The following is a 72,089-nucleotide window of genomic DNA, read 5'->3' as shown; positions in this document are numbered from 1 at the left end:
TAAAGAGCGCCTGATCCCGATATGCACGCCCCTCGTTGGCTTTGGAGGAACCCGGGTCTATCTTTTAGGATCCGTCACATTGGCGGTGACGGTAGGAGACTACCCGCAGCAAATAATCAAGGATGTTTCCTTTCTCGTGGTTGATTGCTCCTCAGCATATAATGCCATACTCGGACGACCCACTCTCAATGCATGGAAGGCCGTCACCTCTACCTACCATCTGATGATCAAGTTTCCCACCGAATACGGAGTTGGAGAACTGCGTGGAAATCAGGTGGCTGCGCAGGAATGTTACGTTGCCATGATGGAGATGGATGACCATATACAGGCAATGAACATCGAGGAACAGAGAACAGTAGCAGAACCCGTGGAGGAATTGGAGGAGGTACGACTGGATGATTCAAGGCTCGACCGGACCACCAGGATCGGAACCTCAATTGACCAAACGGTTCGACATGCGCTCCTGTTATTCCTCAAAGAGAACCAAGACATGTTTGCATGGAGCCATGACGACATGCCGAGAATAGATCCAACAATCATAGTTCACAAATTGAACGTATCACCTTCTTTCTCTCCAGTTCGACAAAAGAAGCGTGTGTTCGCCCCCGAACGGGATCGAGCCGTGGCAGAGGAAGTGCAGAAGCTACGAGAAGCAAACTTCATAAGGGAGGTGTACTACCCTGATTGGCTGGCCAATGTGGTAATGGTCAAGAAATCAAACGGGAAGTGGAGAATGTGCGTTGACTTCACGGATCTGAATAGAGCATGCCCTAAAGACAGTTGCCCACTCCCGCGCATTGACACCTTAGTAGACTCCACTGCAAGACATGAACTGTTGAGATTCATGGACGCCTTCTCAGGGTATAATCAAATTAAATTGGATAAAACTGATCAAGAGAAAACATCATTTGTGACAAGCCAGGGGCTTTTTTGCTACAATGTGATGTCGTTCGGGCTCAAGAACGCGAGAGCCACGTATCAATGATTAATGAACAAAATGTTCGCGCACCAAATTGGCAGAAACGTCCAGGTAAAATGAAGCTGAATCCAAGCAAATGCGCATTCGGAGTTACCGCTGGAAAATTCTTAGGATTCATGGTGTCCCAGCGGGGCATTGAAGTCAACCCAGAGAAAGTGAAAGCGATTATGGAGCTATCTCCTCCAAGGACGGTGAAGGAAGTGCAAAGCCTGACAGGGAAGATAGCAGCCTTAAATAGGTTCGTATCGAGAATGATAGACAAGTGTCTCCCTTTCTTCAGAACACTAAGCAGATCTTTCGAGTGGACGAACGAATGCCAAAGGGCATTTGAGGAGTTGAAGGCATATCTCTCTGCCCCGCCATTGCTTAGTCCGTCCACGCCGGGGGAGGAATTGTTCCTGTACCTTGCCGTCTCATCAGCAGCGGTAAGTGCAGCTTTCATTAGAGAGGAAGGGAAGATACAAAAGCCCGTGTACTTTATCAGCCAGGCGCTAAGAGGCACAGAGGAAAGATACCCATGGATGGAGAAACTTGCTTTCGCTCTTGTGACTGCAGCTCGAAAACTCAAGCCCTATTTTCAAGCACATACCATAAAAGTCCTGACGGATCAGCCCTTGCGGAGAGCAATGAGCAATCCTGAAACTGCAGGACGGATGGCTTTGTGGGCTATCGAGCTGAGTGAGTACGATATCCAATACCAGCCACGAACGGCTGTGAAAGGACAGATACTGGCTGACTTCATTGCGGAATTCACTACACTTGAGGAGCAGGGGGCAGAAGAGACGCCCACATGGAGAATTCACACAGACGGATCTTCCAACAAGCATGCGAGAGGAATCGGGGTTGTACTCCATACCCCGGAAGGAGATAAGATCGAATGCATGATCCGTCTGGAATTCACCACTACAAATAACGAAGCAGAGTATGAGGCCCTGGTGGCAGGATTGGAGCTTGTAATAGCGGCTGGGGTTAGGAAGGCGGTGGTCTACTCCGATTCTCAAATCGTAGCCAGTCAAGTTAATGGGAGCTATGATTGTAGGAATGAACGAATGAGAAGGTACCTCGGGGAAGTGAAGGGTCGAATGAGTGACCTCCAATTCACGATAGTTCAAATCCCAAGAGAAGAGAACCAAGAGGCGGATCGACTCGCAAAGGCTGCTTCGGCCGAACCTATGGTCGCCCTAGAACAGGTATTATCCTTCGTCCAACATTCATCGCTATTAGACAACGTTAGAATGCAGGAAGTGAGAGCTAAAGACGATTGGACGGTTCCAATTATGACATACCTCAAAAGCGGCAAGCTGCCAGATAGCAAAGAAGACGCAAGGAAATTGAAGGTTAAGGCTGCCCGATTCATCCTGATTAAAGACGTCCTCTACAAAAGAGGATTCTCCCGACCATACCTAAGATGCCTTGGCCGTGAGGAAGCAGACTACGTGATGAGGGAGGTTCATGAAGGAATTTGTGGGAACCATTCTGGGTCAAGGTCTCTGGTGCACAAGCTACTACGAACGGGATATTACTGGCCGACAATGCAAAAGGATGCCCATATGTACGTTAGAGCCTGCGACAAGTGCCAACGGTTTGGCAATCTCATTAAACGGCTAACGGAGGAACTCACACCTATGACGGCTCCATGGCCGTTCGCATAAAGGGGATTGGACATCATGGGTCCATTCCCGATAGCAGTAAGACAACTGAAGTTCTTGGTGGTTGGTATTGACTACTTCACCAAATGGGTGGAGGCAGAAGCTCTTGCTACTATCACGGAGAAAAACATTCGCAGCTTTGTATGGAGAAGTATTATTTGCAGATATGGGATTCTAAGAGTGCTCGTTTTAGACAACGGGAAGCAATTCGTCAACGATGCATTCCGGGACTTTTGTTCTCAGCTGGGAATCAAAAATCACTACTCGTCACCTACCCACCCACAGGCCAACGGACAAGTTGAAGTCATGAACCGGTCCTTGTTAAAGATTATCAAGACCCGGCTCGAGGGGGCAATGGGCATATGGCCGGACGTACTACCAAGTGTTCTGTGGGCGTACCGGACAACGTTTCGATTGGCGTATGGTACTGAGGCCCTTATACCGGCAGAAGTCGGACTAACGAGCTACCGCGTGGAAAGCTATGACGAGAGCAAGAATAATGAAGCATTGCGTTTAGAACTTGACCTTGTAGATGAGGTCAGGGCAGCAGCAGCACAGAGACTGGCGCGGTACCAAGACATGATGGTAAAACACTACAACTCCAAGGTCCGGCACCAGGACTTCAAGGTGGGAGATCTGGTATTACGAAAAGTGCTTGGCGCTACGAAGGATGCATCCCTGGGAAAGCTGGGTCCTAACTGGGAAGGCCCGTACATAATTATCTCATTGCATAGGAAATGAACGTACTACTTGGAGACGTTAGACGGAAGGAAATTGGGCCATCCGTGGAACACAGAGCACCTGAAGAAGTACTACCAGTAGTGCAGCAGTCATAAGACAATGTCTACCGCCTTATTTTCAATTTAATTTTAAACATTCATAGTTTTTACTTACTAGAACCCCAGTTTTCTTTTCCATAAACAATTTGGTCTATTGAACTGATATAATGAGAGGAATTTTTATTTAGAAAATATGAAATGCATGGTGTTGAAATTCTACAAGTCCACAAAGTGGACGGATCATCCAAAGGATGAAAATTCTACAAGTCCACAAAGTGGAAGGATCATCCAAAGGATGAAATTCTACAAGTCCACAAAGTGGACGGGATCATCCAAAGGATGAAAATTCTACAAATCCACAAAGTGGACGGATCATCCAAAGGATGAAAATTCTTCCACAAAGTGGACGGATCATCCAAAGGATGAAAGCCTACGAGCCCACAAAGTGGACGGATCATCCCAAACGATGACAACCTACAAGTCCGCAAAGTGGACGGATCATCCTAAAGGGATGAAAAACTAAGACCACAAAGTGGACAGATCATCCCAAAGATGAAAAACCTAGTTCACAAAGTGGACGGATCATCCCAAAGGGATGAAAACCTACAAGTCCACAAAGTGGACAGATCATCCCAAAGGGATGAAAAACCTAGTTCACAAAGTGGACGGGTCTCAAAAAATACATCTGAAAGTCCAGCCCAAATAAAGGACGGACATCTAAAATTCTTCACAGTAGACGGGTTATCTAAATGAGATAAACGTGCATATAATGTGCGACGGACAATAAGCAAGCAAACAGGCAATAAAAGATTCAATAAGTTAAATTGTATGATTACAAACGACGGTTTAGCAAGTTCGCTTACAACGGTAAGAATTTTTACAGATAAAAAAAAGAAAAAAAAGAAAAAAAGTATTACCACTCATTCTTTGGCGAAGAGTTCCCAATCAATGGACCGTCGTTTGGTTGACTTGGAGGAAGAGCTTTACCTTCGTCAACTGGAGCAATGACGGCAAACACTTCGTCTGTGCTTTCTAAACGGACGGACTGTGCAAGTGTTTGCCCTTGAGCTTCAATTGAAATGTGGGATACGTCCAGATCAGGATACGACGACTTCACCTGACGGATGGCGTCGTCGAATCCGTCAGCAAAGGAGCTCCCAAGCTCTGTCAGAAGGAGGTCGGAGTCGCGATATTCCTAGATGGCTATCTCCTTCGCATTGTGGAGTTTAGTCTTTGTGTCCATCAATTCCTTCTCCTTGTCCTTCAAAATTTCGCGCAAGTGCTCATTCTCCTTCTCCACCTCACCTCTGACCTGCTCCGAGCATTTGAGCTTTCTGTCCATGTTGATCTTGTAGGTCTTCAGCTCGTGAAGCTCATCCTCCATTGTCTTGTTCTTCTTCCTTAGACGGTCCATTGTTGTCTCGTGATTGACGCAACGGCCCATTAATCCTTTCATCATCAGTATGGCCTGAAAGCAAAGTACAACACCGTGTAAATGACGGATAAGTATGAGCATAACAAAGTTAGACGGATTTAAAAATACCTGCGCAATATTAAAGAGACCCGTCTCTCCCATCGCCTCCGTCGCGTGATTGCCGAGGTCTTCATAGTCGTCAGCCGTCAGGATGGATGAGAGCTTTCCCAGGGCGTAGCTTGAGTCGTCCCTAAAAAGGACGGGTGCTTTCTCTCCTGTGGGAGCTTGACCCTTCATCAAGCCCTTGCCCTTTCCATGCCTGACGGGTGCTTTCTCAGCCTCCAACGCCACGACGGGCTCTGGTGTGGTCCTCTGCTTCTGAGGAGGACAGTCTACCTTCTCTTGTTGGTTACGTTTTGACGGAAGAGATGGAACCGTCCCCTTAGCTTGGCCACCCTCTTGTTTTTTCTTCGCTGCCTGTTGTTTGATGAAGGCTCTTCTCTTGGCGGCGTCCATCTCTGCAAATCAAAGACGGGTGTGAATAGAAGCAAAAATGACGATGCTAAAATAAGATGGAGAGAATTACAGCTAACTTACGTTTTCTAACTCTGGTATCGTAACGACGGGCGGAGGACGAAGGATCAGGACCGTCACAGTACCAGTGGAGAGTGTCAAGGGTGACGAGTTGTGCCCACGTCCTCTCCTGGAGCTTTGTCTTGTTGAAAATCCTCTCTAGGAAGCTCCATTGCTCTAAGGAAACTTGTGGACGGTCCCGAGCTGCAAAAAAGACGGTTAGACTTTAAAAAATAAAATGACTTTCAAAGATCAATTAGACGGAAACTAAAGTGATGGCATACCCGACGGAGGCATAATGCCCCATGTAGTGTTGACGGGCATATATGTGCTATCCCCTAGACGACACATCCATTCATCCCCTTCCAAAAAGAAGTACCTACTCTTCCAGTCTCTATTTAAGTCCGGTGTATCACTGACGAGCCTCAACAACGGGCTCCTAGCTACAAAACTGTACATCCCTTTTGATTTGACGATCTCTGTCGGACGATAACAGTGGAAGAATTCTTCCACCGTCAACCTTCTAGAACCGTCAAACATGGCCCCGTACAAAACTTCTACGCCTATGAACACTCTCTAGGCATTTGGGGAGATCTGAGTGACGGATAGGCCAAGGTATTGAAGTAGTTGACGGTGGAGAGAGCTCAAAGGGAACCTAAGCCCTGCCTTTAGGGCTTGCTCATAAATCCCAACACCGTCGATCCCTCTGTAGTAACATTTCTCAGACTTATGGGGGAGACGCAGACGGATGTTGTCGGGTATTTGATACTTGGTCCTAAGCGTGTTGAGATGGGATTCAGTCATTGACGACCTAAAATCGTTTACCGTCTAAAGGGGCAGCATGACGAACTCCCTAAGACCGTCCGGGCCAATCACTGACTGAACGGGGGGATCTACACCGTCTAAGCTACTACTGGACGACTCTGAACTCTCTGTCTCCAAACCTTCATCTAGGGAAGAAGAGGTACTGGACGGATTCCTTTCTTCACTTGAAGTGTCAGGATCTCTTGGACCTGACGGGAATCTCTCATCGTAGCCCGCCCCATCGTGGACAAACGACTGATTACTTGACGCACTAGACATTACCTACATTTATGACGGTATAACTTAAGACACCGACGGATCTAAAGAAAGCGCATATATGTAAAACAATAAAATAAAAAGAAAGACGGAGAAGGGTTTGGAGTACATACCGGATCGAGATGGCTTCTAATGAGAGACGACGGATAGATTAGCTGAACGACAAAAATGCACGGTAGTAATGACGGTGGCGCTCTGCTCACAAATTTTTGATAGGAAGAGAAAATGAAGGGAGAAATGGCTGGCTTTTATAGAACGAGGGGCACGGAATACGAAGCGACGCCTTGTTTTGGGGAAACAGCCAATCCATAAGGACCACGTGTCCTTTGCCAGAAATACAGGTCACGTGTCCTCCGTCATGGTGCACTAAAACCGTCCTATCTCAATATGTTGCTTTATGAATCATTCCATGAATCCGTCAGGTTTCAAAGACGGATCCAAGGACTGAAGGGGGCAACTGAAGGGGATAAAAATAGGAGACGGATATCTCCATTGAACTTGAAGGGACGGAGAGGAAGAAGGCGGATTGACACCGTAGGTGACGCAAATAGGACGGATGAATTTTATGTTATATCTGTCATATATGAATTAGTTATAGATTTTAGGTTGTATGTCACTTGATATGTTTGAGTCGACTTTTGCTTTATCTCCACGCAAGCGTGTACACTTGAACTTCTTGCATCACACGCTTGAGAAGACCCCTATATGGAAAAGAACTCAAGAAGGAAGTTATATCCTAAAAGGAAAGGAAATTCTACGCCAATATAAATACCCCAGAAACCCTAGATATCGAGGTACGCATAATTGACTCAACTCTGGCACTATAGGGTTGTAAGGAAATTCTAACTTGACCTTTGGAGGGTTTTTGGCCGGCACCACACCGGTGCTCTCTTTTAGGTCTCTTTGTTTTCTCTTTGCAGGTGTTGACTCGAGTTGGAGAGTGCTTGCAACTTATTGGTAATTTTTTCGGCATCATCATTCGATATAAAGTTAGGTAGCATGCCCAAGACAAACACCACGAACCTTAAGACCATCTCTAATCAAACTTTACCCATGATCAAATAGTACCTTAAAATCTATTGACCTGAAAATGGAGAAAATTTTAAAGTATAAATCTAATACAAAGTTATTTAGAGGTATGACATTCATAAAAAGTTATATTGTGTGTAATTTAATCTATGTCTCTCTCAACCCTAACAAAGTGGACCAAATCAACCCATATATATACACACACACACACTTTGAATGACTCTCTTTTTGCATATTTGCAATTCGTAGGTAAGTAGAGAGGCATACATAGTATAAACTATAAAATGATGCTTTGTTTTATTAAAAGTGTAGCAAGGTTAAACCGATAGTTAAGTTATAATAACATTTTCTATAGTACCTTATATCTACTTAAACTAAACCTCTTTTTTCGAATTGTCCATCTAAAAAATACCAATTAAGTGTGTACTAAATTTCAATGTACATTTGGGAATTGTTAAACAAAGTTTTGTTTTTAAGTTTTTAACTGTTGGTCTCAACTTTTTAGCAAATAATATAGCTATAAATCTTTTTAAAATAAATTACTTTTTTGATATAAAAGTTATTGTGAATCTAATGCTCCGTTTGTTTCGATAGAAAACTTTGTGTAAAGATAGTTTTACATGTTTTCTAGTGTTTGGTAGCATAAAAAAAGATGAGTGAAAGGAAAACTATCTTTGGTCAATATAAAAAGTATGACTTATTTTTAGAGATTGTTTTCCATTAAATTTTTTTGGAAAACAACTATATCTCAAAACAAGTTAAATAAGGGAAGTTAGGAAGTTATTTTTCAACTCATTTAAAGTTTCTACCAAATATTAAAAAATGAAATAGTTTTATAGAAAAATGACTCGTTTTCTAAAAAACGTTATTGCTGAAACAAACAGAGTGTAATATTCTAGAATTTTATTTTTTGAAATTTATTTTATCTGTAGTATCTTGAATTTTCTAGTACTAAATATAGTGCAAAATTTGAATTTTTAAGCCTTGCAGACTCAACATGTTTGCCTAAGGTGCATGATTAGACAGCTGTCACCTTTCTTTACGGTGCTCAATGCAGCCTTCCTTTCCTATTGTGTTGAAACAGAAAATCAAACCATGAAATACGCACCTCCACAATCCTGAAAACAAGGTACACGTTTGTGTTTGGGAAAACACACTTTTCCATTCTGATTTTTTGATGTACTTCTCAAAAGTCAGAAAAACACACGTTAATGACTGTTTAGGGAGGTCTTATCAAGAAGTTTTATAACCTAAATTAGTTTGTCACACCTTAAAATGTGGGATAAAGTAGATGATTTGATCCATGAGTCGGTGGTTATAAGTTAAAGTGTGTGGGTGTGTGATTAATTAGGGCCCGTTTGGTAAGAGATTTCTAGTAACATTATTGTTGTTTTGTGAAAATATGTGTGGGTGAAAAAGTGTTAAAATTATGTAATGTTATTTAAATACTGAAAATTGTTATTTAAATAACAGTAACAAACACCCCCTTAATGTTGCATTAAAATTTTATATTTATTTTAGCATAAGAATCTATTTTTTTTAAAAAACAATTTTTCAAAATACCCATGCCAAATTCCCTCCACCCCCCCCCCCAATTAAAAACCAACGTCAAATTATCTATTCTAAATTTTATTTCATTAATTTTTTAATTATTTTTATTTCTTCATACAGAATAACCATTTTTCACTTTTTTTTTCTTTTATCTTTGAAATATGCAAATAAAGAATAAAAAACTAAATTCAAAATAAATAGTTTTAGTATAAGTTTACATGATTATTATAGTAATTTTGCAAATTTACACATCTTTAACTTGACTGATGTGGGTAATTTGAGACTTGAATATGTAAAATTGAGTTTTTTTTTTTTCTTTCTATTTTGCATAGTCTGATAGAAATGCTCTTACAATTTTATAACTATAAATATATATATATATATATATATATATATTTATCTATCTATCTTTTGCTTTACAATAGCTGTGGAGAGAAGAAATTTAATCCAAGAAGGATTGGATAACGTCATTTTTTAAAAAAAAGTCTTAGTTGTAATCTTTTCTCTCTTTTCATCTTTCTTGCTGTATAATCGTGTGTCATGATCAATGGTAATTGAATCGAAATCGTAAAGTTATAGAACTGTACACCGAAGATTGAAATTAAAATTTAGCAAGAAATTAGGCCAATGCTCAGAGTTCTTTCTCTAGTAGGAACAGATTAGAGTATTAGTAGTTTAGGGTTCAAGATCCACCTTGTGCATGTGTTTCTTGCCAATAATAAAGAAAATTGAAACGAATAGATCAAGATTAAATTGCCTTGAATTGAAAGAGTTGCGAACTGATATTTGGAAGGTGATTTTTTATACTACTTTTTTTTTCCTTCTCAAAATATATTCACCTTGACTTTGAATTTGGGAATATGATCCACACTTCATTTCAAAATAGTTCATAATTATTGTAATAATTTTGCAAATTTACACATGTTTAACTTGACTGCTGTGAGTAATTTGAGATTTGAATGTGTAAAATTGAGCATTTTGTCTATTTTGCATAGTCTAATGCAAATGGTCTTACAATTTAATAACTATATATATATATATATATATATATATATATATATATATATATATATATATATCTTTTTGCTTTACAATAATTGTGGAGAGAAGATTTTTTTTTTTTGAGAATATAGAGAGAAGAAATTTGAATCCAAGAAGAATTGGATAATGTCATTTAAAAAAAATGTTCTTGACCAATAATAATGATATTAATTAATAGAATGGAAATAGCTTTAGTAATTTGAGATTTGAATGTGTAAAATTGAGCATTTTTTCTATTTTGCATAGTCTAATGCAAATGCTCTTACAATTTAATAACTATATATATATATATATATATATATATATATATCTTTTGCTTTACAATAATTGTGGAGAGAAGATTTTTTTTTTGTTTTTTTTTTTTTGTTGAGAATATAGAGAGAAGAAATTGAATCCAAGAAGAATTGGATAATGTCATTTAAAAAAAATGTTCTTGACCAATAATAATGATATTAATTAATAGAATGGAAATAACTTGATTATGTGCAATTATTGGAAATTAAAGGGCTTTAGCAAGTTGCATGTGAAACTCTCTAGGGTAATAGGTAAACCATCATATTGCCACATTGTGCAGAGTAAACCACAAGCAAAGGCAAAGTTGAGATTCAACATAAAAAGTATAGGGCCTTCCTAGATTCTCAGGTCTCTTTGGAGAAGTTAACAGAACTGACAAAGAAGTGGCAACCTAGCTTGTTCAAGTACGCAGCCCTATAATTATCATATGTCGGTTTGGCAGATACACTACATTTATTTTATCAATGTAAATTGGAGGAATTTAAGGAACAAAATAAGTTACTATAAAAATGCTTCTGTTAATTTTTTTTTTTTTTTCAACGTCCTCTTCGTTTAGTTTTGTACTTTTCTCACTTCTCTTCAATTTCTTCCGCTTCGTTCAACACTATTTTGTCACTTACTTTCCTTTACTTCCCTGGTTAACATGTTTCACTTTTTTCCATTGCTTTCTTTAATTCATAAAATTTAGCTGCAAAATTTGTTGTAGTCTAAGGTTACAACTTCTTTTTAAAGAATAAATATTAATACATATTTTGAAAATCTAACTATTGAATTGTATGTTCTTTAGACACTTAATACACAAGTTAAATTTTGTGTCAATTGGATATTATTTACTATATGATTTATATGATTATATTTTATGAATAATTTTAAACTACAAAAATTTGTAATTTAAGTAATTTATTGATAACAGAGTTATTGATCTTTAATTTTTTTAAATTTTGCAAGCATAGAGGATATAAAAAGAAAACGTATCAAATAGTAGATTTGTCAAAATTCACCTCTAATAAAAAGATATTAAGTAAAGTTGTAGTATTAAGTTACAACCAATTTTATAGCTAAATTTTATCCTTCCTCAATTCAAACAAATTGTAAGAAATATGCGGTTTTTTACCTCAAATAATGAAAAATGATTATCAGGAAGCTATACCACTTTAGATATTAACAATTTAACACTATAATCATCATTAGTGGTTTGTAACAAATTAAACCATGTTATTTCAAAAATAATAAATTCAATCATGAAATTTTAAAAAGTAATAAATTAAATCTTACATTTTTAAAAGTATCAAAGTAAGTCCTAATGTTTCAAAAAGTAACAAATTTAAAACTTCAACCAATATTAAATCCAAGTTACAAAATGGACCGAGGTTATTGTAGAAGCACTACAGGAGTAGTTATATAAGTTATTTCTCTAAATAATTTTCAGCCTTTTGTTGGAGGGAATTAACCAAAAACGGGTTTCAATTCTTAAGGTATGGGGTTCACAATTCCAAGCTTATAGATATCTCAAGGCATGAGGCATGATTAGTTTGGTATGTTTATTGATGGAATTCCACTGTGAAGTGTGACCCCCCCAATTGCCTATTTGCCTTACCCTCTTAGGGTCGGAGCAATCCCATGCTTATTTTACTTATCTTTTAGAGAGCATGGACTTTTCTTATCAATTTTTAATTTGGAATCTTACAACTGAAAAAGATATAAATGAAAAAACGTAAATCATATGTCTACTAACCCTCTCGAGTACGATTGCTCATCCCTTCTGCTAGACCCAGTGGGCTCTAGTCTTCGCACTTCCTTGTGCATTTATATTGCTCCTTGAGTTCAGGTTGAAGGACGTCAAGGGTCATCCCAAGATTTCAAGCTAGGGGAGTAAATTTTTTATTTTTTATTTTTAACTCCATATATTATTAATAAACTATCAATTAAGAAAAATACACAAAATCACTATTTCTCAATGTATTATTAACAAACTATCAAAAAAAAAAAAACTATCAATTATGTTTTGGGCTAACGATTTTGGAATGGAGGGGGGGCCAAGTTATTTGGAAGAGGGGCCTGTGTGTGTGTGTGTGTGTGCGTGTGTGTGTGTGTGTAGGCTTAACATATATGTACTGTGAGGTGCCGAAGACCCAAAGACCCGAGGACCCGAGGAAGGAAAGCTCGAGACATAGTAAGCAAGGGAGAATAAAGGAATAAGGAAACATACCCGAGGATACCCGAAGATGAAGTGGCATGGGTGTTGATGACATAGGGGACGTATTGCGAATAACTGAATGTGGTAGGATAACTTAGAATGTTGCATTAAATGTCCAGCACCAACCTTTCTGGCCGCATTAATTAGGAAGTACCGACTTTGTCCGTTGCATTAATGTAGACGTGACCTGAACAGTACGGAACGCAAAGTTAGGGCTTTGCTCCATTACCGACGGATAGGTGTCGGGGGAAGAAGCTGAATAGATGGCAAGGTGTAGGGCTGAGATGATAGGAGCCAAGGATATAAATAGGAACCGGAAGATACAGAAAGGGGACTTTTGTTGTTGGACCCTCTCAACAAAATATATTGTATTCGGATCTTTGGTGAGGGAACTAGCTGTGATAGTCTAGGCTGGTTTACGAACTTTGGTCCTTACAATTGGCGCCGTCTGTGGGAACAACAACGTGATACATTCCGTTTAGAAGTATATGGCTGAGGCATATCCAGAAAGAGAGGAATCAGTGAGTTCACGAAGCAGGGACGTAACCGTAAGTCTCCAGTAAGGAATAGGGAAGGGACATACCTCAGGGGTGGCGGAAGCACATTATAGCAGTCTGGGGGCTGAACAACGATCACCAACTGAGGGGCAGATGTCTCGCGATGATGTATTGCAACAAATGCAATCTGAGATAGCTTACTTACGCAAGTGCTTAGATAGTAGAAAATGGGGACGGAAGAGTTACACTTGTTCTTCCAGTGACAGTTCGGAAGCAAACCTTGGAGGAAATGAGCCCCCAGTATTTGAGCCTCTGCGCAGTGTGACCCGTGTTAGCGCGTCTTCGGGTGTTATGACGAAGAAGCAGAAGGAGATAGAGATGCCAGGTAACGATGGGATATATCATGATGATGGAGGTGATGCAATGGGTAAGGCCCTGAGGCAAATTGCCAAATTCCCTTTTGTGACCAGGATAAATAGGGCAAAGCTACCTCATAGGTTTTCTCAACCCATTTTTACTATGTACAATGGGAGGACTGACCCTGTAGAACACGTCAGTCATTTTAACCAAAAGATGGCCGTTTATTCGAATAATGAGGCACTGATGTGCAGAGTTTTTCCCTCCAGTTTGGGGCCCGTAGCTATGAAGTGGTTTGATGCTCTGGCAGAGGGTTCCCTGAAGTCTTTTGAGGAGTTGACTAGGGCATTTGGAGCAAGTTTCATAACTTGTAGTAGGATTCCAAAACCCTTGGATGCTCTACTGTCTATGTCTATGAGGGAAGGCGAAACACTCAAAACATACTCTGACCGATATTGGAAAATGTATAATGAAATTGATGGTGATGTGGAAAGTGTGGCCGTGAGAACCTTCAAGGTGGGGCTTCCCACGGAGCATGGGTTAAGGAAATCCTTGACAATGAAGGCCGCGGTAGATATGCGTCAGCTCATGGACCAGATAGATAAGTATAAACGGGTAGAAGAAGACCAGATGCAAAGCAAAAGAAAAATGAAAGTGTATTCGAAGAGGAAAGATCTTCGGGGAGGGGGGTTCCAAGGTAGCCGGCCTAAACGAGACTTTTCAAGCCACCCGATGACTGCCAAAACTCCTCTGATTAATTCATTATTCAAGGAACCCATGCATCACATATTGGAGAAAATTCGGCATGAACCATATTTTAGGCCACCCAACAAAATGAGTGGAGATGCATCCATGAGGAATCAAAACCTCCATTGCCATTATCATTAGGACAAGGGACACACCACGGAGGATTGCCGGACACTGCGCGATCATCTAAATCAATTGGTTAAAGCTGGGAAGATCAATCACTTATTGGCTAAACTGGACGGGAAAGGGGGACAACAAGGCACTTGGAAATATTGGGGTCATGCTCCTCAACCATCTCTAGGCACTATTAACGTCATTTTGGCACAGTCGAGAGGAGAATTCGGGAAACCTTCTCGGGTCATGACCGTTCAAAACGGTTTTGGAAATGAAGTCATGGAGGAAAGCAATCAAGTAGTTAAAAGAATGAGGTTCTCGGCGACGCCAGTATTGGGATTTTTCGATAAAGATAAAGAGGGCACGTGTCAACCCCACGATGACGTATTGGTGGTAACGGTTCGTATCGGGGGATATGATGTGAGACGAGTCTTGGTGGATAATGGAAGTGGTGCAGAAATCATGTATCCTGATCTGTTTAATGGGTTAAAGTTGAGAGAAGAAGATTTGGAAAAATATGACTCCCCGTTGGTAGGTTTTGATGAAAAACAGTTAATTCCACGAGGAATGATTAAGTTACCTGTACAGGTGGAGGGTTCCGAAGTACAGGTTAATTTCATAGTTGTTATGGCATACTCACTGTACACGGCCATTTTGGCCAGGCCTTGGCTCCATGCAATGGGGGCAGTTTCATCTACTTTGCACGTAATGGTGAAATATCCTATACGAGGAAATGTAGGAGTACTACATGGTAGCCAGATGGTAGCCAGGCAATGTCTGACGTCTGCCACTATCCGAACAGGTCAAGGTTCATTGGTAGGGGAGGTTCTGGAGACATCATAGCAATTAAAGGAAATTGCTCGGGAAGTCGGTAAAGTTAAGGATGGAGGTTCTGCCGAAGAGATAGACAAAGTATTTATAGGGGAAGACAAAGAGAAATATTTTCAAGTGGGATCAAGGTTACCGATACCGGAAAGGGAGGAGCTGGTTCAATTCTTACAGGATAACATTGATGTTTTTGCATGGACGACCTATGACGTCTCGGGAATTGATCCAGAAGTCATTTGCCACCATTTGAATGTTAATCCCCATGCTATGCCACGAAAGCAGCCCCCTCGGCGTGCGTCTCAAGAGCATGCAGAGGCAGTTAAAGAGGAGGTTAGTAAGCTAAAGCAAACTGGGGCAATCAAGGAGATTTTTTATCCTGAGTGGCTGGCCAACACTGTAGTGGTAAAAAAGAAGAATGGCAAATGGAGAGTCTGTATTGACTTTACAGATCTGAATAAGGCATGTCCCAAGGACCCCTTCCCTATACTCAGAATCGATCAATTGGTGGATGCAACTGTTGGGCATCCCCGAATGAGTTTCTTGGATGCATTTCAAGGTTATCATCAGATCCCTTTGTCACTAAATGATCAGGAGAAGACGGCCTTTCGTGCCCCTAATGGCAATTACCATTACCGAGTGATGCCTTTTGGTCTTAAGAACGCAGGGTCCACTTACCAACGGATGGTGACCAGAATGTTTGATTCGCAGTTGGGGCGTAATATGGAAGCCTATATCGATGATATGGTAATTAAAAGTAAAAAGACGGGAGACCATTTGAAGGATTTACAAGAGACCTTCTCAGTTTTAAGAAAGTACAAGTTACGCTTGAATGCATCAAAGTGCTCTTTTGGAGTGGGCTCGGGAAAGTTTCTAGGGTATATGATAACTCATCGGGGAATTGAAGTTAATCCCGACCAAATCAAGGCCATTTTAGGCTTGCATCCTACTCGGAATCCCAAGGAAGTGCAGAAGCAAGTCCTTACAGGAAGCAGAACAGCGATACCTACCTTTAGAAAAAGCTCTTCTAGCCGTGGTACATGCAACGAGGAAATTGACCCATTACTTTCAAGCTCACACCGTACTGGTACTCACCCAGTTGCCCTTACAGGCTATTATGAGGAAATCGGATTACACGGGTCGTGTGGCCAAGTGGGGAACCAAGCTTGGAGCCTATGATGTCAAATATATGCCTCGGACAGCTATCAAAGGGCAAATCCTTGCCGATTTCGTGACCGAGTTCACAGAAGGTCAGATCAACCAAGAAGATACCATGGTGACAGTGATGACCATCGGGATGGGAAACGTCACTCCTTGGGAAGTCTATACGGATGAGGCGTCAAATCGAAAGGGAGCCGGGGTTGAAGTTGTGTTAATTACTCCCGAAAAGTTAGTTTTCGAAAAATCATTGAGGCTAGGATTCTCAGCCACTAATAATGAGGCTGAGTATGAAGCTCTCTTGGTGGGCGCCCAAATGGTTAAACACTTGGGAGGGAAGATAGTGAAGTTGTATTGCGATTCCAGACTAGTGGTAGGGCAAGTTAATGGAGAGTTTGAGGTAAGAGATGAAAGAATGAAGAGTTATCTTGAACGAGTCAAAGGGGTGCTAAGTTTGTTTGAAAGTTTCCAAGTACAACAAGTCCCAAGAGGACAGAACGCTCACGTCGATTCGTTAGCAATGTTAGCCACATCACTAGGCTCGAAATTACCACGAATGGTCATAGTGGAGGATTTAGTGACCTCTAGCCTTACAAGCATCTCGGCGGCAAGGGTTCACAACATTCGTGTGGGCCCAAGCTGGATGGACCCAATCATAACTTTCCTGCAGCACGGAGTACTACCTGAAGAGGGAATAGTGGCCGAGAAGGTACGAAGGAGCGCTCCCCGTTATTAGCTGTCAGAGGAGCATAAGCTCTATAGACGCTCCTATGCGGGGCCGTATTTGCTCTGCGTACATCCTGAGGCTGTGGAACCCTTGTTGGAAGAATTACATGAAGGAGTATGTGGGAGCCACACCGGAGGAAGATCATTAGCTCACAGAGCCATGACTCAAGGGTATTGGTGGCCGAACATGCAGAAAACCTCCCAAGAGTATGCTAAGAAATGTGCTCAGTGTCAAAGATATGCGCCAAACATTCATCAACCAGGGGGTACTTTAAATCCATTGTCCAGCCCATGGCCCTTTGCTAAGTGGGGTTTAGATATCGTCAGACCTTTTCCTCGGGCAGTTGGTAATAAGAGATGGCTCATTGTCGGCACGGACTATTTCACGAAGTGGGTAGAAGCCGAACCGTTAGCTAATATCAGGGATGTGGACGCAAAGAAATTCATTTGGAAGAATATCATAACTCGCTTTGGAGTCCCCCACACCTTGATTTCTGATAACGGGCTTCAATTTGATAGCAAAGCTTTCCGCCGATACTGTGCAGGGATGGGAATAAGGAATGGATATTCAACACCGGCCTATCCCCAAGGAAATGGTCAGGCTGAAGCAACAAATAAGGTCATCTTGGCTGGGTTGAAGAAGCGTTTGGATGACGCTAAAGGATGCTGGGTAGAAGAATTGCCTCATGTATTATGGGCCTATCGCACTACGTCCCGAAGATCGACAGGCGAGACACCCTTCTCAATGACGTATGGTATGGAAGCTATAATACCCTTAGAATCGGGTTTTCCCACCCTGAAATCTGACCAGTATGACGATATAAGTAATCGTGACAGGATGCATGATTATTTGAATACCATTGAGGAAAGAAGAGAAGTAGCCAGTGTGAAGATGAGAAGCTATCAGCAGAAACTCAAACAAACATATGACAAGGGAGTTAGGGCCAGGCCCTTAGTAGCAGGTGATCTGGTGCTGAGAAAAGTAGTAGGAACAGCAAGAAATCCTGCTTGGGAAAAATTGGGACCTAACTGGGAGGGGCCGTATAAAATTACATCATTAGCAGGTATAGGGGCTTATCGTTTGGAAGATCTAGATGGGAGGATGGTTCCTCGCCCTTGGAATGTAAATAACTTACGATGTTATTATTATTAAGAAAAGAGTTTCCTTTCGTACTAAAAGTGTTTTGTCTTTTTTGCTTTGTTTTCATTTGTATCAATCTCGTAGTTATCAGAAGGCAAGTGTTAAACTGACCTTAGTGCTTGTTTGGCTTCTCGGGCCACAAGTCTAAGAGAAATTAACCAATTGTGTGTTAAACTGACCTTAGTGCTTGTTCGGCTCCTCGGGCCACAAGTCTAAGGGAAATTAACCACTTGTAAAACACAAGTGTTAAACTGACCTTAGTGCTTGTTCGGCTCCTCGGGCCACAAGTCTAAGGGAAATTAACCACTTGTAAAACACAAGTGTTAAACTGACCTTAGAGCTTGTTCGGCTCCTTGGGCCACAAGTCTAAGAGAAATTAACCACTTGCAAAAACACCAGTGTTAAACTGACCTTAGAGCTTGTTTGACTCCTCGGACCATAAGTCTAAGAGAAATTAACCAATTGTGTGTTAAACTGATCTTAGTTCTTATTCGGTTCCTCGGATCATAAGTCAAGGAAAACCTAACAACTAAAAGAACGAGTCAGATACAACATAGAGTCATAAGCCTATCGTAGTAACCTTTCAAAAGACAAGTAAGTGCTAGCATGGTATAATCCAGATCTCAAACAATTAAGTGTTGGTGTAAGCAATCTTTAGATGCGCTAAGATAATTTTGCTTCATGCCTTGTCTCTCAAACGTTGTAAAAAATCAAGTGGTTAAGTTATGGTTCCCAAGTTAATCCTTCTATGTTTCTTAAATCACAAGTATAACAATGAACAACCTTTAACTTATATCATGATTTTTGGTTGATATAAGCCTTTGTATAGATGCATGAAAGGTAATAGTTGAACGGCAACACATGGTGGTAACAAATGCATAACAGAAAGGCCGATATTAGTCTCTTGTAAATTCATTACAAAAATGTGGCAGTCATGCCGCCCCTTACACCTGTCCATAAAAAAAAAAAAAAAAAACAAAACAGCAATAAAACGACTAAGCAATAGGCTGCTTGTCTTTTCTCTTTTCTAATTCTTTATCTTTTTTCTTCTTTTTTATTGGCTCTCCTTCAGCCAAGTCGCCTTCAATTATTTCTTCCACGGGCTGGGCTGCAGGAGAAGGGTTTTTCGTTGTTGGCGCATTAGATGAGTCAGGAGTAGGGAGGGGCGCAGCTGATTCACTTGTTGGCTTGGGGGGAGCAGGAGCTAAATGTAAGGCCGGAGGATAGTAAACGTTGTCTGGTGCTCGGAGTTCAGAGTCAGTGGCTACCCCGGCAGCATCTAAAGCCCGACCCCACACCTCCAAACAAAATGCTCTCTCAACCCCTTTGAGTTGGGTGGTCAAGCTATCAGCTGCCTTCTTCATCCCAGCGTCATACGTTGCTTGCTCAGTAGCGGCCTGCTCCTGCTCCTTGGTGGCTAGCTCTCCTTGCACTTGTTTAAGCTCAACAATAGTAAGGGCGAGCCTGTTTTGAGCTTGCTTCTGGGCCTCAAGAGCAAGATTTGCCGCGATTCGTAACTCTGCAGGGCAGCCTCAGCATTTTTGTGAGCTTTTTCTACTTCGGATAAGCGAGTGAGGGTCTCTTTTAAGTTTAGCTCAGCTTCTTTTTGGGCCCTTACAGCCACCTCAGCATTGTGCTCAGCTTTCCGGGCAAGGTCCAGTGAGTGGTCTACCCATTCCTCAGCCATAAAGGAAGCCTGGACCGCCTATAATACATTTGAATTAACAAAGTTAGTAGTAATAAAGAATTAGGCTCGTAGATGGAATGTGCAAAGACTTGGGAAATACCTTAGCTAAATCCTGTTTCAAGGGCAGGAAGACTTCCCTCTTGTGGAATGACCGCAATTCAGCCATATCTTCGGGAAGGCATAGAGCCTTCTCTAAACACTCGGCCACCAGGCTCGAGCTTCCCTTCTTTGGGTCCCTCAGATTGGCGTCATCCAAAATGGGACTACCCGAACTGAGGGTGAAGTTGGGTCGCCAGGCTGATGCCTTCCTTGTAGGCTCACTACTGGGGTCCTTGGACGAACCAGTAGGAGCAGTTTTTTTGGAAAGGGCTTTTCCAACCCTGGTATCTTTAGAAGTAGGGTCGAGACTCTCCCCTTCTTCGGTTTCTATTACATTTTTACTACTTTGGCCCCTTTTTCATTTTTTATCCACAACTTCCGAGGAAGGTGCACGTGTCACAGCTGGGGTAATTGGACGAGGAGGGACCGGCATTGCCGATGAAGAATCGCCTGCATGCGCTTGAAGCAAGGCCAACAGGTCGGGCTCTTTCTCTTGAAAACCCATTGTGCTGGCTGAGGGATTGGAGCTGCACGGAGCGTCTTCGCGGTAGAACACTTCAAAGTCCTTCTCCGTCACCTCGGGTTGAGTTGGCTCGGGAGTGGCAGCTCTTTCTTTGGTTATGGGATTGGCAGCCTGTTCCGAGGGATAAAATAATCGGGCGGCAAGAGGGGCAGGAAGTTGTGCGTCTTGAGTTCCTGCGGGCGGAGGTGTAGGTAGTATGAATCCAGGAACCGCAACGTCAGTCAGAGCTAGCCGAAGATCCCTTGCTCTGATTACGTTCTTCGGGCTTTGGAAACGTTTGGTGGATGGGGTGTAGCCGAGGATGATGTGGGCTGCTCGGAGCTGTCCGTCTCTATGTAAAAATATTTCTGACCGAAGAATCCTGTTTAGATCTTCACGGTTCACAGCAGACAAGTTTGGAGCGGTATGGTAATCGTCTGCAATAAGGAATAAAATCGTTAGAATGAATAAGTTAAACAATACAAATCACATAAAGGGAAGATGGTTAGTCCTAAATACTAGGTCGATCCTCGGGAACCCTACCTGGCACCTTTTCTCGGGTAGGGCAGTGTAAGCCGTCATGCCAATTTTCCGAAATGATAAGGTAATTTTTGTCCATCCCTTTACTTGAATCAGGTAAGCAAGAGATCAGCCTAATGGAGGGGATTCTACACTTCATATAATATTTAGTCCTGTCCCCTTTTTGGCAGTTGTACACCCAGTTTACATCTTGCCAGGTCAAATTGGTCCCCATCCTTCGGTTAAGGGCGTCTACGCATCCTAAAATTCTAAGGACATTTGGGGAACATTGTGATGGGGTAAGCCTATAGTTTATCAGGAAACATACCCGAGGATACCCGAAGATGAAGTGGCATGGGTGTTGATGACATAGGGGACGTATTGCGAATAGTTGAATGTGGCAGGATAACTTAGAATGTTGCATTAAATGTCCGGCACCAACCTTTCTGGCCGCATTAATTAGGAAGTACCAACTTTGTCCGTTGCATTAATGTAGACGTGACCTGAACAGTACCGAACGCAAAGTTAGGGCTTTGCTCCATTACCGACGGGCAGGTGTCGGGGGAAGAAGCTGAATAGATGGCAAGGTGTAGGGCTGAGATGATAGGAGCCAAGGATATAAATAGGAACCGGAAGATACAGAAAGGGGACTTTTGTTGTTAGACCCTCTCTACAAAATATATTGTATTCAGATCTTTAGTGAGGGAACTAGCTGTGATAGTCTAGGCTGGTTTATGAACTTTGGTCCTTACACTTTGGTCCTTACATGTACTATAATTTTTTAGACAAAGTTTATCTTCAAATTGGTTTAGAGAGAAAATTTTCAAACTCTTATTATATCGTTTATTAAATATTATAGATGCTCATTTTTTGGGAAGCCCAGTAAGAAGAAGAAGCCCAACAACGTGGGTAGAAGAGAGTTAGAAATTGGATAGAAAAGTCATTAAGCTTAAGTGACAAGAATACCATAAAGCAAACAAATGGACCTTGAGGAAGCAAACGGGCCTAAAAAGCCTGGAAAGAGAGAAGTAGCAAACTCATAGGTAGTATGTGATGTAGATAAGTGAGAATGGGCCATAACAGCCACAGCAGGCCCGGAGTAATGCAAGTAAAGAAAGTAAGGGGCAATGGAGATTGCATAAGCCCCAAGGATGAAGGATAAAGTAATTGGGTTAGGGAAGCCCAAGAAGTTAGTAAAAGCCCAAGGAAAACACAGAATTAAAAAAGGTCAAGGATGCCCCAAGAAAGTAAATGGGCCAAGGATGCTCAAAAAGAAGTAAATGGGACACGGGAGCCCACAAGTAATGTAGTAAAAGGCCCAAGGAGCTTACTGGGTCATCAAAAAAGAAATAAGCAGCAAGCTCAAAGAGGCCCAGCAGTTCTGGGTCAAATAACATCACAACAGGAATAGCAGGATGATGCAGCAGAAAATGATAGCAGGACCATAGGAAGAAGCAAAAGAGTGGCTTGAAGGAGGGAAAACCCACAATCAAGTAAAGCCCAGCCCTTAAGGAAGCAAGTCATAAAGAATGAGAAATTAGGAAATGGCTCACGCCATAAGAAGTTAAGGACGAACGGCAGAATGGGCAAATGGGCCTCCAGACCGCAGCAAACACATGAGCAGTAGGCAGATTTTGGACAAGCATGGAAGTGAGGCACGCGTAAGGCCTAGACACCACCAGCCTGTACCCAGCTAATACAGGAAGTAGTTGGTCATGGGTCAAAGGTAAGAGGGCATGGTCTGGCGGTGGAGAGAGGAAAAAACCTATTTTGTGGTTTAGAAAGTTCGGCCAAATACGATATGTTCAGGCTCTTTTGGGGGAAGTGCCCTGCTGGGATGACATCGCCCAAAAGAAGTAAGGATGAGTTGAAACCACTAGGTGTATGCCATGAGGGATGAAGAGAGAAAGCACTCACACTGTGGCAAGTCAGAATGCCACAACAAGGAAAAAAACAAACAGTTCTCTTCGTCTGGTGATATGGAGTAGCGCGGTTAGCACGGGTAAGTGGTGTTGGCTGGGCAACTGACCAATCAGTAATGGTCGACAAGGACATCCACACCAGACAAAGGTGGTTAAAGGCTAAAATGGTAAAAGCCAGCCGCAATAGGCATTATATAAAGGACCCTTACTGTGCACTGAGAGGGAGGTCGGTAATAGTAACCTCTAAGGAGAGAATCACAATAACTAAGCAAACACGGAGATAGAAAACGAAGAAAAAAGAAAGAAAGAATTATGGAGAATAGGAAAACAAAAAAGAAAGAATAGAATGGCAGACATGTACCAGATAGGTTGATTTCCTCTTCCCTCTAAAGCCCATGCTCTCTGCTAAAGGCAAGAGATTTCTCTAGGCACAAGTCATTTAAGCTCGTTCTCTCAAAGCAGTTAATTTCTTCCCAGAGAGATTATTCGCATTAAGGAAATTGCTTCCTTCTTGACTTAGACCCCGTAACATAACTTAACACGGCAAACTGACATTTCTGTTTGATTCAATAAGCTTGTTACTACCTCTTCCGTATTTATTTTTGTTGCTATTTCATAAAACGTGCATTCCTTGTAATGGCTCATTATTTAATTTTGTCTAAATAACGAATATGTCTCTTTTATTATCTTTGTTATATCTGTCTGCCGTAATTAGTAAAGCAGCTCTGTCTGCCATAGGCATGTGATCAAAAATCTTGGCAAAACGGGGCATAGTTTGTGCACAAGCCAGACCAAGGTGAGTTGCAGTTGGATCGGTCCCAACTCCCTGATCCAGAACACCTTAGGCCTAGCACGGCAGGAGGTAGTCCAGCCCAATATTATAAAAAAAGGCCCACCACAAATATGAATTTTGACAAATTCCCCCATTAAATTGCATTTTCTTATTATATTCTTTATGCTTGCAAAATTTCAATAAGAACAAAGATCAATAGCTATGTTATCAATTAAATATTTAAATTTCAAGTTTTTGTAGTCTTAATTTTTGTATAAAAATATATTTATAGATCGAATAATAATTAATATCCGATTTGAACAAAATTTGACATGCATATTAAGAATATGAAGAACATGTAATCTAATAGTTAGATTATATATATATATATATATATATATATATATATATATATATATATATATATATATTAGTGAGAGTTTGAAGGGTTTCTCTCCAAACCATTTTGAAGAGAAACTTTGTCCATTTTTTTCAAAGGGCCAAGAGGGTCTGGGCCCACCCTGGGTCCATCTTTGATCTAAAGGTTGGATTCTTTAACTTGTCATCAAAATTATATATATGTTTGTGATGATGTGGCTCGATACAATGTATTCTTAATATTTCGTTTCATTACTGTTATTGTTATATCATTAAGAATAATGATGATAATAATTATGTAGGGATTGAACTATGTTTTCCATCAAAAGATTTAAAAGAATCTCCTTCAACCTATATGGCAAAGGAAATGCTAAAACCACTATATATTTATTTACTACAAAAATTCTGCAAATTAATATGATAATAAATGTAATTGAAATCACCTTTTGTGATTAATGACACGTTAATTTGTAAAGTTTTTATTGTAAATTTTATAACATTTCTAGCACCCTAATTTATGACAATTCATAAAGTTATAAAGTTATGACTCATTAAATAAGTTATGTAACTAAAAATACAAGTAGTTGAATCTTCATGTAATAATTTCAAAGAATTTTTTTTCTTTAAAATGATTTGGAAGTAAAACTCTGATCCTACACAATAATTTTTGTTGTTGTTGCTGTTATTGTGATTGGGAAAAACAAGAGGTGTTCTTTTAATCAATTTCCAAGTATTACCTAGGGTTTCACAATGTTCAAATCCATTGTCTTCGGTCTTCACATGTCAAAGCCTTGCTCAGGGAGTCACCAATCAAATGGCTTGTCAAAACCGTATCAAAGACCCAATCAGCGCTTCCTACAGTACTTCGATGACCTTGACACTTCAGAAAATCATATTCTTCCCTTTGCTGTAGGGGTTCGCATATAAAGAACGCATTGTTTCCTTTTCCTTTTTGACCCTTCTTTTACCGCACCCACTATTATTATTTACAAAGAAAAAAAAAATTCATTGAATTTGATTTGATGGTTTTGATCTGATTATTATACCATATTTGGTTCCATCACTCAAACCCCAGACAAGACCATCACAAACTACAAGGCCTTGAAGAACAACACGTGTCTAGTACTCGTGCACCATCCACATTTTACATATCAAATATAACCTAGTCCTAGTCTTATTAGTTTAAATTTTGACACACTCGAGCTTGAATTAAAGCCCATAAAAAGTTCACCAAGCTAATTATCAGTCATAGAGTTTTTAAGTTCAAGTGAAACCCTAATAAACCATCAAATTAATATCAGTCACAAAGAGAGAGAGAGAGAGCGAAGGATAGAGAAAGAAACCAATGGGTAATAAGAGGGTGCAACAAAAACTACAAAGCCTCCTATCAAAAAAAAAAAAACTACAAAGCCAAATTAAACATCAGTAAAAGCAGTTGGCTTGGCTTTGTCACCAACCCATAAACAAATCTTTCCTTTCTGTGCCACTTAGAAAGTCTTTTACCCTCTAACCCAAATTAGAAATATTGCTCTTCCAATGCTTTCCTGTCTCTTTATTAAATCCCACCACCTCTTCCTCTTTCCTCCCTTTCATTTCAACAAACAAAGAACAACAAGAAGAGAAGAAGAAGAAGAAAAGTAGGAGAAGAAAGTTTGTGAGAGATGGGGAGAGGCAAGATTGAGATCAAGAGGATTGAGAACTCAAACAACAGGCAGGTGACCTATTCAAAGAGAAGAAGTGGGATCATAAAGAAGGCTAAGGAGATCACTGTTCTATGTGATGCTCAAGTTTCCCTTGTTATCTTTGGTAGCAATGGAAAGATGCATGATTACTGTAGCCCTTCAACTACGTATGTATATAATATATACTTCTCTTAGTTAATAACCTTTTCTTCTTCAAATATATATATATATATATATATTATTATACATAGTCTCAGTAGGGTTCTTGGCTAGTTATTGATCTGTGATTCTCTTTGTTTTCTAATATGTTGGAAATTTTTATTTTTGATGGTGAAGGCTGATTGACATCTTGGACAAGTACCACAAGCAGTCTGGTAAGAGGTTGTGGGATGCTAAGCATGAGGTGGGTTTTCATATTATCAATACTCTCTCTCTTTTTGTGCTTGATATTGTTCAACTTTTTCCGTCAATTTTTTACTGTAAAAGCATCTGGTAGTTCTTGCTTTGTGACATGATTTTTTTTTAGCTAAAAATATGTTAAGAAACATGAACTATGAATTCTATGAACAGATCTACAAATGGGATGTATATAGTCCCTCTTTTTCTCTCTCTTTGCTTTCAAAATATTCTATTGTTTTTTTCATAGAGAAAGAAAACTAAAACTACATGAATTGTAACATCTATGAACAGATCTGGTAACAAAACATTATTCCCTCCCTTCCTTTTCCTTGCAAAAATTGAAACAACTGAATGGTTGGTAGTAATAAGCAAATAAATATAATAAATGTCATTCCTTTGACAAGATCTATGTCTTTGTCTGATAGTTTCTTGACTAAAAGCATAGTAAACGGCAAAAACACAACCTCTACTAACAGATCTGCAATTAGAAATTTAGTATAACTAACAGATCTGCTGATTAAAGTCTGACCCATCATGGATTTGTATATTTACTTTTGTTTTCGTTTTGGTTTTTTTTTTGTTTTTTTGTTTTTTTACTTTTTGTTGTTGAGATAAACTAACTGTTAGGATTTCCAACTATGATAAACTCAGAACCTCAGCAATGAAATTGAAAGAATCAAGAAAGAGAACGACAACATGCAGGTTGAGCTCAGGTATATATTGGTTATTTGGTTTCTTTGCTTCTCTCTCTCTCTCTCTCTCTCTCTCTCTCTCACGTAGATGTAAGTATATGTTGCAGGCACTTGAAGGGAGAGGATATCACATCTCTGAACCCAAAAGAGCTTATTCTCTTAGAGGAAGCCCTTGATAATGGGCTCTCAAGTATCCGAGAAAAGCAGGTTAGTATCCAAATATTATTATTTTATTTTTTTGCTAAATAGGATCCAAATATTAATTATATATATGTGATTGAAGATCTTAATAGGCATCCAAGACAAGATTTAACTTACCGTTTTTTGTTTTTTGCAGATGGAGTACTTGAATATTGCTACAAAAAATGTACGTGTAGACAGAACCATAGTGCCTTGCTTGATTGATTTCTTTTATTACTCATGAGTAATGTAATAGGAATATCATAACTATTGGCCTATATTTTATCTTTAAAAATTGTTAATGCAATATTAATGCGAAAGAACTTTTTTTTTTTCGCTTGAAAGAGTAAGGAAGTATATCAAAATCTAAAGATTTAAGCTTTTTTGATAATTTGGTAGATTGATGAACTAAATTATGCTTTACTTCTTCATCTAAATAATAATAAAAAAATGTTAAGCAATGCAAAAGAACTTTTCAATGTTCCTATATATAAGTATATGAGTTCTATTATTATATTTTTTTCTTTCCGTGACCTTAATTAACTTTGTTAACTACTGGACATTACTCAGACCGAGATGTTGGAGGAGGAGAATAAGCACCTTACCCTCGTTCTGGTAATGTCATTCAACTTTCTATATATCTTTACTTATTTGCAAATATGTGGACACCAATGTATGTACATGAATATTAGTGCATGAAGTATATGATGTGTGCAGGTGTTCATGTTGTATGTTAATCTGTAGATGTAGGTAGAATATATGCTTTATTTGCTCAATACATCTGTGTACATTTAAGCAGTTTTACTCATAATGATATTGTTTTGCGAGAGATTCATTGGTGTGCATTTATGACTGTGTATCTCAGTTTGTTGAGCCGTTTGGTTGAATATATGCATAATTGTATAGAGGCATAGATGGTTATTTCAATTTTCGTGTTCATGAAAGGGCTAAGTTGTGATTTAGTTTTGTGAGTGTGCCTCCAAGCATTATGCATTAATTTGTGGCGATAAATTGTACTTGAATATATGTGCATGCATCATTGTATCCATTTGGGAGAGCTTATTATCATTGGTCTATTAGGCTTAATAAAAACAAGGTTACCAAAAATACAATTATACCTTAAAAAAACTTTTAAAAATTGTATATAAATCAAATGGGCTATGATTATTTCACATTCAGTATTGTTCACACTATTTTACATTATATCTATATTCATTCATATCATGTATAAAATGTAGATATCTCATCTAAAAGTGTGGACACGTCTGAGAATGTAAAACAATAATTATCCAAAGCAGATAAAGCTTGCCAAAAGCTTTTCATACATTTCAATCATAACGTAGCGATTGCCATAGATCAGTAGAGTCAGTTTTGTTTTTAGATTGTTGTGAATTAATCCTCCCCCCCCACACCCCCCCCACAAAAAAAAAAAAAGAATGTTAATCTTTTTGAGCTTTATTTTCATGTTGATTGATAATCAATAACACAAGTCTAACAAAGTCAAATTTCTATTCATTATAAATTACTTAACTCAATTAAGATAGTCACGACAGAATTGTGGCAAAGTCTACTGGTAATAATTAGTAATTACTAACATTTCCTCCTCTATACGACAGCACCAACAGGAGATGGCCATGGAAGCAAACAGGGACATGAATGATGAGTACCAGCTGAGAGTGAGAGAGTACAACTCTCAAATGCCATTTGCCTTCCGTGTGCAGCCTATTCAGCCAAATCTACAAGAGAGGATGTAATAATACTACTGTTGCTGGCATCTAAACTCTTTAATTTGTTAGCTCTTCTGCTTTCCCTGGTTTGTAATAGACCTAGCTAATATCATGCTTCTTGAACAAGTACTAGTATTAAAACCTGTTAAGTGTGTGAACTTGGCTATTGGGTTGATCAATTACTTTGTGTACGTACTATATATGGTGGGGATGACCTTGTGTTACCTTAGCATATATTGGGCTATTTATGTCCAAGACCCTAGATATATATATGTACCTTTATATACTATTTGGTTGGTTTGACCTTGTTTTTACCTTATAACATCTTACTAAAAAAACTATTCACTCTGAAAAAAAAAATCCAACAATGAGTAAATAGACATTCTGAAAAAAAAAAAATTAATTAAAATTAATCCAAATAATTAATTAATCAACCAAAAGTATAGCTTTTAATAAGAAAATAAAAAATCACATGAACCTAAATAAAAAGCATTTGAAATTTAGAATTAAGATCAACCTACTATAACGCAAATACCAAAAACTCCAAGACTTAAAACTTCAAAATTTATAGAATCCTCAAATTCTACTTTAGAACCAAACCAAATTCAACAAATTTATATATAACATACCAAATAAAAATTTGTGGTTCCCTATGTTAGAAAACATAGGTTGCATATTTGATTTTTATCTAAAAAAATAGAGATGCTTTATTTACCATGTACAATAAAAAAAAATAATAGAAATTTCAACCCAAAAGCCAACCACGATCATCAACGTGAGTCTCTTTTTTTTCAACTTTAGTCTTTTTTTTTTTTTTTAGTTCCATCATAATTTTTGTTTTTATATAAATTATCAACGTTTCAGTTTGAGTTTGAGTTTGAATTTGAGTTTGAGTTGGACTTATTAGGTTTTGATTAAACAAAAATAATTTTATTTTAAAAAAATGATAATGATGAGTTTGAGTTTAAGTTGGACTTATTAGAGAAATAGAGTTCCATTCCTAGTTAAGTTTGAACTAAAAATAATAATTTTATTTAAATAAAATGATAATTTATTTAAATATTGTGTTGACGTAGAAAATTGTGAAAGCTTTAGAGTTCAGAGGCTTCCTTATAATGGGCCATCATAGAACCTAGATAATCATCTGCTCTTTTTCTCCAATTGAATTGTTAAGTTTTAGCTAACAAGCATTTTCCTATTGATTTTGTTAATTTTTACATAGATTTGTTTAAAAATTGAAATTCTTGTCCCCCTCTCTTTATATTGTCAATCAAAATTGAACTCTATCTAAGTTTTATCTTTTTTATATGCCAGTATATGCCAGTTACTTAGGTAATGATTGAGCTTTATATGCATCACGTGTCTCGATCACTAGCACATCACCCCTAAAATATAATAACCCAGCCAAACATAATCAAAGTTATTACAACAAAGAGCAAAGTTCCACCAAATAACCACATTTTAAATCTGTTTGGGATCCGCTTATTTTGCTGAAACTAAAAACATTTTGCTGAAAGTACTGTAGATAAATGTAAAAATTAACTGAAATAGTATAGTTGGACCTATGAATAGTACCAAAAGTGCAGTGAAACTCATAAATAGTAGCAAAAATAAGCTGAATAGTAAAATAAATTGGCAAAATGAATCATGCCAAATGGACGCTTTGTACGGTGTCCACAAAATAATCTACATAAAAATACTCACTCCACACCTCTTCAAAATAATAATAATAATAATAATAATAATAATAATAATAATAATAATAATAATAATAATCACTCCATACATGACCCGTCTATCATTTTTACAATTTTGTGTGCATACACCCAAAAGTCATTCTAAGTACTCCTTTCATTAGTATTAAGGCTCCTTTATATAGAAATATAATACATGTAAGTTGTTATAAGAATTTAATCACAATATAATGGAAAAATAAATTACAAAGATAATGAGGTTATTGAGATATAAATATATTGTAAGAACATTTTGAGTTGAAGGGGTGTTATATTTCATAATAACTTTTGTAATAATTAATAAATGTATGAATATAGAGATTTGTTAATTTTTATTGTAATCCACTAACAGTTGGTGTCAAGAAATCCAATTGCACCAAGTTAGTAATTAAAAGCTCTCGGAGGCACAAAATTAATTAGGAACAACTCTTTATACCGCATGATTCGGTGAGCTCTTTCCTTACTCTTGATCTTTTATTTTTATTTTAGGCGTAAATGCACTTTTAGTCCTTACATTTTGACCCAATTTCTATTTTGGTCCTTACATTTTATTTTTACCACTTTTAGTCCCTAAACCAATTAGCGCGTCTCATTTTAGTCCTTTCCGTCAGTCAACTGACGGAAAAGGGTGACGTGGTTGACAATGGAATAAAAAAATAATATAATTACATACAATAATTAATTAAATTAAAAACAAACATTAAAATAAATAAAAAAATTCATTAGTTTTTGGGAAGAACATGACTGTTCATGTTCTTCATGTTCTTCCCTAAACATGTTTGATTGCCCAGAAATTTAAAAGGTCACATTAGTATCTAAATTTTTTTAAAAATTAATTTATCAATTAAAAAAAAAACAACAGCAGAATTAAAATTCAAAAAATTCATAAATTTAGATCTGAGTTCATCTTCAACAATAACATAATGAACACAAACACAGATTTAAATATAACAACACACACCCAAACATAATAGATCTAAGTTTCTTTTTCTTCTATATTTTTCTTCTTCCCCAGATCTTTCTCTCAGTTTCTCTGCCTCCCTTTCTTTCTTTAGTCTTCTTTCTTTCTTCCTCTTTTCTTCTCTCATCTCCGACAAAATCTACTCCCACAAGTTCTTGTTCGACTTCGGCTTGAACCCGCGTCTTAGCTCTCATCTTGGACCCACATCTTGGCTCGCCTTGACTTCGACTTCAACTTCGACTTCATGGTCCTCATCCCCATCTAGGTCCTGGTCTGTGCATTTTGAGCCATCGTCTTTTAATCTATCTTCTCGATTTTGGAGCTCCTCTGATTCTCTCTTTCTCTTTCATTCAATTTCTCGCTGTGTCGCTCGCCGCCGGTAAGGCCTTCGATACCTATGAATTTCTCAAAGGTGAAGCTTTGAAAAAAAAAAAACAAAAAAAAGGATCTAAATCGCCGCCAACGCAAGAGCCATGGTGACGAAGGTTTGGGAAGTTAAGCCTGGCCAAAAGCTGAGACTATTTGAAGAACAAGAACCATGTTGTGGCTGTTGATTTTGTGGGTAAAAGTGTTGGTTTTGGAGGTGGATCTGGGTTTGGATCTGGTGGATCTGAGATGGGGTTAGTTGGTTTAGCCCAATTGAACCCAGTTGCTCGAAACCTATAAGGTTTTGAGTCAAGAACTCATCTAAAAACATGTGTGTCATCGAGGTGGAGCAACCATCTGAGCATGAAGAAGAGGGCTGGGTTTGGGTTGGGACTGAGGGAGAATTTGGTTTTGAATGGTTGATTGTTGTTGTTGTTGTTTTTTTTTTTTTTTTTTAATTTCTGGGATTGTGTTCTTTGAACTGGATTTGTGTTCTTGTTCAAGCAATCTGAGATCTCAATTAATGTGATTTTTTTGTTTTTCATTTTTTTCATTTAGTTAAAATTAATAAATTAATTTTTTTAATTTAAATGCTGACGTGGCAATTTTGAATGTTAAAAAATATTTTTTAATTACTATTTTACTGTGCCGTTAGCCACGTCATCATTTTCTGTTAGTTGACTGACGGAAAGGACTAAAATGAGACGCGCTAATTGGTTTAGGGAATAAAAATGGTAAAAATAAAATGTAGGGACCAAAATAGAAATCGGGTTAAAATGTAGGGACTAAAAGTGCATTTACACCTTTATTTTATTATTGTCTTTATTGTTAATTTCCATATTAATTTGTTTTGTTTGTGACAAGAACTCTACACCCATCACTACATTTTTTTTCTAAGACTCTAGCTAGCTCAGCTTGAAGTATGATGCAATTACATCAAGGGTATATCATGCCCTTGCTTATTGAGCTGTGATGTATTCTTGGTGTGATGCACAATACTATGATGTAACATTAAGATTTTTGGTAATTTTATTTTTTCTAACATTACCGTAATTTAAAATTACAAAATATATTATATAATCTTAGTCCAATCACCTTCCTAAATAATATAGGCGTAAATGCACTTTTAGTCCTTACATTTTGACTTTTTTTTATTTTAGCTCCTATATTTTAATTTTACCACTTTTAGTCCCTAATTCAATTAACGGGTTCCATTTAGTCCTTTCCGTCAGTCACCCGACGGAAATAGCTGAGCTGGCTGCCGGAAGAATTAAAATATTATAAAAAATGTCACATCATCATGACACATCAGCATATAAATTTAAAAAATTAATTTATTAATTTTAACTAAATAATAAAATTAAAAACAGAATTAAAAACTAAAATTTACATGAATTAAAATTGTTATTCATGTTCTTCATTGTTCTTCATATTCTTCCCTTCAAACCCAGCAACCAAGAACTTAAACCCATTAGAAGAACACAAACCCAGCAACCCAAGAACTTAAACCTAGATCACTAGGAAATCAAACATCAAATTCTAACACAATCAGCACCGAATTCTTAGCAAATCAAACACATAAACCCAGTTAACAAACCAACCCAAATTAAAGCCAGATCAAGAAACCAATCACAACAAACCAGATCAACACAATCAAACCCAAACCAACACAATCAAACCCAGATCCCAACCACGCTCAGCCCACGGACCCACCAGCACCCACCTCCACAGACCTACCACAATGCTCAACCACCGCCGATCTAGCTCAGCCCACGGACCCACCACCACCGCCGACCCCCTTCCTCTAGATCTGCTCTAAACCGATCTACAAGGACCCAACCACGCTCAGCCCACAGACCCACCAGCACCCACCTTCACGGACCCACCACAAACCCACCACCATCGCCGATCTAGCTCAGCCCACGAACCCCCCACCACCACTGCCGACCCCCTTCCTCTAGATCTGCTCCAAACTGATCTACAAGGACCCAACCACGCTCAGCCCACAAACCCACCAGCACCCACCTCCACGGACCCACCACAATGCCCAACCACTGCCGACCTAGCTCAGCCCACGGACCCACCACAATCCACCTCCACGGACCACCACAATGCTCAGCCACCGCCGATCTACACACACATGCATACATGCTCCCATTTTTGCTCACCTACTCATTCTCTCTCTCTCTCTCTCTCAACTCTTTTTTTGGTAGAGCTCTCTCTAAAATCATGATCTGATTTTAGAGAGAGCTCTCTCTAAATACACTTTTTTGAAATGTTTTGTTCTTTGAAAGGGAAAAAGTAATACACTTAAAGTCAAAATGATCTGATGATAAATTTTTGTTTGGGTTGGTTGAGACTCAGAATAGAGTTTGAGTTTTTGATGATTTTTAAATTTTTTTTTTAATTTTATGAATTTTAGTTTTTAATTTTATTATTTAGTTAAAATTAATAAATTAATTTTTTAAATTTATATGCTGATGTGTCATGGTGATGTGGCATTTTTTATAATATTTTAATTCTTCCGGCAGCCAGCTCAGCTATTTCCGTCGGGTGACTGATGGAAATGACTAAAATGAAACGCGTTAATTGAATTAGGGATTAAAAGTGGTAAAATTAAAATGTAAGGACTAAAATGGAAAAACGTCAAAATGTAGGGACTAAAAATGCATTTACGCCAATAATATAATATTATATTCTTATATTAAGATTACATTAATGTAAGATTACAATAATTTAATATTAAGGTGTAGTTTTCAAAAAAAAACGGTGTAATGTAACATCATGGCGAACCAAACGCTCCCAAATTAAGTGTAATTACAAGCCCAACAAGGTCAAGTTGGTGTGTGTGTGTATATATATATATATATATTTTTTTTTTTAATAGAATTTTTTTTTTTTTGAGAATCTTTGTTAATGGAGCTTGGAAGATCAATATATATGATATCTTTGTCGCTGCCTTTATATTGTACCTTTAATATTTTTAGGGGTATGTATGATACATTGATTCCCATATCTATATATATATATATATATATATATATATATATATATATATATATATATATTTATTGGCGAAATCATTGGAGGCAGAAAGAAAGTTACTCCCAAACAGTGAAAAATATTGTTAAGGACATGAACCTTACGCTCAGCTGGATGCAAGATTAGTTTTTTTTTTTTTTTTGTTGAGAAACCAGACTACAAGTCTGGGCTATCATTGAAAAGAAGAACAAGTGTTCAGTGAACATCAAACATCAATAAGGAAACTATGACCTCGGGAGGGAAATTAAACCAAACCCGGGCACTCCTATAGTCTCTTGCTTGTTTTGCTAATGCATCAGCCACACAGTTACAAGAACGACTAGTATGAGGAAAAATAACAAACTGAAACATCGAAGCTTGATTGCGGATGTCTTCAATGACGACACCGTAAGATGAAAGGCCAGCAGTATTGTGATTTAGAGCATTGATTACCATTGCTGAATCCCCTTCGAAAACCACTCTCTGAAGTCCAATTTCTGCAACAAATTCGACAGCTTTCCGGCATGCTAGAGCTTCCATATCAGCAGCTGAGTGAGTCAGCGGCATTGAGGACGAAACTGCACCAACAAATTCACCTCTCCAGTCACGGACAACAACTCCAATGCCTGCCAAATGATGATCCTTGAACGTTGCAGCGTCGAAATTGACTTTGTGATAGTTTATGTCAGGTTTATTCCAATGAGGCCTGATGGTAGCGGGAGGAGGGCCTGTGTCTATCTGCTGGACTGCCAGGAAGTCTTGCAGCAAATTTCCTGCAGTTGAAAGAATTTGATTCGTAGGTTGCACAGGTCTGCCAAGGCGAAGAGCGTTTCTCCGGTTCCACAACAGGTAAGCTGCAATAGAGAAAACCTCCTTTCTATAATCATCCTTTACCTACAAAAACAGAGAGAGTAAGTCGCTAAAGCTGTGGGGACGGGGGAGATTTGCTTCGTTGAAGCAATGAGCCGAACTCCAAGTTGTCTCCACTTTACTGCATGACCATAAGGCATGCAATGTGTCTTCGGGGTAGAGATGGCAGAGTTCACACTTATCGGAAGAGGTGATTTGTCGCCGGAACAGGTTACTCATCGTTGGCAGAGCATTATTACACACCCGCCAAATGAAATGCTTGAATTTGTTAGGGACCCGCAGACCCCAAACTGCCTTCCAGAATTGTTTCAACTCTGTCCGGTTTGAAGTTTCTGCATGACTGTCATCCCCATCAGCAGCCAGCAGCTTATACGCACTACTTGTACTGAAGGTACCTGAAGGAGTATAAGCCCACGCTATTTTGTCCGGAGGGCCTCGGCGACTCAGTGGAATTCCACTATGGCAGAAGCTTCTTGCGGCAGAAAAAGCTAATGAACACGATCTGCTCTCCACACTCCCAATTCACAATTTGATCAAGGTGTGGACCTTTGTATCAGCTGCAACAGTGGGCAGGGGAGATATGATGGTTAAGCAATTTCATGCTTTTAAAAATTTTGTGCAAGTAAAATAGAAACATGTATATTAATTAGGCATAAATCCTCTTTTAGTCCTTACATTTTGCACTTTTTCCATTTTAGTTCCTACATTTTGATTTTTCCACTTTTAGTCCCTAATTCAATTAACGCCTATCATTTTGGTCCTTTCTGTCACCCCACTAACAGCAGAATCTAACGTGGTTGATAGTACACTTAAAAAACAATATATTGAAGCCCAGAATTACATCGTGACATAGCCCATCCAAGCCACATGGTTTTTCCGCCATAAACACCGTACCAAACTCCACCACTACTCGCATCTTTTCTTCATCCTCTAAACATTCAATTTTATTTAAAGACATAAGATTTGACACATATCCGATACTCTTATCCAAAAGAATGCTGCAGTTCTTTGTAGAAACACAACCTCCTGAATTAGGGACTAAAAGTGGAAAAATCAAAATGTAGGGACCAAAATAAAAAAAAGTGCAAAACGTAGGGACTAAAAGTGTATTTACGTCTATTAATTAATTATATGTATATTCAAATTTTATAAAATTTCTTTTATAACAAAATTAATTGTTTTAAAATAATTATTAAAAATTCTTTTAGAAGAATCTTAAAGCTCTTTTTTGGAAAAAAAAAAAAAGAAGAATATTAAAGCTTAACCACTAATAGTATATACATGTGTCTACTATCTACCTTAATAATAAAACAAAAGAATTTCTTATCTTTACCATAAAAAATAAAAATAAAAGAATTAAAAACTACTAGCCTCATTACACGCATTTTGAGCATGTAATGAGGTTTTTTTGTTTTTTTGTTTAGTGTTATAATATTCTTTTTTTTAAAAAAAATTTTGGATTAATTTGTTTTGAAAACATAGATTAGTAGGAAGATGCCCTATTTTATAGGCATTTTAAGTGGAGTTGGAGATATATTTTTACTGGGTTGTCCTCAAGTATATTCTTTGTTAAACTTAAGGTTTACAAGTATTTCAGAACCACATAAAAGTCTAATCCAATGAGGGTAATCCTCTTATAGATAGATAGATATTATCTATAATATTATTTAAGAGATTTTTCCTATTTGGAAATGACATTTTTTTGTTTAAAAATACCTTTACACCCCTAATTTTAAGTAGAGACAAAACTAAAGGTCAATTTGATAAAAATATATCTTTAACTCCCCAACAACGCACTATAGAATAACTTCCAAGTTCCCACTCCACTAAACCACCAAAATTCAAATTTTCTAAAATCACTCCTATTAAACATGGTAACTTAATTTTTTTCCCCTTTAAATCGCTTTTGCAATACAAAAACTTACCTTAAATTTTTTTTTTTTTTTTTTTCTGATCTAAGTTTTTTTTTTTTTTTTTATCCAGAATCAAAAACCATGTTAACAAGATTTTAAGAATGACTTAGGGCCCATTTAGTAATGTTATTCTAATAATGTTGTTTGTATTTTTTGGAAATACGTTGAGTGAAAAAGTTTGTGAAAATACATGTAATGTTGTTTAAACACTAAAAACTGTTGTTTAAAATACACTACCAAACAACCCCTTAGAATTTTTTAAAAAAAAACCCTTATCCTTATTCCATCATTATTATATATTTTTTTAATGAAATTATCATATAGATAAAAGAATATCCATGTGTCTTCCACTCTTTTTCATTTATCTAAGAAAGACAAAACTAGAATCCTAAAATACATGCCTATAAAATTGGACTACTCTCCCACTAACGATGTCGCAGAAGTCTAAAAAAATTACACATAATGCTTTCTTGATGGAATAGAAACTAAACTATTAGCTTCTGGTAGTAAACCTTGAATCCAAGAAGGGTTTACCTGAATCCACAAGAAGATAAACTGGGATCCACTAGAGAAAGAATTTGACAAAAGTCTGTGTTTTATTGATAATAATCTAATTTGCCTTTGACGGTTACAAAACATATAAATACTGAGAAAAATGTCTGAAACCCTAATTCGCACGAATTACGTGATTAGGTGACAAAATACCGAAATTTACCAAAAATAGCAAAATTGAGTTAAATGCAGAATCATAAACTACTGACCTTAAGGGTCGTCCCAAAACAAGCGGGACCTTATTCTAACTTTTGAGCAATAAGTTATTAAAGAAACAAAGATTACTATAAACAGCAAAATTGCAGTTTTTGGGGCCTAAATAAAGGAATTCGCCATTTTCAGGGGGTATCTTGTGGCAAAGCAACGAATATTGCTCAAAAGACTATTTCACTTCAGCCTGCTAAATTTCATTCAATTCTAACTCCGAGGCCCATGATTTCTACTAGTGTCTTTTGTCTTGCGATGATTTCAAGCATGTGTGAGAGTACAGAAAGGCCATGACAATCTATGCTACATCACTAACCCACCCACGAATTCAACACAACATAGTTACTCCATATTTCAAAGCCAAGCCACCATTTACTACTATAAAAGATAAAACTTTCTGGTCATTTGAACACACTCAAGCCGGAAAAAGGAGCAAGCTTTAAATGTTGAACAAATCTAACTTGAAAAGTTCCTTTCTTGCCATCTATTTTGTTAACAAATTTTTTGAATTATGTGTATTTTTTTAATGGCCCCTTCATATATTTCTACCAACTTTATGAGCATCTAAAGCATATTTTATTTTTTCTAATCATTCATTTTACTTAATCTTGCAAATCTTTCATTACCATCAGTTTTGGTTGTTAGAGCATCCACATCAGTGGATGTAAACATTTGCAAAATACAAAAAGCAACCACTTTTACGCATTTTACCCCAAAAATCTTCCACATCAATCCTTCTAAAGTTGTGCATATTTACACATTTACTATAGTAACCATTTGCTACAGTAACTGTGCATATATGCACGGCTAAAATATTTCCTCTGCCTCTTCAGTTGTTTGTCAAGCAAATGCCAACTACTAAAATAAATTCCACAAAATTCCTTAACATAAAGGTCCATGTATTAGAAATAAAAGTCATCTAAACTCCATATTGTATCATCATGAATTCTGACAGCATAGGACCTGTCAAAACAAACATAAATAATATTAAAAATTTAATGTATTGGGTAGAATTTTTTCCCCAGAACTAACACAATCAAGGATAATCAAGGATAGTAATACCTGTCCATTAGTTTGAAAGCTCCATGGCATTACTTTTCTCCACTTCATTTTCTTCATTATCATCAAGAACATTTTGAATGATAGCATCTTTTGGTACACCTTTAAGTTCGCTTCATAACCAATTTTGCCCACACATCAATGCTTCTAAGGTATCATGATGAAGACAGCTACAGTGTGGACTCAACAATCTCCAGCTAGTGCTAAACGCCGACTCTGAGGCAACTATTATCATAGGAATAGCCAAAATATCCCTTGCAATGTGTTGCAAGGTAGGATACTTACTACCATTATGCTTCCACCAACCCAAAACATCAAATTGTTCAGTTCTAGATGCCACTTTCTCACTAGTATAAAGTTCAAACTCTAATATAATATCCCTACCCCTTTGGCCTATGTTAGTAGTCGCATTACTAACAAACAAATCATAGTCCCTTATTGTATCATCATGTTCATGTGCAGCACTTGATGTAGATGTAGAAGATGAGGCTTGAGAATAAATGACTCCTCTATCAATGTTTTCTATGTCATACTAAGCAAATAACTCAAAAAGAAGGTTCTTAACCTTGTCAATTTCTTTGTTAGCCTTACTACCATACATTTTATCAAAATAAAATGTCAATAGCATCAATTGATATCTTGAATCTAAAACAATAGCCAAACGCATGATGTCATGAATGTCACTCCAATATTTATCAAACTTAGCTAACATCTTTGCTGCCATTTTCTTAACCAACTCATCTTCACTTGAAAGCCACTGATTTAATTCCATCTTCAACCGGAAGACCGAAGGAAAATAACGATTAGTCGTAGAGTAGGCAGTACCAAAAAGCAACTTAGGAACTTTATGAAAGTAATCCAACTTCTCACAAACAATTTGTGCTACCTCCCAATCCCTATTAGTTGGAGCAAACTGATACTGAGGTTCACAACACAGTAAACGGGGAAAGACATCTTTATAAAACAAGGCAGTTGAAAGTATCAAATATGTAGAGTTCCAACGAGTTCTAAAATCAAGTACCAGTTCCTTATTACTTTCAATATGTGATTGGCGAGATATTTTTTCAAAAATTTCTATTCTTTTTGGCGATTGTGTCCAAACATATGCACTACTTTGAACCTTCTCAATACCATCACCAATTACATTCAAACCCTCTTGAACAACCAAATTCAGAATATGTGCTGCACAATGCACATGCAACAATTTTCCACCTAAAATAAGTGAACTAGCTTGAAGCTTACCTGAAATAAGTTTCATCATGCCATCATTGTTGCTAGCATTATCTACAGTTATGGCAGATAACTTCAAATCAATGTTCCAATCAGAAAGACGCTCCAAAAAGATTTTAGAAAAAGAATACTTATCATGTGGAGATGGCATACAAATAAACCTAAAAAAATAAACATAAATTTGGTTAACTAAAGAAAGCAAAAAGCTGCAACCTAAAATTTGATAGTACCACTATTAAAATCACCACAAAGATAAGTACCAATCCAATTAAAATCAGTTTCTTTAGATTTATGCAGGTTGAGCATGGGTAGACGTGGCAAAACGGGTATGTCGGGTCGGGTTCGAGTCGGGTCAATCGGGTCACGGGTCAAAACTGGTCATTTTTAAATGGGTTAATCAGGTTGCAGGTCAGGTCGGGTTGACCCATATTTTTCAAACGAGTTTTTTTTTTTTTTTCAATTACAAAAACAAATCAATGACAACCTATTTAGAGAGAATAAATAAAATCAATTAAGCAAATGAATTGCACTTAATGTCACTTGTTAATATCCTTCCAATTCTGATAGTTTTGAGCATAACAAAAATTATTTATAGTCATAAATTCATGATAGAAAAAGTCTTCAATGTTAATAGTTCACTGTCAAAATGCATATAGTTATAAGTTTACATCTTCAAAAAGAGAAAGATCTTAAAACAAACAAAACAAGTAAGCCAGCAAAGTAGCAAGTTATCGGTCTTCTTAAGTACACATGTTCCCGTTGCATTTAAAATAATAGTAAAGTTAGATTACTTAGAAAAATAAACTAAACAAAAAAAGATTTAAAAATAAACATAACATATTAAGTAAAAAAGAATGACTAAATATTTTATATAAATTACACCTCAATTTCAATTTACTCAACGTTGGTAGTAGATTCAGCACTGCAAATATTCATACTTGCAAATTGTTGCTCAAGTTGGCCAATTTCGTTAGCATCTTCATCTACAATACAATATTTTAATATAACTTAATGTACCATGAAAGCAAATCAATAAAGAATTAAAATTGTATAATTATGACTATAAAAAAAATTAAATTACCTTCAAATCCATATAGCCAATTTTTAGTACACAACGTAGCTTCCACATTCTCAGGTAAAAGACATGATCGATACGGAGTAATAATTTTTTTCCTAGTGCTAAAACTTGATTCAGAAGCAACAATGGTTATAGGAATGCTCATGAGATCCCGTGCCATTAAAGAGAGCTCTGGAAACCAATTGTATTGCTCTTTCCACCAAGAGAGAACTTCCAACTTTGGATTTTGCTTTTTGTTAAGTCTAGACTCTTCTAAATACAAGTATAACTGAGATTTTTTTTTGTTTTGGTACCACGACCACTTTCATAATGATCAAATTCCTAATCATTAAAAAAAAATTGCAATGAAAAATAATACCACACAACATTACAATTTTTATTATTAAAAAAACATAGCACAACATATACCAAACAAAATGCAATTCACTTACATCATCTTCCTTATCTTCATCATCATCAAGATCATCCACAGCACCGCTAGTATGACTAGAACTCCCAACACAAGATGAAACAGTGGTCATAGGCTTGGGGTATTCATATTCTGAAAAAAGCTTATATAATGTAGTCTCAACGCTGTCCACCTTCATTTTAGCAATGTGCTCAATTGGCTCTATTTTCTTGAAAATATAGTCCACATAATCCAACTTATACCTTAGATCAAGAACAATGGCACAAGCTAGCACCACACTATAACAATCCCAAAATTTGTCAAATTTAACTTTCATCTGTTCTGCCATATTACTGATAAATGAATCTTGGCTCTCCATTTCTTCAAGTAAGAGCAATTCAATTTGAGACACTCTTTGAAAATATAGATTTGTTGTAGAGTAATCAGTTCCAGAAAATAGAGTTGTAATGTCATAGAAAGGTTTCAAAAACCCAATTATCCTTTCAACTCTATTCCATTCATCCCTTGATGGACAATGCTTGAAATTAGCATCTTCCTCTACTAAACGGTTCAACACAGAACGATATCTCATAGCACTGTCAATCATGTCATATGTTGCATTCCATCTTGTACACACATCTAAACGTAAACCCTTTGTTCTCTTCATACCAACTAGTTTTGCACATTCATCAAATCTGCACATTCTACTCTCTGATCCTTTAAGATATTTCATAGTTTCTTGGATCTTAATCACCGAGTCATCTATTACTTTCAATCCTTCTTGAACAATAATATTTAATATATGAACACCACAACGCACATGGAAAAAGATACCATCACATAACAATAAACCCCCCTCATTAAACTTTTTCTTTATAAAATCTTAGCAATTATCATTATTAGATGCATTATCTAAAGTAATGGAAAATATTTTCTTCTCAATACCCCATTCTTCCAAGAAACTTAAAATTTTCTTGTATAAAAGAGTTCCTGTGTGTGGAGGTGGCATATGACAGAAATTCAAGATAATGTTTTTCAATTCACAATTCTCATCCACATAATGTGTTGTAAGACAAATATATCCCTCACTTGTAACAAAGGTCCATAAATTTAAAGTCAAACATATTCTACCAGGAATTGATTTCAACTTAATTTTAACATCATCCTTCTCTTTCTTGTAAAGTTTTAGAACATCAGCTTTTGAAGTATTCCTAGAAATATGTTTAAAAACATTTGAATTTAGATAGCTAAAATTTTTCTAATGCCCTTATACTCAACAAAGCTAAATGGTAAATTATGTTTAATAAGACATTCATCCAAATGACACAGAGGCAAAGCAGTATACTATATTTGATGACACATTCATCGAAATGACACATTCATTCAACAATCAAACACACAAACAATTAAATAAAATGTTAGCAGAGGCAGAGCAATATACTATATTATTATTGCTAAATCATAAATTCATAATATTAAAAAATCAATCCAAAAACTAAAAACATTTATGGATTTAAGAGAATGATGAAAATGATTTAACTTACCTTCACCATAGTTTATGATTTGTGATTGTGGTCTTCTTAAATGGGTCAACAGCTGTGTGGGCCGTGTGGCCTATAAGTGGTGAGAGACAGAGAACTGAGAGAAGTGAGAAAGCAGAGCAGTGGAGAAGCACAAAGGGGCAAGCTTTGACCGCTTTGTGTGAAACTAAAAAAATGTGGAATACCGAATGTGTGAAGAAGGGTAGGCCAGAGGCGCAAGAGAAGCTAAGAACTGAAAGACAGAAAGAGTAGAGCTGAAGTACTGAACTGAGGAAGAGGAACTTTCAGGTTTGTAAATTTGTATTGTGCATTTTGTCATTTAGTGTCTTTGGCTTTGTAAAATCCGAAATGGACTACAACTAAGCGCTAGCAAGCATTGACCATTGAATGAGATTTTTTTTTTTTTTTGAATGGTTGTGAGACAGCTAGAGCCTTGTCATTATGTAACGTGTTGGACAGACCTGTTGGTGTAAGGTGTTGTGAGTTGTCAATTGTCATGTCATGACAATTGTTTCAATTTTTTATTAGTTTATAATTTTATATGATCATATCTGAATCATTTGATTACTAGTTTTGGTACTTAGGTGCTTTACGCACCTAGTATCAAGACATAATTTAAATATTTTTTTAGCGAATTTTTTTAACGGGTTGGGTCATGGGTTATCTGGGTCGGGTCGAGTTGACCCGCAAAAAATCGGGTTGGGTCGGGTCACGGGTCAATCCGTTTTTGCTTCAAGTAAAAAAAAAAAAATCGGATTCGGGTCGGGTCAGAAAATTCTGACCCGTATTGCCATATCTAGGCATGGGGGTCCAGTGACCATCACACACATAGTATAATACTTGGGTTCACACTTAAAAGCCCACTACTTGGATTACCATTGAAGACAACCAACAAACTTAAAAAATACCTCATAACTCGGCTTTCCAAAGTTCAAGAGTCACTTATGTAGTGCGTTGTGATTACCATGAATGACCTCTTACTGTTGTTTGCAGTGCACAAGTCCGTTGTCATTGCAACTTTACTTGCATTCTTGTCAATTTCTACCATAGTCTTCTGCTTCTTTTCATTATAAATTTTTTTGATATCTCGCTTCAATGTGTTTCTTCCTACTATCTTAAAATTTGGCCGAAGACCACCAACAAAATCCCGAAACCCAACATGATCAACAATTGCAAGAGGGTACTCATGCAAAATGACCATTCGAGCAAGGTCCCTCCTTGAAGCCTTTTGATCCTCTTCATTAAAAACACTAGGGCTTGAGATCCCTTTACTTCTTGTCCTATTATGTTGTTTGACAAGAACTTGCTTCCTAATATCTGTTGCTTCCCTCAGAGGACTTGCTTCCCTCGAAGCACTTAAACAACTTTTTGCTATGTGCAGTTTTAAATGAGTTGTTCCTGATGTACTTGCTCTAGCCATAAGTCTTCCACAGTAGTTGCATTGGGCCTTAACTTTCCCATCAATATTCTTTTTCTTAAAATGAGTCCATACTTCTAAAGTTGTTCTTCTTTTAGCGCCTTGTTGTTGTGGATTCTCAACCAGAACGCACTCAACTTCCTCTCCAAACAACGATTATGATTTTGATGTTGTGCTAGTTGGAGGCCTTGGGGCTGGGGTTGAGGTAGAGGATGTGGTAGACATGTAGGCAACTACAAAGAGAGAGAGAAAGAGAGAAAGCAAGACAAATAAGATGAGGTCAATAAGATTGAGTACAAAAAATTGTTTCATTAAATTGTTAAATCATATCCAGCTCCAAAATAAAATATTCTCCGTTTAGTGAAGACAAATCAACATTATATTCACAGTATGGATTGAAACCTTCTACATATAAATATTCAATTAAGCAATATATCTAGTTTTGTGTTAAAGAAAAATGCATGGGGCAAACAATTCACATCAATATTGTGGAACAATCCTAAATAATGCATGCAATTCAAGGAAACTCGGAAAAGTGTTGTTCCGAATGAGATTAAGCAAATTAAGTTAGTGCTACCTTGTGAAATGCCTAGTACAGATTTTACAAAAATTTGTCAATATCAGAAACCTATTCACAATTGTCAAATAAATTTGTCAACACTCAACATCATAATTGTATTGCATTTTAAATGTGTATAGAGTACAAACTATTAGTTTTTAAAGAAAGGCTCAACCATTAACAAGAAATTGAGAATGCTTGAAGAATTACCAAGTCTTACATGCTTTGTTTGTGAAAAAACTTAGACAGATTCACTCCTCTCTATAAATAGACATATCCCCATATAGAACCAAACACCTTAATGCAATCAAAAACCAAATCTAACTCATACCCAGTTGATAAAATTCAATCAAAAACCAAATTCGACACATGCCCAGCTGAATTCAAATTCTAAAACCAAAATCTAACACACACCTAGATGATAAATTCAATAAGACAACACAAGTAAACAACAAGCAAAGAACAAAAAACCAAACTAGCAAAAGAGGTAAAAAGAATGCCATTTACCTGAGAAAAGAGAGTGGTAGAAAGACCCAGTTGATTTGCAGAGAACGAGGAACAAGAATTAAGCGCAAAATCGATGCCAAAACACATAAATGTCTCTCACCTTCCCACAACATGAAGCGGTGAGGAGAGACGATAAGGAGAGGCGGAGAGGCAGAGAGAGTGTGAGTGATGGTGAGAGAGGTTTAGGGTTTTTTTTTTATAATATGGGTCAGGTTTGGATAATATCCATACCCTACCCGAACAATTCGAGTAATACCCATACCCTACCCGGTTAAGCTCTACCTATGAAGAACCGAGTATTACCCAGAATATTTGGATCGGGTAGGGTTGGATATCCATTACCCAATGGGTATGGCCATCCCTACGCTGACCCACTCCATAGACCCATCTCGTCCACGCAGCCTAAGTCCCAAGCCCCAAGCCCAAGTCCGAAGCACCCATGCCATCAACCCACGCTGTAGACCCATTTTGCTTATGCCGCTGATCCACGCCTTTAACCCACGCCGCCCAAGTCCCAAGCCGACCCAAGCCCCAAGTCCGAAGCTGACCCATGCCAACCCGACTTGCCTTCTCTGATGCTCTGACCCATCTCGGCCTCTCCAATCCAGGTCAGCCTCCCTTCTCTTCTGTCTGACCCACCAAGTCCGAAGCTTGGTTGTTGATCAGGTGAGTTGTCTCTATCTTGTTCATCATGTAATGCTTGAAATTTTTGATTTGGGTAATTGGAATGATAAAAATTTGTTATATCAGTTGGGAATTTTCTATTTGCAAGGAATTTATATTTGTTGAATCTAATGATAAATCTGTAGAAAATTGGAATGTATAGGAATTTTTTGTCTGCAGGAATTTATGTTTTTGTTTTTAAATGTTAGTTTGGGAATTTTCTGTGTGCAGGGAAGGCTACATTTTTTTTTCTTTTCTGTTTTTGCTTCTTGCTGATTATCTGTTTGTTGTTTCTAATTTATTACAATAAATGTCATGTTGGAAATTGTTTTGGGAATTTTTTGGTTACAGGGAAGTTTATGTTTGTTGATTCTAATGTATTGATGTAAATGTTAGTTTGAGAATTTTCTGTGTGCAGGAAAGTTTACTTTTTTTTTTCTTTTCTAATTTATACAATATTGGTCTTTACTTTCAGTTTGCTTGGAAGTATATATTACTGTTTCTAATTTTATGAAGTCACAATGAGACCTACCATATTACACAGGTACCATGAACGAGGATATAGATATTGACTCAACTTTTGGGAACATCTCAAAATAATCCTATGCCAGTTCTGATTTTCCACCTCAAGGTGTACGTGCATCTTCTACGAAAGGTAAACGGGGCATTAACTTTAGTGTAGAGCAAGATCAAGTCCTAGTGTCAGCATGACTCAATACTAGTGTTGATGTCATACACAATAATGAACAAACACATAATACATTTCGTCAAAAAATTTGGGAATACTGCACACAGTACAATACATCTGGTACCACACGTACTGTAATCTCCTTGATAAGTCATTGGGCAACGATTAACAAGGAAACAAATAAGTTTTGTCAGTACATGGCTAAAGTTAACACACGTCATCGAAGTGGTATAATCGAATAAGATAAGGTATAAATTATATTGCCATAGTGTTAACATACCTATTCACCAACAGTTTAAAGATTCTAATCATGTTATATTTCTTTTAATTTTTTTAGATTACCAATGCGATGGCTTTGTATAAAGAGACCTTCAAGAAACCTTTTCATCTTGAACATTGTTGGCTCATGTTGAAGGACCAACCAAAGTGGGCCGATCCTAATGAAAGATCGAGAGCATCCATGCCTCCAACTCTGGAGTCAACATTTATTGGCGAAGGGGGTTGTGGGTCCAGATTTGGTGACACTTCCAATTTTGAGAGGCCAATTGGTAGGAAGGCTAAAAAGGTCAACCAAAAGAACAAAGCCATCGGAAAAGATGTAGGGGAATATTTGACCAAGAAAATGAAATTTATTGAGGAATCACAAGAACAAGAAAAAGAAAGTCTTTGTATCAAAGTAGAAAAGTTGCGCTTGTGAGAGTTGAGAGATAAGGAGAGAACTTAGTTGGAAGAGGAAAAAAAATTTATTGAGAGGGAAAAACTTAGGATTGAGAAGGAAAGAGGTGAAGAAAAACTTAAGATTAAGAAGGAAAAAGTCATGATTGAGAGTAAAAAAATTTGAGATGTAGCAAATGTTAGAGGAGGAGAGAATCATGATGAAAGATACAAGTGCCTTGACTAGAGCACAAAAAGTTTTTTATAAACAACTCTAAGAGAAAATCATGGCAAGACGAAGTTCACGTAATTAATGGGTTTGATTGCATTTTGGATGTAGTTTAGGCCTTTATGTATTTTGTAATGTTAGGAAAAGGTTGGCACATTTAGATGATGCTTTGGTATAACCTTTTTCTTTTTCTTTTTTCTTTTTTATATGTAGCTCATGATAGGCCTTCATGTATTTTGGTAATATCTTATGATAGGCCTTCATGTATTTTGGTAGTGGCTTATGATATAGGCCTTTATGTATTTTGGTAGTAACTTATGAGAGGCTTTCATGTATTTAGTAGTGGCTTATGTCACTTGACTTTAATCTTAAACTAGATGTATGTATAAATCTTTAAATTTATTGTTCATCTTGTTTGTGTTGTGACATGCGTGTGTGCTTATGGGCGTAATGATTGCTTATGGCACTAAAAGCATGGATTGGTTATGTTTCTTGCATCTATAGTAATAACTGCTTTCCAATTGTCTCGAAGATTGCATCTATGGATCGCTCTTTGTTTCACAAGTTGCTTCTTGATGACTCAGATGAGGATAAGATAATCAAAGAAGTTGTCATGGAAACATCGCAACATAAACGTCGTCACTATATCCGACGTAATCATTTGGCAGGCCATGAGAGGTTTTTTCTTGACTATTTTGCTCTCACAACAATATATATGTCTGCTTTATTTCGTAGGAGATTTCGGATGAAGCATTCTTTTTTTCTCCGTATTCAATCTAAGGTAAAAGCTCATGACTCTTACTTTTTCCAAAAAAGAAATAGTGCCAACAAACTTGGTTTATCTTTATTACAAAAGATAACTACTGCACTTAGAATGCTTGTGTATAGAGTATCGAGTGATTTGATAGATGAATATGTGCGGATTGGAAAAACTACTGCATTACAAATTTTGAAAAAATTTGTTACTACGGTAATTGATGTTTTCTCTAAGGAATACTTGAGAAAGCCAAACAATGAAGACATTGCTAGACTGTTAACTCATGGCGAACGCCGAGGTTTTCTAGATATGTTAGGTTCAATTGATTGCATGCATTGGAAGTGAAAAAATTGTCCAGTTGCATAGAAAGGTCAATATTGTGGTCATATTCGTGAGCCAACTATTATTTTTGAGGCAATAGTATCATATGATATTTGGATATGGCATGCATTTTTTGGGTTACCAAGGTCAAATAATGACATTAATGTGTTAGAGCAGTCTCATATATTTTCTGATTTTGCTAATGGACGTGCTCCTGCTGTACATTACTCAATCAATAGTCATGACTACACAATAGGATATTACCTTACTGATGGCATATATCCAAAGTGGACAACATTTGTGGAAAACAATCCCAGCTCCACAAGGACAAAAGCGAAAATTATTTGCAGCAGCTTAAGAGACATATAGGAAAGATGTTGAACGTGCATTTAGAGTGCTTCAAGCACATTTCGCAATTGTTCGTGGACCTACATGATTTTTCCATCTTGAAACACTCCAAAAGATCATGAAAGCATGCACAAAATTCTCCATAACATGATTGTTAAAAATGAGCGAGCTGATAATGAAGTAGTAGATTTGGATTATGAAGAAATTGATGGAGTGGATAATCCTCCTATACAAGTGTCATGTGAACAAAGTGATGGATTTATGGCATACATTCAAAGTTATGGACGCATTAGAGACCAAGAAATTCACTCTCAACTCCAATTGGACCTCGTTGAACATTTATGGCAATTGCAAAGCGAGTCATAGGAACTTCTTTTTTTATATGTTGAGAAGCACGAGTCATAGGAACTTATGTGAGTGTGTGAATTTTATTGTAACTAGTATGTAACTCATGCTACCGCACGGGAATGGATATAATTTAATAAAACAATGGAAATAAATATATTGCATTTTATTATTTAAGTGATGCTATTGGTTTTGTTATTTATTTATTAATCATGAGTTTAGTCATGTTTAAAAGACTTAGTTTATTCATGTTTAATAAAACTTAGTATTATGTAATTTTTTAACAAATATTTTTATCATACAAAATTCTAATGAAAGAATGCTACATAGACATATATAGTCAAGGTTGATTCATACGCGGTACATATAACTATGATTAAATTGCTTTATCACCAACCATTTTTAACAAAATATTTTAATCAATTAAATGTGAATCTCATAACATGCATCTCATAACAATATATAACAATAGAATAACGTGAATCTCATAAAAAAAATTATCAATTATAAATCACTAAAATTATGAGCATAAAACATAAAGACAAACAAATAAGATAAGTACTAATTTTTTAAAAGAAAACTTACAGTGAGTTGAGAAAACTACACAAATAATCTTTGATATTTGAAGAATAATGGAATTACAACTTCCTTTCGAAATTGGGCAGAGACTCGTGTTGATAACGTGTTATGAAAAAGAAAAGAAACATGCAATATCAATGATAGGAAAACAAAACAATTTTATAATTAAACAATAAAAATTATTGAAAAAAAAGGAAAAAAAGTATAGGCAGATAAAAGACAATAAACATACAACATCAATCATAGGAAAACCACAAAATTATATAATTAAACAATAAAAAATTTACACAAAAAGAAACGACAGTATCGGCAGATGAAAAAAGCAGTAATCAAACCTTAGAAATGGTTGAAATTCGTTTTGCAGAGCATAAACTAGGACCATGAAAATTGTAAAGACAATTATAATCGGAATATCTGGAGAACCTCTTCTTATATAAGATACAAAAATACACAAATACATGCATCATTAATACTGAAAGATTCTTTTGAAATTCCATGTGGAAAAGGGAGGTGAACCTGAAAATACGTGAGTGTGGAAAAGGGAGGTGAACTTGAAAATACACGGGTGTGGAAAAAAAAGAAGCACATCGAAATTACAAATTAGAGTCCAATTTAATATTTACATTGACACGTGACACAACAATAGATTAGAATTCTAATTTAAAATTCCAATTGGAGTTTCTCTCTGCTTCACCTATTACATATATATATATATATATATATATATATATATATATATTTGATTTGAGTTATGTATATGAGTAGTCTATGAACTACATTGTTCCAGTTATAATATGTGTTCCATTTTATATGTTTTCTTATAAAGTCCCTCCATTTTATAGTTCATATTGTTCCAAGATTGCTTTCAGACAATTGAGACAATTGTTTTAGTCAAAGATAAATTTATATATATAACAATGTAGACTTATAGATCTAAAATGTCCCATTTCGTACTTGGCTTTGTTCTTGTTGACTTGGCTTAAGATTTTGAGGTCTCTGCACATCTTCATTCCTTCGCTATGAATGGTGCTAGAGATGTCTCCATAGGTTAGATTATCATAATCTATGACACCTAAGGGGCTGGAAAGTGTTTCTTTGACTTTCTGGCCAAAGAGTGTTGGTAACCCATTGATGAACTTCTCCTTCTAAAATGGAGAGTTACAATCAGTCCTATGCATGACACGGGTAGTAAAGATATCTTCATACCACCGGTAGTCTCCTAGGGTTTTACATCTAAGGTTACTTAGTTGCTCGTAAATCCTAGATGTGATATTGCTGGGTTTTCCTATGAAATGTTTCATGATCGTATAGATCAAGGTATTGACTCCATCAGGAATTCCTTGTTCAACATTGTTGAAGATGGGGGTTCCTTCCTCATCTTTCTGAACTGCATGCTTGATGTTTTCTTTAGACATTTCTGTTAGGCAGTTGTTCCACCATTGCAAGATTTTTCCGGTGAATCCTAAAACCATCATATTTATGACTTCTTCATGAGGGCGGCCCTCATTTAGGTAATTATTAGCTACCATTGTCATATGCTAGATTTTGTTTAGGATTTTTTGTTCTAATAAACCATCTATGTTCCATTCATAGAGTTTACCAGACGATACGGAGAATTGGTTACTAACATTCCTTTCCTCATATTGGAGGTCAGAGGGTGTTGGTCTAGGGTACCAATTCTTAGTTGAGCTAGTTGGATTTATATTAGAATGGTAAAGCCGTTTTACCTGTAAATCCTGAAACTGGTTTTCAAGCTATTCTATTTCCTGGTCAAAGGTTTGGCTAGAACTACTAGAGGCTGCTTCGATGTCCAAAACGTGAAGTTGGCTAGTTGCAACTGGTGGAGGGGTGGCTGGTTCCCTCTTTACTAATTCTTCTAGCTTTTGGGCAACTATTTCTAAGGTTGTCTTGTCCTTAGGATAACTGAGGCTAGTGTGCCTGGTTGTAGGTAACTTGACTAGAGGCTTCTCTAAGGCTTGGATAGGTTTACTAGAGCTCCCTGGCTGGAGGATAACCTTGTTTTCGATCCTATCTTCTATCCTATCAAGTTGTTTTCCTATAACGTTCAAACACTGGTTGGTATAGTTGTTCTGTTTAACCATTTTGTTGACAGATTTATCCTTATCAGTGGAGAGTTTGAAGGGAGAGGCTATAATCTCCTGGTTGCAGTGGGTAAAGGTTATGGCTTGTAGGGGTGGATGGCTAGACCTGACAACTTCTTTAGTTGCATTAGGTCATTCTATGGTCCAAGTTTTGGTGAGAACACAAAACTGCTTGTGTTGACCGGAGTATCTTTCGAAGTATATGAAAAAGGGGACATTACTGGATATTTCCCTCATGAATGCCATCCATGCTTCAAATACTTTTTCTTTTTGCTCTCTGGTGTAATTGGTTTTGTAGGTTTCTCTTTTAGCTCTGTTTTCCTCAGAATTAAATTCCTTTCCTAATTCTTCTAGGTCAGGAACGAATTCTTTGTTTAAAACAAAGAGCTGGTGGTCTATGGGAGGAATCTGGGGTTCTTGTTGAAATGGAGGTTGTTCCATATCAGTTCCAGATGGTGATGGGGGGGATTGCTCTCGATCGTCTTCCTCATTGACAATCGAATCCTGTTTGGCTATGTAGCAAGGTGTGGTAAGCTGGGAATTGGTTCTAACTCCCTAGAGCTGTACACCTAGATCTCTTCTAGACGCTGGGAAAGGTCTAGTTGAGCTACACTGGGATGCAGATCTATCTCTAAGATAGATGGGTAACTGCCTATGGGGCTAGCATAGATCTGCTGGGGATCTAAACCAGGATGTATCCAGAGGTGGTCTACACTCATAGTCTAGAGGAGTGCTAAGCCTAGATCTATCAAAACTTAGCCTAACCATGTCGTCGGCTAGCTGCTGGACAAATTCTAGATCTGGATTCTGGGCTGGGTTTTGGATCTGTAGAGAATGGTTATCATTCTCTAAAGTCTAATTGGCTGGAAATGTGACCTCTGTCCATTTCAGGGTTCTTGGGACCTGAATCCTGGCACTAGGGTCAGTGGTTTGGATGAGGGTTGTCTCACCGCTTTCTCTTTTATCAAGTGCTCCAACATTCATGTTCGTTCTCATGCACTTGTAGTATACTCTGTATATCAAGGCGATCTGACTAGTTCCCTGTGTCATGAGGGTTCCATGGGTCTTGATATTGAGTGTGAGGGCTTTGATAATGGTGCTATCATGGATGTGGATAGTGAAATCTGGGAAACAGTCAAAATGGACTGGTCTGTTGCTAAGACTGGTTTCTATGGTTCCTAGGAGGCTATCATTGAATCTGATGTGACGAGCATCTCTAAGAGCCATGAGGATTGAGCTGTTCAAACCTCTTCTGGTAAGCGGTTTCACTCCTACCTGGACTAAACCTACGTGTAGGAAGTTATGACATTTGTCCCTATGTGCTTGAATGGTTGAAGGGGATAGCAAGTAGCACATTTCGTACTCCTTGTTTATACCATAAACTTGTTCTATGGTCTTAACATAGTAATCTGTCTTGAAGGCTTTCGTCCAAGACCATGAAGACTTATAGATCTTGTTAGTGGCTACTTTAGGGATATTCCAATCTCCTATGTCTAGATCTAGATCGGATAACTCATAAGACTCCGAATTAAGTATTCCTACATCTGCTGGTATCTCTGGGATGGATGATGGTTGGGAACATCTACTGCTGGTAGAAGAGAAACTTCTAAACAATCTATTCATTGTTCTGGATTACAAGCTTAAATTAACAATTACAACCTAGTCACCTTTATCCTCAAACTTCTGGATCTAACCTTTAGATCTGAAACAAAAGTATACAACAATGAGATAGACACCTAATCTGTGTACTCACACCTACCGTACTCTCCTCCAATAATTGGGACCACCCTTTCGCGCCTTCTCTCGGCTTCACACGGGCTGACCAAACCATATATATATATAATTTGGGGTTAAAAAAATAATGTTGTTATACTAGACGATTCTTTGCTATCATTACGATTGGGAAATTTTTTTAGTCAAAAGATAAATTTGTATATATATAATTTGGGGTTAAAACAAAATATTATTGTTATATAAGATGATTATTTGCTATCATGATGACTGAGAAATTGTTTTAGTAAAAAAAAAAAAAAAATTGTATAAGTATAATTTGGGATTAAAAAAATTACTACTGGACGATTATTTGCTATCATGTGGCAATGGTGGCGGCAGCGGCAATGGAGGCGACGGTAGTGGCAACAATAGCAATTGCGGTGGTTGTGATTGTTGTTTATTGTAGTGGATATATTATTTTATTGTAGTAGATATATTATTTTATTGTAATCTTTATATTATTTTATTGTGTTGAAAGCTAAAATTGATCCACTAATACTAGATGTTTTATAAAATAATTAGGTAAAATAGATAAAGTAACTATTTTGTAGTGCCAAATAGCTAAAAAAAAATTAGCACCTCTGGATAATCTTACTGTTTCCTTAAAAAGATTCCAAGTGGGGGCAAAAAGGGAAAACTGGAAAATATATAAGGGGAAGAAGAAGGGGGAGGAAGATTGGCTGATTAGCTCTCCCAAAGAAGAAGAAGAAGAAGAAGAAGAAGAGATCGGCGTGAGAGAGAGAGAGAGAGGAAACTGATTTTGGGTGCAGGGATTCTCTTAAAACGCAGTGTTTCAGGTTAGGGTTCTTACTTCTTATTTTTTTTATTTTCCTTGTCCTCGCCGTGTCCCGGCCTCGTTCGACACGGGAGCGGCAGGCAAATTGCCGTGACCGTGCTTTCTTGAGTTTAATTAAGTGATTTTTGATGTTGAACTCTTTATTTTTATGGTTTTAAATTGTGATATTTGGGTATCGGATGCTGAATGGTAAAAATAAGGTGTTTTGTTTTGTTTTTGTTTGCTGACAAATTGAGCGTTTCCTTAGGTTTTAATAATATTTGGCATTACAATTATATATTATGTGTTGAATTCTGAAAATGTGCATTTGTTTTTGTTATTAGACTAGTGTTAGTTGAAGGGGGAGGATGGGAGAGAGGAAGGTTCTAAACAAATACTACCCGCCGGACTTCGACCCTGCGAAGCTACCGAGGGCACGGAGGCCAAAGAATGAGCAGATAAAGGTCCGTATGATGCTCCCAATGAGCATTCGCTGCAACACTTGTGGCAACTACATCTACAAGGGCACCAAGTTCAATTCCCGCAAAGAGGACGTTATTGGCGACACTTATTTGGGCATTCAAAGGTTCCGCTTCTACTTCAAATGTACCAGATGCTCTGCTGAACTCACCATCAAGACCGACCCCCAAAATTCCGACTACATTGTCGAGTCTGGTGCTACCAGAAATTTCGAACCTTGGCGCGAGGAGGATGAGGTAGAATAATATTATTAATAAAATCTTAGCCTTCTTGTGCTTCTGTACATTGTGACTAATAAATATATGTTAATTGTTCAGGTATCGGAAGCAAATAAACAGCAAAGGGAAGCTGAAGAGATGGGAGATGCTATGAGATCTTTAGAGAACAGAACCTTGGATTCCAAAAGAGAGATGGACATCATTGCCGCGCTGGACGAGATGAAATCTATGAAGGTATTAAATAGCCTCTGTAATTTGTGTCTTGTAGACATGTTGTGAAGTCAGTATGATTGATACTGATACTGATACTGATACTGATTCTGATACACTTCTTCTTTTGCAGTCCAGACACGCAACTGTGAGTGTAGATGCCATGCTCGAGGCCTTGCAGCGCACGGCTGTGGAAAAGGTATGACTGACCTGCTCTTTTGTATGTAATTAAGATTAGTTTTGTTTCTTATTAAGTGCAACAGCCCGTGTTGTCACATTTCTGTTCGGATTTGTTGGCCTCATTTTTATATTGTGAAAATGTGTATGTTCCAACACTTTTGTCAGTTGTGTGACTTTGTCTCTCACCTGCTTGACTGGAAGCTTCTCCAGCTCAAGCACTTACTTTTTCTAGTTAGAGACCAATGTCTTGGGGCTACTGGGTGGGTAATAATGAGAATTTATCCTTTGTAATCAACTGGCCACAGAAAGGATCTAATTTCTGCTCGTGTTTCTTCAAATTGTGGGTAACTGGTCCTTAGATGCCTGCACTGAGTCATTATACCGGTCTATGAGAACCACTTCAGTGAACCATGACAATCCTTTTTTGTTTTTGTTTTTAATAAGTTTTGCCTTCAAGGGGAAGGGAAGGGCATGACAATACTATTTTTTTTGTGAACCTCTTTCACTGTTTCTCTCTCTCACACATGCGTGCACACACGCACACACCCATTGTTGTAGCATTTAATATGGTTCTGACTCTATTAATTGTTCTGTATGCTGACAGGAGAAAAAGTTGGAAGAAGAGGATGAAGCACTTATAAAATCAATATTTCAAGTCAGTACAAGCATTCTGCTCTTATTAGTTTGCTTCCAATGTGTTCCTTTCCCTTTGCCCCCCCCCCCCCCACACTCTCTCTCTCTAATATAATTTACTTTGTTTCTTTTGTAGAGTTCAAAGCAAGATTATGTTCGAAGGATTCGTGATGAAGATCTTGATGATGATGAGGATATGATTCCACTTTCAAGTGGCAATGGTAAAACATCTGGTCATGATTTGAAGGTATGTTGATCCTGTAACGATAATTTTTGTATTTTGAGGTTGTTTTATAGATTTGGATAAGTCAAGAATTTCTTTAATCGTTCATTTTGGTCTGAATGTAAGTCTATTCTTGTCTGCTTCTTCGTGACATAACCTGAACAGAGCTCTAATAATTTGTATAGTTTTCCCAAATAGGAGTCTTTTGATCTTGGACAGATTTGAAACCTGTTTAAGGGTGTGTTTGGATATCGCTTATTTTATTGAAAACTGAAAACACTGTAGCAAAATAATTTTTAAATGTGTAAATAGTGTCGTAGGACCTATTTTTAATGAAAGTTTTGTTGAAAAAAGAGGTTTGTGGGTCCCGTGAACAGTGCACGGGATCCATTGGAACTCATGAAATGCGCTTCTAAAAAAAAAAATCCAAAATGCAAACGTGCTAGTTTTCATCCGTATCCAAACAGATACTAAGTTGCTTATCTAAGTGGAGTGATAACCATGGTTTTAGGTTTTGTGATGGAGAAAAAAGTATTAACGCTTCTAAAGTTGTCAAAAGGCTCAATCTGGAAGCTTCAATATTAGTGTAACTGGTCTGTGCTATTTTTTGACACCTGCATGTGTCCTAGTCTTATGTAGTAGAGTTGATATTAGCTTACTAGAAAGCATAGTGGAATACTTTGTTGGTTTAAGATGATGTACTGCTAACTTCAATCTTTGATTTGAATTTCCTTTATATTTTAATGTTTATTAAAAGAAACTGAGGATTGTAATATCTATGTTATTACATTGGAAAAATATGATCTTGTGAACTTATGTTTGAATATGTTTCCAATGTAGAGGAGAAAGAGTTCCGAAGAGCCTCCTGGCAACCCAACAGATTCTTTGACAAAAGCCACTTTGGTTGACAGCTCCAGCCTGAAAGGTATGCCACATATGTTCAGATCTCTCTTCCTTATTATAGAAATTGTAGTCATCACTTAAAAGAAGCATTGTAGCCATCATTTCTGAAGCATTAACACTTAAAAGGCAATGCAAATTCAGATTTATTCTTTTTCACCTTTCTGATTTATTTATGTGTTTGCAATTTCAATTTTGAGGCCTAAAAAATTACAATTCATAACTGAAATCTTACTTGTTCTGGATATGCATGCATACTCAAATGCATTGGTTGAGCAAAATTATGCCCAGTGGGGGCAATTGAATCCTAAATTTGAAATAAATATTTGGGGCTGCATTCCTCTTCATCATACTTGAATAATCATAATATATATATATATATATATATATATATTGAAGTACGTTCATGTGAATCCCTTACGGAATTACAAAAATATGTTTATGTAATATGGGAAGAATGGTGCCAATGAATTTCTTTATAGATTGGTTAAACCCCACGGGCTTAAAGTTTTGGTTGATAATATCCCTGCTCCAAAATTAAAAAATAATTATACTGAAAAATAAATTGACATAACAAAATTTCAAAGGCTACTGTGCCAGAATATTATAACTGATTCCAACTGAACGATATGATTATGTAACTGTATTGGCTGAACAAATCATGATTATCCACATGACCACATTCCCACAACACAACAACAACAACTAAGCCCAGTTCCAAATTTTTGGAGTCAGTTATGCATTTTTAGCACATTAGTCAAGGTCAGCCGTATTTATTCTTTCTGCCATTCTGTTGAGGTCAAACCTTCCATGTCCGTCTACACCATCACCATATCTTGGGAGCAACTACTAGCTTTCTATGCAGTCTGCAGCCCTTCTTTATACAAATGTCTAACTCATTTTTCGTTTCCTGGGATGCACTCCACTCTGCAATGGAAACAGACTGCCAGACATTTTAACCTTCTGTAGGAATATCTTTCATGATTAGTAACCTGTGTTTGTCAGTGTGTGTAAATGCACAGAAGTTAATACTCTTATTATGAGAAAGAATACATTAAGCACAAGGTGATTGTATAATTTCACACCCACCCACACTAGCAGGTTGTTGGTGAAAAAAAGAAGAAAAGAGGGAGCGAGGGGGAGATAATTGGAGCATCTGGCTTGGGCATTGTTTATTTAACATAATGCTTTGTCAACTATGTTTTTCAATAGAATAACTCTTAGTTGTGTTAGTGTGAGAGTGACAGAAAAAGAGGGGGGGGGGGGGGGGGACAGATTGGAAGGGGGAATTGATTTGTATCACTTTTAGTATTTCCCATTAGAATACTGACAAATTCATGTTTTATGTTTGGTTGTTGACAGAAAATCCAGGTAAAACAGGGGCTCCGGGTGATGCTAAACTTCTATTCAAGTCCTCGACCGTTAGGGTTTCTGTTGTTAAGAAACCGGCTTCTAATGTTGGCAATTCAGCGAAATTGGAAGTGAACCACCAAGGGACTCAAACCAATAATACAAGTCCACTCTCTAATGGTAACAATTCAGCAAGCACCGGACTACTCTCTCTCTGCCAAAACTATGATAGTGAAGATGATTAGTGAGTGTTTGTTAAGTGTATTGTATGATAATCATCTTCTTTCCCATTGTATCATTTTAATGAAATTCATTTACCTTCTTGTCAGATTTTTAGTTTCATGTTAGCGGCTAGATCCAGTGGTACTCAAACCAGTTAAAGAGAACTTCCAATACAATAATCCAGTGCACCTGATCTCAATCTGTCATATAATAATCTAGTTTGATTCTAATAAAGGAATTAATCCATAGCTATGGTCTTACGGAATTCAATTGAAGCTAACCATGTGCTACACGTTTTTTCTCTTCCCTTGATTCAAAAGGAAGTCAATTGCTTGAATTGAGACTTCAGTTTGTGTTGGTTAACTGTGAAATTGATATTTGAGTACATATAAATCTGAGTGCTATTGCTTGAAGAACTTATTAAAAGTATGAATGATGGGGGTGAAAGGATGCAGGTGTTTGATACATGAGAAAAGAGTTAGTCATATCTACACTTATGCCTAAAAAGACTAGTTAAGTTGCAAATGGGCTCTTCGTAATTACTTTTAAACTCAAGCTCGACCTAGTAAACATTGAATGAATCATATTGAATCTACACAATTTGAGATATGAGATATTACTGATATGTTTCCGAAAGAGATTTTTCAATTGTAGCCTTCTCTTTTTCTTATTTTAATTCCTTTTATTTTAACATAATGAGGAGGCAATTAATGAAAACCTGATTTATCAAGCTTCCTTTAGCTAGGAGGCTCTTTTCCTTCCGCCATTTATCAAATTTGAAAAAGAGGTAGAAGAAAGGGATCAATTATTTTATTTATTTTTTGGAAATAAAATGATTGAATTATTTTTTTTTATGGGGGATTGAATTATGTCTAATATGATGACAATGTGATAAAATTCATAGATAGTTTCAATTTATAGCATTTACTTCTAATGATAACTCTTTATCATCAAACTAAAATACCAATTGGTTTTTGATATAGGCAGAGATTAAATTCCATATCTCTTATTTAACCATTAGAGACTTTATCAGTTGAGCTAATTGAAACTCACATGTCATTTGAGTTTTCACATGGGCTGCCAAGGAATTTTAATTTTAAAAAAAAAAAAATTTAAAAACTAGAATCACAAACCTAAATGTACAAATCAAATACTAAGATAACATATCTGACAAATTGACATAAGGAAATGCGTGCGGGTAGAGAGAGAGAGAGAGAGAGAGAGAGAGAGAGCTTAATAACCTTCAGAAGAAGTCTAACCAGGAAGAGAAGTGTATGGAAGTTTTTCTCAATCTCAAGAGATGGAGACAACTGCTTATTAGCTCGCTCGAGTGCACTTGTGTATTACTACTCCGCAAGAAGCTTTTTGTAATTTTTTTTTTTTTTTTTTAAATCTTGGTTTATTTACATTTGTGTGCTATGACTTTTAGGAGTGCAGGAGATTTGAAATGGAACTAATTGTTTTGTATCAAATTAGTGAAGGTGTTTATTTTTTATAAAAAAATTTATTCCTTGCGTTTTTCCAATATATCATGGCTGAGATGAAACAAACAAAGATCCAAATGGCTATGTAGCTTCCACCTCTTCCTAACCTCAATCGGGTATTTCTAGGGATTTTAATCCCAAATGGGTTGGGTTTGTGATTCTAGTTTAGCTTTTAAAAGAGTTAAAATTTTGAAATACATGACACTCTCACGTAGCATCCGAAATTTTGAAATACATTTTCAACGTGATAGACTGTGAGTGAGTAACTATTATAGACCCATTATTTTTTCTTTATCAATCACATTCTGTCACATTAAAATTGTGGCAAGAAATTGTGAAAAAATTTGTGATTCTAGACTTTTTTCATTTAATAACAATGATTATTTTGACAAAAATACCAAAATATCAATCACTAATTTGACATTAAAATGATAGGGACCAAAATGATACTTTTTTTTTAGAAGGAAGACCAAAATGATATCTAATCCTTAAAAAAGCCATATTTGAAAATTAAGGCAATTCAAAAATTTACACAGGCAAAGATTTTCCTAGATTTTAACACATTGACTGATGGAAAACTCCCCAAAAAAAAAATTCAAACTCTAAATCAAATCAAACCAAGGAACTCAAAAAGAAAAAGAAAAATCAAACACACTAACCAAAATCCAGTACCACAAATAGACCATTATAAGTCCACCCCAACAACACCAATCATCACCAAGTTCAAACCAATTAAAGAATTCATGCCCAAAAACCTGAGCAACCACCAAACCTCCACAACAGAGCCATTAATGTCACCACCCCAAGATCCTCACTTCACTACCACTAATAAAGCACCACATCCAGAAAAGCCCTAACAAAACCCAGACCCATGACTCAGCCTGTACCACATCAGCGTTTGACTTGTCAAGTACCAATGCAACCACACTCCTAGTTTGTAAACCTGTCACCGACAATTCAAACTAAGTCAGTTAACTTTCTATGTGTGTAAGGATTATATCCTGACCATTAAAATTGAGATTGCTTCCCTGCAAAATTATAAAAATTTGTTATGGAGAAGAATGCATTAAATCCTGACCAAGTCTTGTTTTGATTCTTGAAACATAGCTATATTTTAATTCAGTTTCTTTTTGGTTTTATTATCAACCACAAATTAAAAATAAAAACATAAAAAGAACACTTTACTAACTTTGGAAAAACCCCATGGGATTGACTTATAGTTTCCTAAGGACTTATGATATCCATGAGATTTTGAATTTGAAACCTCTTGTCAGCATCTTGAGGCCACCCTCATGGGATTCCTCCCTATAATAACTTAGTGCGTGTGGGATGGGAGGACTGCATTGCTACAACATGTCTTAGGACTCTTGCAGACTAAATCATAAGACAAAACAACATTCTTTAATGAAATGAAGAGTAACGTCAAGAAAAAATGGTTAATGTGCCCCTAAAAAATTAACAAAAATCTCATGTGGATGATTAAGGCTTTGTTTGGTTAGGGGATAGAAAATAAGGAATGAGAGAAAATTGGAGGCATAGGAGAGATTTTAATTTTCCCTTGTAGTGTTTGGTTTAGGGGTAGAAAAATGGAGAGATATAGAAAACTATTTTGTTTGGTTAGAGAGAAAAATGAAAGCATAAAAAAAAGTAGTTTGTATAAATTTACAATCATGTCCCTATTTAAAAACCACGTTATATTTGTATTAAAAAAATAAGGTGGAAAACCCATTTTAGTCCCTACATTTTCACGCGATTCCCACTTTGATTCATAACTTTTTTTTCCACCGCTTTTAGTTCCTATCCTGGAAAACGCCTCTCGTTTTAGTCCCTGACGTTACATCAGAGACGGAACTTGCTGAGCTAGCAAACGGAAAAAATTGGAAATATTAAAATAATACTTACTGTGGCCACGTGGCTTTCCACGTTAGCCTCTAAATTAAAAAAAAAAAAAAAAATTATTAATTTTAACTGAATAAAAAAATTAAAAGCAGAAATAAAAATCAAACCCAGGTATCCAAAAAAAAAAAAAAATCAAACCCAGGAACAACAAATTCAAACCCCCACACTCACTCACTCTATATCAAAAAAAAAGTCTCACCCTCACTCACTCTCACAGCCGCTGAGGCTGTCCACCGGAAACCGCCAACCAAAACATGTCGTTTCTCAGTCGAGCGGCGGTTCCACCTTTCCAAAACCCAATCCAAACCAATCTGATCGCCACCCCTTTCGCCTTCGTCCAGATCTGTGTTCGCCGTGCTTAGGTCTACCTTTGCTGTGACTTGCCATGCCCTGATCTGTCTTTGTCATGCCCTGATTTGTCTTCTCCGAGCCCCTATTTGTCTTTGCGTGATCGACGATGGCGTTGGTCAATGGGTTTCGTGGATGTGGGTCGGTGGGTTTCATGGATGTGGCAGTTTCCGATGGTGAGTGCAATGGTGGCTGGTCTGGTTTGACAGTGGTCTGGGTTTAATGGTGGTTTTTGTGCCTCTTTTGGTTTAGTTTGATAGTGGTCTAGGTTTGATGTGCAACGGTGGTCTAGGTTTGATGGTGGGGTTGGCCCAACACTCTTGGTCTGAAAATCAATCTTAGATCTATTGGGTTTTAAGGGTGGATCCAAGGCACCATAATCTGGAGGTTGTATTTGTTTATGTGCTTGTTTATGTGTTTGTGGAGGTTTTAGATTCAAATTTCTGAGTTTGGGTGTGAGTTTGGCTGTGGTTATTTTGATTGGGTGTGATGTAGCCGTGGTTATGGTGGATTCCGGAGTGTTTTAGTGGTGTGGGGGTTTGAAATATGGGTTTGAATCTGTTGTTGTTCTTGAATTTAATTTTTTGGTTTTAAATTTTTTGCTGTTCTTGAATCTGTTGTTGTTCTTGAATTTAATTTTTTAGTTTTTATTTCTGCTTTTAATTTTTTTATTCAGTTAAAATTAATAAATTAATTTTTTAAAATTTAGAGGCTGATGTGGAAAGCCACGTGGTCACAATAAGTATTATTTTAATATTTCCAATTTTTTCTGTTTGCCAACTCAGCAAGTTCCGTCTCTGATGTAACGTCAGGGACTAACAAGAGGCGTTTTCCAGGATAGGGACTAAAAGCGGTAGAAAAAAAAGTTAGGGACCAAAGTGAGAATCACGTGAAAATGTAGGGACTAAAATGGGTTTTTCGCCAAAAAATAAATAGGAGCACAAGAAATTCAAAGAACCCCAAATTGTTTTCTAAAAAAACCCAAAACTAATGAAAAAAAAAAAAAAACTAAAACATCATAAAATAGATTCAAAAATAATTTTAAACGTTCTAAAAGGTGAACATTGGCATGTGGGTATTTTGGTTCAAACTAGTGAGAGCTTTTGCTCCACATTTCCACTCCAATTTTCTCCCCATTTTGGGAAGATTGAGTTTTGGTGGGCTAGAGAAAACAGTATGGCTCTACCATTTTATCTCTACTTTCTTTCTTCCTCATCTTCTATCCTCATTTTCACTCCAACCAATTAGGGCCTAAGATAATCTTTAGGAGAGAAGTGTCATAAGTCCTTTCAACCTTCTATAATAAGGAACTTTGAAGCATGGATAATCAAATGTGGGGTGGGAAAAATAGATGAAAAATATTGACTAATAGAGTTACTACTTAAAGGGTTCTCGAAATTTTTCTCTTCCTTCTTTTATAGTAATGCTTGCTTACAAGAGGAGGAAAGCAATCTTTTATTGGGATTGATCTTTTTGTCGCTGAGCTACCCCCTTTGGACGCCTGACTTTGCATTGGAGTTATTAAACTCTATAAAAGGTAACATAATTGAGTGGGGTTGGACGGCTGGTTCAGTTATGAGCTAAAAGAGGACACTTAAGATCTGCAATTGACAATAAGGGCATAAGTTGACACGTAATGTGTCATGCGCAGTAGAGCGATGGACTGATAACAAAGTGGGCGACACTTGACTATTGTAACTATCATTACAAGTGGCGAAACGGTTAAATCAACGTTCCAAACATTGACATCACAAATAGACCATTAGAAGTCCACCCCAACAACACCAATCATCACCAAGTTCAAACCCGTTAAAGAATTCATATGCAAAACCCAAGCAACCACCAAACCTCCACAGCAAAGCCATTAATGTCACCACCCCATGATCCTCACTTCACCACCACTAATAAAACGCCACATCCAGAAAAGCCCTAACAAAACCCAGACCCATGACTCAGCCCTGTACCACATCAGCGTGTGACTTGTCAAGTACCAATACAACCACACTCCTAGTTTGTAAACCTGTCACCAACAATTCAAACTAAGTCAGTTTCTATGTGTGTCAGGAATATTATATTGCTAAATGCTAATAATAAGACAGATTCAATAAAATTGAGATGTTTCCCTGCAAAATTATAAAAATTTGTTGTGGATAATGCATTAAATCATGACCAAGTCTTGTTTTGATTCTTGAAACATTGCTATATTTTAATTCAATTTTTTTTTTTGGTTTTTTTAATAAATATATAAAAAATAAAATAAACACTTAACTAACCTTGAATTTAGAAGGTTCATAATGGTCCGGATTTTGTTGATCTTTCATCTCCGCAAGCTGGATTTATCAGTACCAGAAAGTAGATAATTTGTTCACTTGCTTCACAATTGCAAGAATACATTGGGAGAGATGGTGAAAACAAATGAATTGTTAGAAAAAAGTGGCCAAGCAATTAGACAATTGTAAAATGAAGTTTGTGGTCTCTTACTTTCTTTTTTTGCTTTCTTTTCTTTCGAATGCTACAACATGTCTTAGGACTCTTGCAAACTAAATCATAAGACAAAACAATATATATATATATATATATCAATGTTATTAATTTCATTTCGGACACTATTTTGGTTTGTCAAGTGGAACGGTATATTTTGATACTGGCCTATTTCGGTGTACCGTTTTAAGGTGTTTGATTCTTAAAAAGAAAAAAAAATGTATATATTTAATTTAATTTGTCTAAAAAATTAAATGAAGTGAGATTAAAAAAATATTCATTATAATTTGTCTATAAATAAAATTCACATTTGGATAATTGTAAAAAATACAATAAATATGGGTGTCAGAGCACTTATTGCATACACAAAAGTTATTAATATTTTAATTAATATATAGATCTTAAAGTTATAATAATAGAGAAATACTATGTCCACAATATTTTCTCAACAAATTTAAAATAATAAGTTATTATGAGTTGATATTGATGATAAAAATTTAATTTCAATGGTAAATTCAAATTAGAACAAATAAAAACCTTCAACTTATAATTTATTATGAAAATATTGAAAACAATTGCTTCTCCTAATAATAATGTATCTTTTTTTTAGTATAAATAAACAATAATATATATAGACATCACTGTACCTACTACCTAGTCTGACACTGGCATAGATTTAAAAAAAAAAAACATTTCTTTGTCATTTCCAATACTAATAACATGTGGTCTAGTAAAAAATTAAAGGCACGTTTGGTAGACCATAACGGTTATTACATAGGAATAGACATTATAAGTGATAAAAGATGATGTAATATAATAATTATTACTATTCATTTATTTGATAACAACACAATAATAGAACCCTAAAGATAATGGAATGAGAGTATTTTAAATCAAACTTAAAATATATTTTAGGAAATATCTTACTCATATAATTATATTTCCTAAAAAATAATATTTTTTAAATTTGAAAGAGAGATTAGTTATTTTTTATGATTTTTTATTCTCATAATTGTTATGTGCATATGAAAAGTTTGTTTATTTGGAAATATATTAATTTTATAAATTAATACACCTACTAATGAATAACTATTACAACTCTTTTAGAGATGAATAGTTATTACTCATTTTAAAAAATAACTATTCGTAAAAAATGACTATTCTCTATAATATAAATGTAACTAAACTATTGAATAGCTAAACTATAAGAATAAGTATTACATTATAGTGCCTATTACAGTTTATTAAACGTACCCTAAAAGTTGAAACTTAAAAAGAGTACAAGACTCTAGAAGACAGTAGAAACATAAATTAAAAGAGGAAAAGACTAGTGCAAAGTGAAGAAGAAGATGAAATGGAGAAGAGAAGAAGAAGAATGACGGCTAGTGACATGGTGGTGACCTGGGTTTGTATTTTCTTTTTCTTTTTTAAAGTCAAAATCTGATCCGGCTGAAATTGGCCGGAACTTGACGAAGTGGTTAGAACTTCCCGGAACTGGCCGGAATTCGACCCAAGGTGGAATGGATAGTATTACCGTACCGGATTGCTTGCCGGTATGAGATATTCCGTTCATTCCAGTCGGAATGGAACAAAATTAATAACAATGATATATATATATATATATAGTAATTAATTTCCATAATATTATTAAAAAAATGAGAATATGTGAGAATGATATGGAGATAGAGTGTGTCACAAAATTTAAATGTAGTACTTAGCAATAAATGAGAGCTCATCCAACTCTAGCATTCTTTAATGAAATGAAGTGTAACATCAAGAAAAATGGTTAATGTGCCCCTAAATAATTAACAAGAAAAAAATCATGTGGATGATTAAGGCTTTGTTTGGTTGGGGGATAGAAAAGTAGAATAATAGAAAATAGGGAAGAAGAGAAAATTGGAGACATAGGAGAGATTTTAGTTTTCTCTTATGGTGTTTGATTTAGGAGTGGAGAAGTAGAGAAATAGAAAACTTTTTTGTTTGGTTAGGAAAAAAAAATGAAAGGATAAAAAATGTAATTTGTATAAATTTACAATCATATCCCTATTAAATAAAAAAACACATTATATTTGTATTAAAAAAAAGTACAAGAAATTCAAAAACCCCAAATTGTTTTCTAAAAAAAAAAATCAAAAAAATCAAAACTAATGAAAAGTTAAAAAAAACTAAAGCAGCAAAAAATAGATAAAAAATAAATGTTCTAAAAACTAAAAAGTGAACATTGGCTCGTGGTTATTTTGGTCCAAACCGGTGAGAGCTTTGCTCCACATTTCCACTCCTATTTTCTCTCTATTTCGGGGAGATTGAGTTTTGGCGGACTTGAGGAGAAAACAACAATGCCCTACCGTTTTGTCTCAACTTTTTTCTTTCTCATTTTCTATCCTCTCTGCTTTCACTCCAATCAATTATGGCCTAAGATACTCTTTAGAAGAGAAGTGTCATAAGACCTTTCAACCTGCTATAATAAGGAACTTTGAAGCATGGAGAATCAAATTTGGGGTGGAAAAAATATATGGAAAATATTGACGGATTGAGTTACAGCTTGAAGTGTTCTCAAAATCTTTATCTTCCTTCTTTGAGGGTGCTTATGTTTTGTTGAGAGTTTGTTTGGAGGCTTTATGGTAAAACTTGCTTACAAGAGGAGGAAAGCGTTCTTTTATCAAGACTGATCTTTTTGTCATTGTGCTACCCTTTTGGATGACCAACTTGAAGCGATTAAACTCTATAAAGGGTAACATAATTCAGTAAGGTTGGTTTAGTTATGAGCCAAAAGAGGACACGTATGGTTTGTAATTAACAATAAGGGCATAGGTTGACACGTAGTGTGTGATGCGCGGCAGAGTGACAAACTGACAACAAAGTGGGTGACACTTAGCTATTGTAACTTTCATCACAAGTGGCTAACTGGTTAAATCAATGTCCCAAACATTAACATCAACAGTGTTTGTTAGTCAGTTAAATGAGTAGTTAAAAGCGTATTTATTTATTTGTTGGAAATAAAATAATTGATTTTTTTTATGGGGGTTTGAATTATGTATAATATGATGATAATGTGATTTCCTATGCGTTTGTTTCAAGTATATATTACCTTGGCACGATTCCATTTACCTTGGTGCGTATTTTTTACACTAATGGGGGCAAATATGCCTTTCCCATTTATCACACCCCTCCGTGGCATTGTTTCTTCTAACCATTCAAAAGAAATCATTCTATTCTTTGAGTTTAAATCCAGTAAAACCAGGTAACATGACCGCAATACCCCCCCCCCCCCCCCCCTTCTCTCTCCCTCTCTCTCTCTCTCTCTCCAAATGTCCAAAAAAAAGCTATGTATAAAGAGAGTCAGAGGACCCTACTACATGTGAAAAATGGAACAAAATAGAATTATAATCAAAAAATTAAATAAACAACAAAAGCAAAGGTTGGCCTTGCTTTAAAAAAACAAAAGGTTGACCTTATGATATTATCAACTAGCATGAGAGAATGTTGTTCATGCGAGAGCTGGTAGCCTAGAATCATCAGTCACATAAGCGTTTAGAGAGAGACAGGTATCAACGTTTTTTTATATGAAAAAATTATGTTATATTTTATTTTGTTAGAGCATTCGCATTAGTTTGTACAAATTTTTTTGTCTATTTTAGTATAAAACCCTAATTTTTTAACTTTACATACTTACTTTTCAAAATACCTCACATCAGATTATTTATTTTACACTACATTTCATTAAAATGTCAAATTTTCTCAATTTTTTTAATAATTTCTTTTTCTTCACATACAACAACCACCATTCATTCTCTTCCTTTATCCTCGAGATTCGTAATGAAAGAATAAATAACTAAGTGCAAAATGAATAGTATAAATGTAAATTTAAACTATTACTGTAGCAAATTTGTAAATTTACAAAAATACATACGGACTGATGTCAATCATTTTAAAACAAAATGGTGTAAATTCTACAAATTTTTATATTACACACCGACCGGTGTGAATGCTCAAATATTGTGTATTATATTGTAGAGGCATGAAAGAAGAAATAACAAATGGCTCTTAACCTATGAAGCTGTATGATAATAACATCAATTAATGAAACGTAGGAAACAAACAATGAAAAATACAAAAATAAAGGATCTAAGGTGGAAATTATATTTAACTCAATTAAATAATGATGTCAAGAAATATTACACTATATATGGCAAGAAAAATGGTTTTGTCATGGCTAAAAGTCTAAAAGACCTTTAAAAAATGAAAATGATGGGGAGGTGATGTCCGAGACCGTTGCTTTTGATCCTGCTGGGGATTTGATCTAGCAACTCACTTTTTTTTTTTTTTTTTTTGAGAAAGATCTAGCAACTCACTTGAAAGTTAAAATGCAACCACAATAAAATCAAAAATTAAAAAATTGCAAAGTGCAACGTTATGTGGTTATGCACACCGATAGAAATTGGACATTGACCATATCCACGGATTGAGTATTAGAAAATTGATTTTGTAAATTATGCACCATGATACTATAACCAAATGTGAAAATGAGGCTTGAATTGAATATTAGAGCTGATATATATACAATGAAAACAAAAATTCAAATTACACTCTTTAAATTTGTTCAATTGTCATTTTAGTTTTCTAAATTCATTTTTGCTGTCATAGTTAATCCGTCCATACATAACTCCTATTAACTATTAAAAAATATTTAAATATTAAAAATTACTAAATTTTCTTTTAAATAATAAAAAATAGTTTTTTAAAAAAGGTTTAATTTTTCTTTTGACTCCTAAAGTTTGTCCTATGTGTCAACATGGTCTCTAATGTTTCAAAATATATCAATTTAGTCTCTAATATGTCAATATTGTGTCAAAATAATCTTTACCGTTAAGTGTGATATTAAAATATTATTTTTTATGTCATCTGAGTATCCATATGGGCTGCCAAGGGTTTTTAATTTTAAAAATAAAAAAATAAAAAACGTAACTAAACTAGAATCATAAACGGTAATGATTATTTTAATATCATCATTAGTCAGGTTAAATTTTCCATTATTTAATATCACTGTTAGCCATGTCAACTTTTTCATCCACTATTTAACAACAATGGCTTTTTTTTTTTTGACACAAAATAGAAATTATACTATTATCTAATCTAAATGTATATGTTTGTGAAACTCCCTCCTAAAAAGTTAAACCTCGACCTTTACCCCCTTATCCTACAAGAGCTTTATACTTGTGAAATGACTATCACACCAAAGGTATGTAGTGATATGAAATGACTATCACAAAAATTTTGTACTTGTGAAATGACTATCACACCAAATGACTACCCCTTTGGAAGACCGACTTTGCATTGGAGCGATTAAACTCTATAAAAGGTAACATAATTGAGTGTGGTTGGTTTAGTTATGAGCCAAAAGAGGGACACTTATGGTTTGCAATTGACAATAGGGACCAGGGGCGGCTTGATGCATTTGGGGGCTTAAGGCGAAAATTGATCATCTTATTTTAGATGCAAAATTATTATTAGTTAACATGAACTAAGTAGAATTTTTTTCTTTTTTTTTTATAAATTTAATAGACAGAAAAAATTTGACAGAATTTTTCATACTTGTTGATGTGGTAGATTGATAGAGGTAAGTAAAAGAGTGGTGTTAATGGTAGATTTAGATGAGAACTAGTAAAAGTTTGCTAATTAAACTTTATTATTATTCTTATTTTTTTTAGAAGTGCAACATTCACAATATTTTTTACAACAAATCCTAGGTTTTAAGTTGCTTTTTGTTTTCTATTTGAAAATATCAATACAATTATTTTTTTGTCATCAATAACATGCTATAACAACCTACTACTTAGCATTAGTTATAAAAGTGTTGTGAAAAATATTGTGGACGTTTCATTTTTCTCTATTTTTTATTTGTTTTTCATCTGATAAAAAAATATTATTTTATTTATTGATTAAATAACCCTATTGGTTAGAATTTGTGGGCCTTTTTTTTACTTGGGGCCTTAGGCAACCGCATCTCTTGCTTCACCATTTAGCCGGCTCTAATAGGGACACAAGTTGACACGTAGTGTGTAATGCAAAGTAAGGTGACAAACTGACATTAGTAATGCTCATTAGTAAGTTAAAT

General features: G+C 36.4%; 3 protein-coding genes across 4 annotated transcripts; 2 read left to right on the top strand and 1 right to left on the bottom strand.

The window, feature by feature from the left end:
* Positions 1-25,463: 25,463 nt before the first annotated feature.
* LOC142621188 (agamous-like MADS-box protein MADS9) lies at positions 25,464-29,006 on the top strand. The gene is made up of 7 exons (XM_075794505.1): positions 25,464-25,879; positions 26,049-26,115; positions 26,763-26,824; positions 26,911-27,010; positions 27,141-27,170; positions 27,554-27,598; positions 28,600-29,006. Exons 1-7 carry the CDS (start codon positions 25,692-25,694, stop codon positions 28,735-28,737), a joined length of 630 nt encoding a protein of 209 aa, XP_075650620.1. The 5' UTR covers positions 25,464-25,691; the 3' UTR covers positions 28,738-29,006.
* Positions 29,007-35,007: 6,001 nt separating this feature from the next.
* Positions 35,008-39,403, bottom strand: LOC142620462 (uncharacterized). The gene is made up of 3 exons (XM_075793827.1): positions 39,396-39,403; positions 39,287-39,296; positions 35,008-35,685 (listed from the first exon to the last, which is right to left on the bottom strand). The coding sequence occupies exons 1-3, from the start codon at positions 39,401-39,403 to the stop codon at positions 35,008-35,010; spliced, it is 696 nt and encodes a 231-aa protein (XP_075649942.1).
* A 15,828-nt stretch (positions 39,404-55,231) lies between these two features.
* LOC142619942 (uncharacterized) lies at positions 55,232-60,027 on the top strand. Of its 2 annotated transcripts, XM_075793335.1 has the most exons (9): positions 55,232-55,368; positions 55,691-56,062; positions 56,144-56,278; positions 56,388-56,453; positions 57,039-57,089; positions 57,204-57,314; positions 58,131-58,215; positions 59,553-59,784; positions 59,870-60,027. In XM_075793335.1, coding segments are annotated over exons 2-9 (1,029 nt in total). In that variant the 5' UTR covers positions 55,232-55,368; positions 55,691-55,714; the 3' UTR covers positions 59,871-60,027. The 2 variants fall into 2 exon arrangements, with proteins under 2 accessions (XP_075649450.1, XP_075649449.1); XM_075793334.1 differs by having other exon boundaries at positions 59,553-60,027.
* Positions 60,028-72,089: the final 12,062 nt, after the last annotated feature.

The sequence above is a fragment of the Castanea sativa genome, chromosome 12 (assembly GCF_040712315.1).
Source record: "Castanea sativa cultivar Marrone di Chiusa Pesio chromosome 12, ASM4071231v1".
NCBI classification, from domain to species: domain Eukaryota; kingdom Viridiplantae; phylum Streptophyta; class Magnoliopsida; order Fagales; family Fagaceae; genus Castanea; species Castanea sativa.
Note: the sequence above shows the minus strand (reverse complement) of the source record. Positions and strands in the feature narration are given on the sequence as shown.

What these genes read in the sequence shown, in the direction of transcription:
- LOC142619942 (XM_075793335.1), top strand. Translation starts at nt 55,715, where the DNA reads ATGGGAGAGAGGAAGGTTCTAAACAAATACTACCCGCCGGACTTCGAC. An exon ending in CTTGGCGCGAGGAGGATGAG is followed by an intron (nt 56,063 to 56,143) that starts GTAGAATAATAT and finishes TTAATTGTTCAG; the next exon opens with GTATCGGAAGCAAATAAACA. An exon ending in CATCTGGTCATGATTTGAAG is followed by an intron (nt 57,315 to 58,130) that starts GTATGTTGATCC and finishes TTTCCAATGTAG; the next exon opens with AGGAGAAAGAGTTCCGAAGA.
- LOC142621188 (XM_075794505.1), top strand. Translation starts at nt 25,692, where the DNA reads ATGGGGAGAGGCAAGATTGAGATCAAGAGGATTGAGAACTCAAACAAC. An exon ending in TACTGTAGCCCTTCAACTAC is followed by an intron (nt 25,880 to 26,048) that starts GTATGTATATAA and finishes TTGATGGTGAAG; the next exon opens with GCTGATTGACATCTTGGACA. An exon ending in AGCACCTTACCCTCGTTCTG is followed by an intron (nt 27,599 to 28,599) that starts GTAATGTCATTC and finishes TCTATACGACAG; the next exon opens with CACCAACAGGAGATGGCCAT.